We start from the raw sequence: 72,089 nt of genomic DNA on the forward strand, positions 1-72,089 counted from the left end.
GGCAGAGCACCTCGTAAGGTGCAAAGTATCGCCGCAGTAGCTTTTCAGTGCGCCCTCGCAACCGTATTGGCTCCATACCCAGACTTGGTCGCCGGGCTTGTAAGTCACGTCTTGGTGTCGCAGGTTGTAGCGCTGGGCGTCGTGTACTTGTTGGTGCCGAATTCCCTGTCGGGCAAGCTGGCGTGCAACTTCTGCGTCACGAATAAATTGGTCAGACCCCACGACAGTGGAGGGAGCAGAATCTGGAAGAAGCATGGCATCCAGCACAGTCAAGTGGTCCCGTGCATGAACCAAATGAAATGGAGTGAAGCGTGTTGTTTCCTGGAGTGCAGTGTTGTATGCGAACGTGATGTACGACAGAATTCGGTCCCAGTTCCCATGATCGTCGTCTACAAACATAGAAATCATGTCTGCAATTGTCTTGTTAAGCCGCTCAGTCAGTCCATTAGTTTGAGGATGATAGGCTTTTGTCTTGCGGTGGGTGGTGCCACTGAGTTGAAGTACCTCACTCGTGAATGCCGACATAAACGAGGTTCCTCTGTCAGTTAAGACGACTGTTGGCGCACCATGACGGAGTAAAATGTTGTGAATGAAGAAATGCGCAACTTCATCTGCGGTACCACGGGGAATGGCCTTGGTCTCACAGTAGCGGCTGAGGTAGTCAGTGGCAACCGCTATATACCTGTTACCCATGGAGGGCTTCGGAAATGGCCCCAGTAAGGCCATGCCGACCTGTTGGAATGGGAATTTCGGGAATCGATAGGCTGTAAGAGCCCAGCTGGTTTAATGGGTGGTGTTTTCCACCTCTGGCACTCACGGCAGGTACGAACGTAGCGGTGCACAACGGCAGCTAGCCTGGGCCAGTAGTACTTTCGGCGTATCCGTGCCAATGTGCTAGAAAACCCGAGATGACCGGAAGAAAGGTCATCGTGGCACGCACGAAGAACTTCGTCATATAGCGTTGTGGGTACTACAAGCAGATAAGCAGTTTATGTTGGACCGTAGTTCTCGTAGAGCACACCCTCCCTCAGGCAAAATGACGACAGTCCGCGCCTGAAGAGCTGAAGAGGAGATGACACGTTTCCTTCGAGGTGTTCAATGAGGGGCAAAAGTTCAGTCAGCCCGCTGCTTTTGGGATAAGGTGGACGTCGCGATAACACCGAGGAAAGCGGAATCGTCGTCGGAGCTGTCCGCGTGGCAGGGAGTAGGGGCGCGGGACAGACAGTCAGCATCACTGTGTTTCTCGCCGGACTTGTGCACGATTGTAACGTCAAATTCTTGCAATCGAAGGCTCCATCGAGCAAGCCGACCGGATGGATCTTTCAGGTTTGCCAGCCAACACAGAGAGTGATAGTCGCTCACGACACGAAACGGACGACCGTACAAGTACGGACGAAATTATATGCCCACACAACAGCAAGGCATTCCTTTTCGGTAGTTGAATAATTAACTTGGAACGGGACAAAGTGCGACTGGCGTAAGCAATGACATGTTCTGCACCGTCCTGCCGCTGAACGAGGACCGCACCGAGGCCAACGTTACTGGCATCCGTGTGCAGTTCCATGTCGGCCTCTTCGTGTGAAGTGGCCAAGTATTGGCGTACATTGGAGACGGGACTTGAGTTCCATGAAAGCGTTTTTTTGGTCGGGGCCCCAAACGAACGGCTCGGCGTCTTTTGCCAGGCGGGTCAGAGGCTCACGGATCTTGGAGAAATTGTTAACAAAGCGACGATAGTACGCGCCGAGGCCGAGAAATCGACGCAAGCTTCGTTTATCCGCTGGTTTGGGAAATGAATAAGACAGCGGCCGTCTTCTCTGGGTCTGGGCTAACACCTCGAGCGCTGAAAATGTGGCCGAGAAATTTCAGCTCGTTAAAAGCAAAGTGGCATTTTTCGGGTTTTAGAGAGAGACCGGCAGATCGGATGGCCTTGAAGACAGCGCGCAAACGTTTCAGGTGCTCGTCGAGCGTGTCCGAGAAAATCACAACGTCGTCGAGATATACGAGGCATGACTGCCACTTCAGACCAGAGAGTACAGTGTCCATCATTCGCTGAAATGTGGCAGGGGCCGAACACAGGCCAAACGGGAGCACTTTAAATTCATACAAACCGTCCGGCGTAATAAAAGCGGTCTTCTCACGGTCTCGCTCATCAACCTCTATTTGCCAATATCCACTGCGGAGGTCAAGGGACGAAACGTAAGTGGCATGGCGAAGGCGATCGAGGGAATCCTCTATGCGTGGCAGGGGTACACATCCTTTTTCGTGACGTTGTTGAGGCGTCTGTAATCCACGCAGAACCTCAAGGTTCCATCCTTCTTCGCAACGAGGACAACAGGCGAAGACCAGGGGCTCGTCGACGGTCTGATAACGTCGTCCTGGAGCATTTCTGTTACTTGGCGGCGGATGGCATCACGTTCTTTTGAAGACACCCGGTAAGGACGCTGACATAGTTGACGTTGGTCATCGGCAACTATAATTCGGTGCTTCGTTTGTGGCGTCTGTCGGACCTTGGGGGTTGATGCAAAACAATCGCGGAACGAATTGACAAGATTCTCTATGCAGCGTTTCTCACTGGGCAAGAGGTGAGGGTTCACATCAGTCTCAATGACTGTAGGCGTCGCATTGTCGAGGTCTGACGTGTTGAATAAAGCGTACTGACCTGTACATTCTCCAAGTTCTTCAAAATAAGCGACCGTCGTATTCGCCGTCAAATGTTGGGGTTCACATATGAAGTTTGTCACTAGCACTTCGGCTTGGCCACGGACAAGTTCGACAAGGCCCCGAGCTGTACAGAATTGTCGAGTTAGAAGCAGTGACATGTTAGCTTCAGTAATGCACGCGTGCCGGTGTTGTGATCACATTCGACTGTGACGAACTTGCTCGCATGCGGAGGGATCGTTATGTGGTCGTCACAGACGCACAACATCGTTTTTCGGGAGTCCGTGTTGCTATCAACGGCTCGCTTGGTTAAAATTAATATCCTGAGCTGCTCCCGAAGGTCTATAACAGCACCATACTCTTGAAGAAAATCCATGCCGAGAATCAGATCTTTGCAGCACTCTTGTAATACGGCAAATGTACCAGTGAAAGTAAAACCGCAGATCTCTATGCAGCACGTGCACATGCCGATCGGCGTCATTACATGACCACCGGTGGTACGCATCATTGGCCCAGACCAAGGCGTCAGAACCTTACGGAGTGCCGTGGCTAGCTGGTTGCTCATGACGGAGAAATCGGCGCCGGTATCCACAAGTGCGGTCACATCACAACTATCGGCGGTTACAAAAATTTCCCCTGAAACAACGTGTTCGCAGCACGTCGGTAAGTTCATCGGATCGTTTCGTCGCCGCTCGGGCCGTCGCGTCAAATTGTCGGGTGGAGGCTGTTTAATCTGAGACGTAGCGGCGGCCCCATCCAAGGAGGTCGCCGTGTTTAGTTTTCCCGGTGAGGGGACGTGCCTCTGAATTGCCCAGAGGAGGATTACCGACTGGGCGAAGCAGAACGCCTCGGAGATGTCGATCGCGACCGCCGTTGTGGAGACGTTGGCTGCATCTCTTTAGCAGCCAGGTACTCCTCAATCTCGTGTGGTCTTTCGCCATAGCGGGGTCGAGGCGCGTTTGGTGAAAATGGTATGGGTAATTGCGAAGAATGTGACTAGGTTCGCCGCAGTGATAACAGAGCGGTCGTCTGTTGGGCGTGCACCACAAGTGCGCCTTGCTGATAGCGGGACGCTGGTATTGCTGCGGCTTGACGGGGCGCAGATCTTGTTGCTGCTCGACGGGGCGCATGTAGCGCGGCGGTGGGGCGACAACGGGACGGAATGGATCTTACTTGGGGGCAGGTCGACGTAAGACATCACTATAAGTCATGAGCATTGCTCCGGTTGTGGTGCTGGTAGTGGTGGTGGCTGCACCGCTCGCCGAATTTCATCACGGATGACGTCCACGCTAGAATAATTCTTTGCAGAGGGGGCATTCAAGTGGAGGTTTTGCAGCTCTTCGCGGACAATGCTCCACACAAGCTCCCGCAATGCCTCGTCCCTGGCTGCTGGCACGGACGCGCAGCAGGGTTTGGCCGCTACGCTTGCCTGGCGGCCTGCAGGGAACGTTTCATGCTGGTAGCTTCTCTCGCGAAATCTGCGACAGTTCTTGGGGGGCCGCGAATGAGGCCAGCGAACAACTGCTCCTTCACCGCGCGCATGAGGTGCCGTACCTTCGTTGCCTCAGGCATAGTAGGGTCGGCCCGATTGAAAAGCCGCGTCATGTCCTCGACAAACATGGCCACACTCTCATTTTACTGTTGAGACCTTGAACGAAGTGCAATCTCTGCGTTTTCTTTGCCCACACTCGAACTGAATGTTGTAAGCAACTCACAGCGAAAGGCTGCCCAGTTGACAAAGGACGCCTCGTGGTTCTCAAAACCACGTCCTGGCCGAGTCTTGCAGCGCGAAGTGCACATTCATTAGCTTCAGCTCGTCCTCCCATTGGTTAAGTGCAGCCACACGGTCAAGACTGGCCAACCAGTCTTCCACATCCTCTAACCGGTCACCATGAAATGATGGCGGTGATCGCGCTGCGAGAAGCACGAACGGTGGGCGTTGCTGGAAGGCTGACTTGTCTGGCTGCTCCTCGTAGATGTCATGGTTCGTAGCAGGGTGGACAGCGGTTCAAACTCAGGTTGTAGGCCTCGGAGGCGAGGGCTGGCTTTATGGACAGGAGTCGCGTCCACGCGTTGATGAGCAGCGTCACTGACGTCTTCGGGGGCAACGTACAAGGGATCTTATCCTGCACAAGCCACCAAATGTCACCAACACACGTAGCAAGCAGCACAACAACCTAGCTGGCCCTTTTTAATCAAGCGAAAACTCGAGAGAGAAGGGGATGACGCTTAGCCACGTGCCAAGACATTCGGCCACTTGGTGGCGCCAGAAGATGGTCAGCGGTGTGGCAATATTACATTCCTTGATCGCTGGTAAGAGTTAGTACGACTGGAACACTCGATGAGCATTCTTTCATTGAAAATTGCAAAACAGCACAATTGCATAGGTTCGCTAGCAGCAAAAAAAAAGAACAGGAATTTTATTTATTTATTTAATTATTTCTTTATTTTTTGCATTACTGCCAGTCTCTAGCTGAGACCATAGCAGATAAACATTGCATTCATGATATCGACTAAATGATCATGACAAGAATTGAAGCAGCTCTAGAAAAATACAGTATTAGGCAATTCTTAAAGCACAAAAAACTGAAAATGTGCGATCAAATTCGCGCGAACAGCTCACAAATAAAGAACGCATACAAGTTAAAAAACGAAACAAAGCGAACGAAAAAAAAAAGCGAAATTTGTAACCGAATAATGTCAGCTCACACCGTGGCCTGTACTTTGGAACAAAAGCTTGAAAATGAATCAACGGTAGTAACAGATGAGTGCAGGCAATACCCTTCGCTTGTTGCCAATGGGAAGAAAGAATATTTGAATGCATCACTGTAAAATGAAAATTCGGTTAGCGTGAACACGTGATGGTTTCTTAACTCTCGCTTATGTGATAATGAAACATACTGTGATAAGTCGGTATTAAAGGCGTCGTGTAGTAGCTGATATAGGAATTTTAATCGCGCGAACTTTGCTCTTGCTGATAGCGTTTCGAGCCCGAATATTACAGCTAGTTCGGTTGGTGAATCTGTTCGCTTGTATTTGTTATGAATGAATCGTAGTGCTTTACTCTGTATTCTTTCAAGCCTCGAAATGTTAGTAAGATACTGGGAAAACCAAGCGGTGTTAGCATGTTCTAGTAATGGTCTAATAAAAGTCTTATAAGCTTAAAGTTTGGTTTAGTTAGTGCAGGGGCTAGGCGTATACATCTTCTAAGAAACACTAACTTGCGCAATACTGTAGCAGTGATGCTACTAATGTGTTCGCTCCATCTAAGATCTGAAGTCAGTGTGACACCTAAATATTTGGGCTTGTTCACAAAGGCAAGTGGAATGTCATTCATTTTATACGCAAAATTAGAAGGCTGTTTTTTCCTGGTTACTGCCATTGCTACGGATTTCTTTGGGTTTATTGACATCTGCCAGTTATTGCACCACTCAGAAATTTTTTTCTAATGACCTGCTAAGGATGACATGATCTTCGTCGCTTCTTATTTCTCTGTATATTATGCAGTCTTCAGCAAAGAGTTTAATCTTACAATTAATATTGGCAGTAACATCGTTAATAAAGATAAGAAATAACAGAAACTAAAAATGAAAAATCCGGAAAAGGGGTTTCACATGTGTCAAAAGGGGCAGAATAAAAAGCAATACTTCAAGTTGCTGTTTAAAAAATTTAGAGATTCCATTTGATCAATTAGTAACTTGAAATAACGAAAAAGATTGGACAAGTGGGAGAAGGGGGCGTAAAAGATGTAAAAATGCTCTAAATGAAAAGAAAATGTTCCATGGTTCAGTTTAGGAGAATTTATATGTTCTTTTTATCAATTAAATAATTGCAATGATTGAAGATATGGTAAAATTAAAGAAAGGGGTCTCAATTGTTTAAAAATTCCCAGAATGAAAAGAATGTGCTTGATTATTTAATGAAGCTGATTAATTAGCTATACAGCAGCAAATAATCAAATAGACAATCAATTGTAAATACATAAAAAATTAAGAAAAGTGGATCAGAGACTCCAAAATGTTGATGATGAAAAGCCAATATTTGATGATGCTAATTACGAAATTCCAGAGTGTAGAGTCAATAGTATATTAAAATAATTTAAAAAATGAAACATCAAGAACGAGAGGACAAAGGTTTCATAATCCTCAGATGGCATTCAGATGTTTTCATATGCTGAATATAGAAATTTAAATATATAAAACAAAACTTGAAGACAGAAAAAACGCATTATTTTTGTGCCTGCGAGGTGCTATCGTTTCCAGGTCGAGTCCCCTGGCTTTGCACCAAACGCAAACTGGCCGCTCCGCGGAACGCAAATTGCGACGCACGAAATTTAAAGAAGTAGCATGTGAGCGTTGCGGGGACGCCATTGGCCAGCAGGCTATGTAACAATTATAAAAAACGATGTACGAAATGAAAAACTATGTAGGTGTGAAACGGTATTGCGTCATATTCTTTATGGCGCGGCTTATTGAATCCTCTAATTTCATCCTCGCCATGTAATATAGTTTATGGGGTGCACTCGTTTCCTTATGCACAATAATGCAAAACTCCTGGTTTAGCTTGTTATGTGGATTCTGGATTGCATTGTTGGATATGACTTCGATTAGAGCTATGACAAACGTCGCAAGTTATTGTGCACTCCCATTAGGCATTAGAGCTGATTATTCATGACTAAATTTTCTATTGGCTTTCTATGGGTATTCTTAATTGGATTCTTGGGTATGACTTCGATTTGAGATACTATTGTTACAAGTCATTATGCATTATCATTAAGGTATTATAGCCAATTAATCAAACTATATACGTGATATGTTGACTTTTAATGTAAATTCTGGACTGGATTCTTGGCTATGGCTTCGATTCGCGCTATGTTTATTGCAGCTAGTCGTTATAGGTATGGTCATTAAGAAATCATAACAAATTAGTCATGGCTGGATTCGGTAGGTATTGGATTGTTGTGTGGATTCTGGATTAGATTCTGGGCTAAGACTTCAGTTCGGGATATGACTAAATTTGCAAACCATATGCACTGTCATTTGGGCATTATAGCTAAGTAATCATGAGTGGATTCAATTTTCGCTTGTTATGACGATTCTGGATTGGATTCTTTACTATGGCTTGGAATTGGGCTATGACAAAAGTAACTAGCGAATATGCAATACCATTAAGGCATAATAGCCGAATCATCGTTACTGGATTTGGTATTCTGCCTTTTTTGGCCTGAGAGGGGATTGTGTTAGATTGGTTTGGATCTGTCTTATGATCATTCAATTCGCGGGCAGTCATTTTTGCGCACGCCTTTGAAGAGTAAAAGAAGGCTTTCGCCTTCAATGCGCCAGCTGCTGTAGGCTCTCCTACGGTGTCGTGTGGGCTCTTGATAGCGTGGTATGGAGAGCTAAATTAATTACTACGGCTTTTGCGTCCTACCGCAAGAAAATGCTCTGTCATTTCATTTCGCTTCAGAGGCAGTACATTACCGCCTGCACTTCTCTATTGCTGCATTTGCTGTCAAGTTCACAATCTTCCTCACAATACCGCTACTAGCAAACCCCTCCACCTGAGGGTGCACAACACAGTTGATGAACTTGTAGGAGTGCACCGTTTTAGCCCCTATACCCATTTCACAGTCCGAAGCGGGCAGGCAGCTCCTGTGAAGCCTCCAAAATAAAATCATAGGACGAACGACCTCACAACTTTTCCCCCAACTACAGCTGTCTGCATATCCTTCCATTACCGACAAATATTCATCCCACGCAAACTCATGACCACGGAATGGTCAGGCCCAGGAAGCTCCATAAATACTACCCACCTTCGGCCCCAGCTGCTTACGTAGATACAGCACAATCCTCTCATCACCCTGAATTTACAGTGACGGTCTCGGATAATGCCCACACTCCTTTGCTGCGCTACCCTCATCCCGTTAACTCAACCAATCGAGGCGGAAGAAGTCTCCATTGCTTTGCCAATTATCCCACTCAGGCTGAATATATTTTCTCAGATTTCTATTCGCCGACTAACGGTATCCTCAAACGTATCCCACGACTCACATAAACACCACCTGGGTTCCAGCGCATTGTGGGCACCCCGAGAATACAGCCACCGAAGAACACGCCCGAGCACTCGTCAACCAGGCAGTGGAGGGTCTACGTTCCTTTCACATCGCAAGGAAATGCCTGCTCACCTCCCAAGAATTTACCTTACACTACCACATATCGCGTCTGAGCTACCTTGAACCTCATAAGTAACTGCCACAGGCCGAGCACGTCTTTTGCCGCCGACTAGAAATGACCACTTTGCAGTTCCATTATCTGCATTCTTGAATTCATACAGGTGACACTTCAGCTGATTGTCATCCCTACTCGATGCCACGGGAAGACTTTGGTCACCTATGTCGTAAATATCCTAACAAACGTACTCCCCCCACCCCCCGCTTTGACGGGGCGCAGCGACAGGGAAGCTGTGGGAGGATGCTGTGGGTAGGTCACAACTAGCAGACCAACTCCAGATTGTGCGCTGGGTCATGGTTGTCGCCGAAGCCCAAGGACTTTCGGCCACCGAGAGCAGCTTGTTGTAACGCAGTCGGACGCCAGAGAGGAACTGAACAATGTTTATTGATGCACAGCCGTTTTTAAAGCCCGCTGATATTTGTGTGGCTGATAAGTAATGGCGAAGGAAGTGCAGTGTCATGATGATGCGATAAACATACACTGCATTCATTTCCCCTAAGATTATTAACACAGTCAACCTGTTGGCTACTCCATAGTGCCATAACATCATAACATACAACAGGTCTTCGAACGCGTGTTGATCTCGGTGCGATTGATTTCTAAGTAGCTTGACCTGGACGTGCTTCCTGGTTGCTTCCACGGGGGCAGACGATTTCTTCGGCAGCCTGGCAGACGGCGTTAGCCTGACGTGGTAGTCCGTGCTTGTGAGTGGGTCAGCTCGATACCTCGTTTAGGCGCTCCTCAACCGTTTCCAGTGCCTGTGATGGCGGTCACCGTTGTCCAGCAGAACAGTGTACGATGCAGGGCCTCTCAAAGCCATTACCCTGGCCGCTTTCCAGCTTAAAAATGGACAAAAGCTTTTAACATAAACTGCGTCACCCACACGACAGCTTTTAGTATCTGGCAGTGGCAGCTAAGGCATGCGTTGCCTATCCCAATGAAGCCTGTCTAACGCTGTCCTCAGTCTACGCCCGAACATCAACTCTGCCAGAGATTTTCTTGTGTGGCATGCGGCATCGTGTGCTGTCAGGCCAGCCACAGAATAGCCTTCCTTTACCGTGGATAAGACTTTGTCCTTCTTTTCCAGCTTTGCAATGTCCAGCAGCACATCTGCGGGTGGTTATAGCTAGTCTTTGTCTCCTGGAGCTGGCAGACGACTGAGTGCATAGGCGTTAGCATTGTCTTCGCCTCGTCTGTACTCCAGGCGATAGTTATATGCAGACAACAACAAAATCCAGCGAATCATTCTTGCCGACAGAACTTAGGGCACTCGCCTGTATGGGTTAAACAAGCCGAGTAGCGGCTTGTGATCAGTTATCACCGTTAGGTATCCTGCCGAATACAACAGCCAACCCCTCTTTATCAATTTGGTCATAGTTTCACTTATTACGGCCAAGAGTTTGTGAAACATAGCAACAGGCTGCTCTTTTCCATCATCTGCACGATGGGCTAGTACTGCCCCCGTCCCAACAGGAGATGCGTCACAGCAGAAAACCAAAGGACGCTTGCTGTCACACGGAGCTAGTACAGAGTCTGAGCGTAGCAATTGTTTTAGCTTGTCAAAGGCACATTGGTACTCACCTGTTCACTCCCATTCGTGGTCACGATCGAGGAGTTTGTACAGTGGCTCGACTGCTTCAGTCCTTCCCTTGAGGAAACTGCTGTAAAAATTGAGCAAGCTCAAGAAGGCTTGCAGCTCTCTTGCACTTGGGCGCCGGCGTTTGCTGGATGGCATCAGTCTTGCTTTGCCTGGGGTGTACGCCTTCGTCATCCATCTTGTTACCCAAAAATTCAATTCTTGTTCGTTTCAATTCTTTCCACTTTTCATTTACTCTTAACTACCTTCTGAAGATTCTCTGGCATGGTCTCCAATCGCTTGGAGTGCTCCTCGGCATTACTTGTCGATATTAGGTTGTCATCAAGATAAGCTTTCACGCCGGAAATGCCTGCTAAGGGTGTGCCGATGACGCTTTGAAACAGCGACGGAACCACTGAAATTCCTACCGGTAGACGCTTATACTTGAAAAGTTATTTTATCGTGTTAACTGTGAGCACCTCAGCCGACTGGTCGTCTAGCGTAAGCTGTTTATAAGCTGGATCTAGCTTAGTAAACCACTTGCGCGAATCCAAAGCAATCAACATTTCCATTGTAGTGGGCAACGTGTACCTGCTGTTTTTAGAGCAGTGTTTACTGTGCTGCAATAGTCGCCGCAAAAACGCAAAGTGCCGTCTTATTTCTTACCACAACCAGTGGCGTTGCCCAGTTTGAGCATTCAACGGGTTGCCAAACGCCTTGTCACACCAAGCGATCAATTTCTTCGGCCATGGCGTCGTTGTGTGCCAGTGGCACTGGCCGACGATTGAGAAACACCGGCTGGGTGTCGTCTTTAAATTGGATATAAACTGGGGGTCCCTTTAAGTGAGGAAGGTCCCTGCAAAACACCTCACAAAATCTTGAAGGCACGTCTTCCACTTTCATTTGGATTCCTCGCAAGCCAATGCCTAGTGGAGCAAACCAGTTTCGTCAAATTAGGCTCTTGCCTTGCTTCTTTACTACCAGCAAAGGCAGCTTTGCTTTCCGGCCTTTGAATTGCACAAATACTATTGCACGCCCCAAAACAGGTAACGCCTGTTCCGAAATCTTTCCGGAATCTTTCCGGAATCTTTACGGAATCTTTACGGAATCTTTCAGCGCAAGTTTACGCCAGTTTCTCTCGATGGGCCGAAATGTGTCTTCACTTACAATTGAGCACGACACTCTGGAATCAACCTCCATCGGGAGTTCATGCCCTTCAATTACGACTTGAACAATTAACTTCTGGTACTGCTCATTCACTTCGCAGAGTGAAAATAATGCACTCTGCACTCATTTCGTAAATGCCCTTGCTCTTATTTTGCCCTTTGACGTATGGTCTTCCGAACCTCTCTATTGAGCGACAAGCCTTCGCTATGTAACCTACATTTTTGCATTTGAAGCATGTCGCTTTCCTGAAACGGCATAAATGAGGAGCGTGCTTACCGTTGCACCGGTAGAAGTTCCAGCTCTCTCTCGTGAAGTCTTGCTTCGGGTGGGTTACTTGTCTGTCCGCTGTCTCGTCTCGGCTTTGCTTCCGTATGTCTTGCTCTTGCTTGGCTGTTGCTTCTGCTGTCGCGGCCAAGTCGTACGCAATCATAAGTGTGAGATCGCTTTCTGCCAGTAGTCGCTGATGAACTCCTTCGTTTTGGAGACATACGAAACGATCCCGCATCATGATGTCTAGTGGGAGTTGCCTTTCGCTGAACCCGCAGTCTTCGGCTAGCTGCCGCAGATCCGTGACGTAATCCGCAGCTGATTTCTCGGCAGACTGGTTTCTTCTGTAGAACAAAAACTTGCGCACCGCTCTGAAGGCCATGGATGCAGGTGCTTGCAAACCGCTGTCTTAAGTTCGCTGTAAGTTGCTGTTGTCGGTATTGCTAGCTTCACCAAAGTTACGATGAGCCCGTGCGCTTCTTCGCCGCAACAACTGAGCAGGACTCCCCTTTTCTGCTCTTGCTTCGTTATTTGGTTCGCTTCGCAGAACATTTCCAGGTGTTCGCCGTACTCGTCCTATGACGCGTTCGTGCTCAGACGGTACTCGCCGAACCTGCCGACAAGCCATCGCCAGCCGTCGCCGTCGCCGCCTCGTCGCCAGCTGTTGTAACTCATTGACACGCCAGGGTGGAAGTGAACGATCTTTATTGTTGCACAGCCGCTTTTAAAGCATGAAAGACATGTGATGCGCTCACTGCTACTTGCTTGGCTGATAAGTGATGGCGCAGGAAATGCACTGTCATCACGATGCGATAAAATACACTACACCTATCTTTTTCCTCTTCCTCCTAACTTCGGCCTCCTCTAACCTGGGTCAGTCAACAATTCCGAGAGCACTGTAAAATCTACAGTGCAAAAATGCAAACGTCTAGCCTTGCTGGGGCACACGGTGCATTACGTTTACTGTGATTATCGCTATCAACTAAATGCGCCGTAATTATCGTTGCTAATGTCCTCATTGTCATAATCACTAATTGCAGCTTCAGCCATTGCTACTGGTTGGTTGGTTTGGATGGTTTGTGGGGTTTAACGTCCCAACGCGACTCAGGCTATAGACCGTTTTATCATGGGCGCTGCCGGATGGATGGATGGAATGGATGGAATATAGGAGCGTCCCCTTTGAAACGGGGTGATAGCAGTAGCTATCATGCTTATTTTTCTCCCTATATCTTAATTATTGATTTAGACTGGTTAACTAAACCATCATTCTATTTATTAAATTTTGTTCCTACATTACTAGCATTATGTCACTTCTCTGCTTTTAAGCCACCAATCTTCCAGTCGTTTTTTGCTAGTTTCCACCGCCGGTTTATTCACCCGGCCACTGTTATCTCTAAACCCCAGAGCTTCAGGAACAGTGATTGCGCCTGCACCAACTTCCGGATGGATACCATTACATTCGATTATAATATGGTCAATTGTTTCACTGGAGTTTCCACATACAGCACATGCGTCATCTCCATTGTTAAATTTCTTTTTGTAGCTGCGTGTTCTAAGGCACCCTGATCTAGCTTCAAAAGTAGGGCACTGCCTCTTGAGTTATCAAAGAGATCTTCCTTCCTGATCTGCATTTTCCACTTTCGGTATAATTCCACACTCTGTTTCTTTTCAATCGAATTTATCCAATTTTTACCTTCTGTGTTTTTCACCTGTTGCTTAATGCTCTTTATTTCTCAGTCATTGTGACTAGCATACTTACTAGTTAGTTTCCTAGTTTTTTTTTCCTCCATTGTGAGTCAACGCTTTTTAGGTTTTAGGTATTTAGATACTTTAGCTGCCCATCTGTTACTGTCCAATTTCCTCAGGCGTTCCTCATATAATATTTTACTCTGAGCTTCCCGTACTTCGAAAGATGCCCAGCCCATATCACCCTGTACCGCCTCATTTGTAGTTTTTCCGTGGGCACCTAGTGCTAATCGTCCAACGGATCTCTGATTTGTTTCTAATGTCGACTGTACCTCTGATTTCAGGCACAAAGCCGCATTTCCGAAAGTAAGTCCGGGCACCATAATTCCTTTCCAAATACCCCTCAAATCCTCATACCTGCCAAAGCTGCCATTTTGTGTATGTGGTGTCATCTAGCGGCCGAGTTGTGAACAACCGCCATGCTGGTATGTGGGGTCCCATCGGTCCCATCCGCGGAAGAGGCGACAAGTAGCGAAATCGGCATTTGGAGCTTTTGCGTGCAATGGTTTGCTTTTTGAATGTACCTAGCTGAAAGAAAAGAAAAATTTCAGTAGCAGCGAAGCCATTCGGTAAGAAATGACAAAAAATTATGCTCCTTATCAGGTCGGCTGAAGGCTACAAGCCTGATTACAATTAGTGTGTAACTTTTATGTGGCACAGAGAGGCGGCGGCGCACCACTGGCAGTGATGGCAGCTTTCGATCTACGTTTTATTCTTAAATGATTTCTAGAGACGGCTTACCGTAACAATTTGAAGAAAGAAAGAAAGCGAATGTAGCCGCTTCATGTCACGTTTAGGAACAATGCTAATCGCGCTAGATTAGTTGGGTCAACCAATCCTTCATATAGTCTTTGCTGCTTGAACGGCTGCTGCGGAAGTTCCCACACCTCCACTGGGGTTCTATTCTTAAGTATCCATTATCCATTTCTGATCCATTTACTCTACCCTGGCTACTTTTGTTTGATGACAATCAGGCAGGGTGTTCAAGCGTCCACTACTAGGCAATCGGATTTCAGCATTGCCTACATCCCTCGACCACCTGTTTGCCGGTATGTGCGGAGAGTGGCGATGACTTGACTTGTCAAAAGCGGAAGCTGCTATCCTGCAGTTTCTCTGACTGGGCGTTAGTTGCGTTTGTCTGACACTGCCGTCATGCTGACATTAAAATACAAGATGAAATGGACAAATGATACCTATGAAATAGGGACCTTAAATTACGTCCCATAATGACCTCATCGAAAGTTGCTTTTGTCAACAATTATATAGTCCATTTTTTGTCGCAAGGTTTGCTTACTGCAAGCAATCGCTGCTATTCCTATGATCATATTCCCATTTATTATCGGCAGCAAAATCTGACGAGATGCGTTTAAAAAAAATATTTCAGCTGTTTCACTAAATAAGTTGACAACCAATTTATTAGTGTATCGTTGTTTTCAAGTGGGACAGGTTCTTTCATACTTGCATTAACCTCATGTGACAGAATCGAAATAGTTCTTCTTTACCTTGCTGCATCTCGTAAATATTTGCCGCAAGGAATATCATTCGCTTGTTGCCCAAAGTCTGCCACTGTTGCACGGGTATTCAGTTTTTCCGGTCCCTACTCTACAAACACAGTGTTTGGAACTCGCACGAAAGGCTGCCAAAGCGAAACATTTTCGGTTGGGGCTTGGAATTCAGAAGCTGCCCGTCTTCGCCCAATTGAGTGAGTTGCAAGTGGAACAGTGTAGAGCAACACACGCGCATACCACCGCTGTTAATCTTTTACCTTCTGTTAATCATCTCCTTTTGGTTGTTATTTTATTTTTGTTAACGCAAACTGAGTAAAAAAAAAAAGATTGCGTAAACCGCGGCAGCTCTTTGCAGCTAAACTAGTGAGGCCGGCAGAAATGAAACGATCAGGGAAATGAAGGAAAGAAAGGGGCGAAAGAAGAAAGAACAGGGAAAGAAAGCACATCGCTCACATCAGCTAATCGGCTTAGATACGTTGCGGCTATTCAAGACACTCTGTGTGCAAAAGACTGCAACGTGTGCCATTTCTCTGTAGAATGCCCTGCCGCCCCCGCTGCTATCCCCGCGTCCCCACATACCAGACAGGAGGAGCCGCGCAGCGCGTTCCGGTTCGAGGCTATTTTCCTCCTCGCCGCGAAAACGGTCTATGAGAGACGCCGTAGTGGAGGACTCCGGAAATTTTCACCACCTGGGGTTCTTTAACGTGCACTGACATCGCACAGCACGCGGGCGCCTTGCTTTCCGCCTCCACTGAGTGCGCGAATGCAAAGATGCTTATCTGCTGCGATCTTGTGTGTATGTCACCTGAGTAAACATGTTTCCTATATTGCTGTGGTTCAGCCTTGTTTCATAGTAAGTGCATCTTATGTAGAATGTTTCAAGTCATAAAATGAAAATTTGGCTCCGCCCTTTCTGTTGCATTGTGCGAAGCTCTCGTAATGGTGTTTATGGCTCCCCACATGAAGATCAATGAACACGACGCTGTGTGTCCCTCTTTTCTAGTGTGGTTGTCTGTTTTTGAGTTGTTCTTCAGAAGCGTTTGGGGGCATTGATCAGGCTGTCGCTATTGTTCCCGAAACGCGTCCCCTATAGTCAGCCATTTAGAGCGAAAAACGAATTTCCTAAACTTTGGATTTCACCTTAATTAGACGCCAGAAATCGAGCCCTTAGAGTTAGCTGTGGTGGACCCGCAATGATTGGAACAGACTGAAGTGTGGGCTGGCTATTGCGCATTACAGCAGTGCAGGGAAAGCGAGAGCCCATAGCTGGCATCATCTTTGAAACTTGAAGGATGTGAAATAACTGAAGCAGGGAACTGAAAGTTACTCCTAAAAAAGTTATCAATGCTGTTTGCTTGCAACAACATTCTTAGGTTAAGTTGGTATTACACTGGCGTAGATGAGCCGCATTTATGTCCTGCGCTAATGTCGTCGTTGATCAATTGGTCATCAAAATTGTATAATTAGAGCATTCACTTTAATTTATTTGGTGTTAGAGTACATTTATTCTTGCTCCTATGCTCTCTTTTACAGGTGACATATAAAACATTTTTATGCAGCTGTACAGAAACGAGGATGGAATATGACGCCCACATCTGCGTAAACCATTACGTGGCACCATTGACCACCTTGTCGGATTGTTCAGTGAATGACTGCAAAAATGCAAATGTATGTCCTTTTTACATGCCTAAATATAGATATCCTATTTAAATACTTTAGATTCATACCCCAGTCACATATTGGTTTGGATTGTGGTGTTTAACGTCCCAAAGCGACTTAGGCTATGAGAGACGCCGTAGTGGAGGGCTCCGGAAATTTCGATCGTCTGGGGTTTTTTAACAAGCACTGCCATCGCACAGCACACGGGCGCCTTACTTTAGTAAAAGGTGAAACGCCGACATAAGAATACAAATTTTAAAATATCAAGCACAAGTAGCACAATTTATGATTTCCTGCCAACTACGACACTGCTTTTAGTTTTCGTGTCTCCTGATGTGAATGAGGTAGGTCATCTTCCCGGTGGGCCTTCAGTATCCCCTGGACTTGAAGTAGTGGTCGTTGAGGGTGAAGCACAGGTGGGCCGCGTGTACACCGCCCGTGAGTGCAGCCACCGTCTGCGAAGGTAGAAAGCGCCTTACAGGTTCTCACAATTTATGTGTTTGAAGATTGTACCACTGGCAAAAAAAATGCAAGCGCGGAAAAGCACAGTATAAGTCACATATTTTCAATGAACATATGACCCGCGCTGTAAGGAAAGGAAGGAAGGGGAGTAGATAGAGAGAAAGAGGAGCCGCAGTGAAGGTCTATGGGGTAATTTTGACCACCTGGGGGTCTTTAACCTGCCCTGACATCGAACAATTGCGTTCCGTACATTTTGATTTTCGAATTTACAAACGTTTCGCTATCGTGGCAGCTTTCTTTCTCTGACAGCGATTTGATGAATTCAATCAACTAGCGGGAAGCCAGACTTTTCTCTGTAATACGTATGAATCCCAAGAAATCAGTGGAAATAATGTTCCAACCATTAGGCACATCGTCCATGCAACTTCCTGTATTGAAGCACTAAGAAGAACACATGCATTGTCTTGTTTTTAAATAAATCGAATCCAATGGCAGATATTACAATACCGCGTGAACGTTGTTCAGATGATAACAGGCTTTCATGGGCATGAAATTTGCACTTTGCAAAAATGGTTTGTAAAAGGCACTGTGATCACAGTTCTTAATTATTGTTATGTAGTAAAAGGTGAATTTTTATTTTCGGTACATATGTTCTCATTTGCTCTGAAAAAAAAATAGATTTATTGATTGAAAGTTTTTGATAAGTTAAATGCATTCCCCGGACCAGCATTCAAAGTCTTAACCTGAGTAACAAAAAACCTCGTCTCTAAGAACCGAAATGATGTTGATGATGATGATATAATAATAATAATAATAATAATAATAATACTAAAAATATTATTCTTTTCTGATTCCTTGGATTCCTAGTTAATATGCCTTAAGTCTTTCTCTTAAAGACCATGGCACCAATTAATACTTAGAACATTAAATGTCACCAAAATACCCTAATATGAAATCAATAGAGCTAATCGTTGAGATTGAACGAACTAGAAGGAAAAAGACGGAGAGAGAGAGAGACGAAAATTCAATAAAATAAATAAACTATAGAGAAAAATGCAGAAGAAATTCCTGTTAGATCCTTACATACTTTACTTTTAGATCGTACTAAATGATCAGAGTGCATAAGCAGAGGGACAACGCCCAGCTCGCTTGCATTTAGGAAACCGCGTCAAGCGAATCTTCAGGGGTGCGGAACCTTAATACTCACACCCGCGAGCTTATTCGCGTTGTTTCCAAGCATGTAGATTCCGCTTCCGATGATTAGGATCGTGGCTGTGGCTTGGAACAGCAGGAACTAGAAGACGTGAAAAAAATATTTTAATTATAAAACGCGTTAGACAAGATTATATATCCGAAATATTTTTAATATTTCGAAATGTTTCTATGGCAAGCAATAAAACAAAACACATTGTGAAAAGAATCCTAATCTTCAGAAGAATTGCACTTTGTATCAAGTCAATGAAATATTTGACGAAAGTTTTAGGTCTGCGTTTGGAGAATGATGATTCATTTTTCGTATTAAATTCTCACATCCTCCTGGAATCTAGGCGAAATCTTTTGTTTTGGACAGTATTTACTATCCATGCAGTATCACACGTTTGAACTAAGCTGGTGAGAGAGTTACTAGAAGAGTGAGAGCTAAAACATACACTGAAAAGAAAGATGTAAACAAGCCTGAGGGCTTCAGGAGTTGAACACGACTTCGTTATAGACCTCGCCAGTTCGCATCATGCGTAGCCTAATTCTACAATTATTAATGTGAAAGCATTTCTTCCTTTGTGATTTGTGTTACCAGAACCTTCACACTGGCACCGGTATTGTCTTGATCGCATGGCCCATGTCATATTCTACAATTATTCTACAATTATTCTACAATTCTACAATTATTAATGTGAAAGCATTTCTTCCTTTGTGATTTGTGTTACCAGAACCTTCACACTGGCACCGGTATTGTCTTGATCGCATGGCCCATGTCATATTCACTAATGGGTGCTGCACTCAACATATTTGAGATGTAGTCGAAGAGCGAGAAGCATCCCCTTATAACTTTCGCTGCACGTTTTCGTTTAAGTACACCGTTGCGTTCGGTGCCTCTCATTTCTTGCAAAGTGACCCTCCTTCTTGTCTGGTAACGTTAAAGGACGCCGGCATTGGAGTTCACCGAACCTCATTAGCATGCATGTGGCTGACGATTGGCGGCACGGCTGGAAACTGGTTGGTCTGAGTGCTTTGTGGCGAAGCGAGGCCATACGAAATGGCTGAGTTAGCATAGCAGGAACGGCCATCTCTTGTAGCCCAAATGAGATGTACGGATATTTCGGAATTATAAAAGAACACTCGGCTCTCAAGTGAGGTGCACTATTTTATACTGTACGCTGACACATTTGTATGGTTAGATTTGAATTATGAGGGATGCGAACGCTCTGCCTTTAAGAACAGGACGCAGTACTGTACGCTACCAACCGACATATATAACGCCCCGCTTTACCCAATCCGTATGAAATTTCATGCGTGGCCTAGGGGTAACATAAATACAAGGGTCCTGGAAGGCTTATTCGGAAAACCCCTCCCATATGAAATGTGAGACAAGAGTTGGCAGCTGCTGCGAAACTCCAACGTGAGGTAACTCTACATCCAATCAGTGTGAGGCCATTTCAACTCGCGATTTTGTAGCAGGAGCCACATTCGGCTACCAGTCGAGCAGTTCGCTGTTGAATCCCTCTGGAATGTACGGGATGCGCCACGGAGAGGAGGAGTTGGTGCGAGGGCGTGACATCAGAGATGAAGGGAGGGGCTGCTATTGCCGCGCGCGACGTCACACACGTGCCATGTGATAGCTATGCGCATAACTGCGCATGCACAACTGCGTTTATAAACAGAGGAGAGACACGGCGGCCGCAGCACAGCAGTATCGTATGAAGAGAGTCGGGACGCCCTCAGCGGCGGTATCGACAGGAAGGCTCAATTCCTCGGAACCAGTATTCGTCGCCTGGCAAGTGACCATTCAGCAGAGAAAGAATAACGAAAGATCAAGCAAGCAGCAGAGACGCCTGGATAGAGAGAAGAACGTCTCGCTAAACGGAAACGCCAGGATGCAGAGCGTAATAGGCGGTGCACAGCAGCGTAGATTGAGTCTTCGGAAGATTAAGGGCAACGTAATAGAGCAACAGAAGAGGATGTAAAGGCCCATCGTGTTACTGTTCATGTCATTCGACTGTCTGAAAGTTCATTTGCGACTGGTACGTTTTAAGCATACTTCGTAAACAATACTTTTGGACTCATGTGCAGTGCGTGCGAAGGATTGTGGCCGGGTTTTACTATACTGACCACCGGGCCGTCTGCTTTTGTGTGAATGAAATAAAAAAATACGATATGTGAAGACGAATTTCTCCTCATTGATGATCAAGTTTGTTTTGTGTGTGCGTGTACTCATCATAAACCTTTCTGTCAATCTTGCTCTTGCCATGTGAAACACACCTCCGTTGTGATTATATTTATGTGATATTTGTATGTATTATTTACTTTTCACCTGCTTGGGCCGAACATTTTGGTCGGCAGTATTGTATAAATAAAATAATAAAAAATAAATATAAGCTCAACAATAGGCTAGGAAACATGCGGAAACCAGACGAAAGAAGCTCTCGTTGCGTATGTCCAGCTGGCGTAGCTGAGCTATACCATTGGCGGTTTTTTCCCTCACAATGCAGACAATGCCTACAACACCTTTGCGGGATTTCGTACTGAACGCCTTTAAGGCTACCAAAATAAAAGAGCTTGATATTTACCTCAGGTAAGCTTGAGCTAAAGGGGGATCTTACGATAGTATGCTGATCTTTATGTGTGAAATACCCTTGGTGGAAGTTGTATGATTGGTGCCTAATCTAGCGCCAAAGTGAATGTGCGTGGATAGGACACTTAAAGGCAACCACAGACGAGTCATTAAAGCTGTCGTGTCGTTGCATTAAAGGCAAAGCTTAATGTTTCATTCAATGTTTGTAGCTGTATAAACGTCAAATCTCTAGCCGAATAGAGGATGCAGCACAAGCTTGTACATACAGCCTTGCAAAATTTCGTGATTTGGCCTTCCTGACGTAAATAGGCCCCGTACACCAAAAAACCGGCTTCGGCGGCCGTCCTCCGGCACTGGCGTTGAGAGCGAAAGATCACAAGCATGGCACTGGCAGGCGGTAGCTGGTAGCTGACGTGAGCCAGCACTGAATGGACGTAGGGTTGTCTGGCAATACGTTTGGCAAGAGCTGCTAACTCAGGCCTCTCCTTTCATATGAAAGGCTGATGTCACAATCAGCCTGCCAGGACCGTCGAATTAACTTACCCTTATAGGCCACGTGGGCACGTTCATACGTGTTGGTTAAAGCGGGGCTTTTGATGTAGGCTGGTAGCCCAGCTTGCGCGTCATAACCCAATAGGCGGAGCTTAAAAGTCCCCATAATTTGCTCACCCTGAGCGGGAAAGAGAAGCCGGAATCGGATGTAGCCGCAATAATTCATGCGGTGGAAAGAACCTACTACAGCCCCCAAAATAAAATGAAGCACACCAACGAAGAAAATTTCGTTTCGCGGCGCGCCCTGCAAGCGGATGCGCATGTGTATGGTTTGGATGCTTGTGGGACATCCGGCTTCACGGTCTTGGTGTTCGCCTCATTAACAGCCAAGACGAAGGAAAGAACATTTTGCACAGGTCCGTGCTCCATTTTATTTTGAGGTCATTAGTAAGTCTTTCGCAATGATTGCGCCGCCACTCACGTAGAAGGTGGCGTGCAGCAGGAAGTAGGTGCTGTCCGAAAGCGCGGCCGAGAGCAGCATCTGGGCGCAGTGCAGGCTGCTCTGCAACGACGCGCACTGGGCGAGCCACAGCGACCATGGCTCCGACGATGACACCCGAAGCGACCACGGGCTGTACAGCAGAGACAGCAACGCCATGCTTCCCGCCTGGCAAAAACATCGGACATAAAGTATGTTAAGCAATGTCCCAAAGCTCAAGGGAACAGTAATAAAAAACTGACAAAGAGCTTTTACGATATATGAAGTTTAGCACAATAGCTACTTTATATTGCAATCCAGAAATTAAGTATAAAAGCTAATCAGTTCGGGGAAAAATTTTTTAAACCTTTTTTTTCCAAAGAAGAATGGTAAAAACAAAACATGATATACTATGTGAATCGGACCAATAATAAAACACTTTCGCATATCACCAGTGCTGCTCGGAATGTCAGCTATAACAAAGAAAAAGTTACGACTATGTCTCTTTTGACTATGGCATCAGACTTTCAAATCAGTTCTCAAATTCAGCCACAGTGGCGCCCAATAAGACTCTCTTTAGGTTGTTGAAACTCTGAAGAACAACATGCAAAAATAATAGCGTTCAAAAGATGCACTTAAAATAACGAGGCTCACCTGTGAGCACCCTTCGAAGTACCTGCTAATTTAGCGAAGACTGGCTGTACGAATCAAACTCGTATCGGGCTGCACCACCACTAAGACCCTTTGCTGTCACATCCAAAACTTTTGGTCAACATCCATCGACTAATTCAACTTACGCGCATTGCGTTTCACACCCGGGAGAGAGCAAGACGCCATGTTTGCTCAAAAGGCTGTGTAAACGAACCCAAAGTGTGCCTCTGACAAAGCACCTCGCTGCGTAAGTGCAAAAGAGAAAACAAAGCGGAAATATAAACTAATTATTCAGCTATTCGCTTGATGACGCCAAGTATTCATGTTGGTCGCCTTCATCCCTTTTCACACCGCACGAACTCAACCGATGTGTGTGCCGGATGTCTGTAGCCGTAGCGAAGAAAAAGTTTACTTGACCGCCATCTTGTGCAGCGCTCATAAACCACTTTTTTATGGACGTTAGTCAACCCGAATCGAATCAATCTATCTCAAATGCCTCTATGCGTGACCTCATTTAACCTTTACGTAAATCTATTACGTTGCTGCATAGGTGATACCACAAAGAGTAGCTCTTTATATTTGTAAAAAATAAAAAAACTATGCTTTGGCGGGCCATTACGAAACCAAAACTATACTGTTGAAGTAAGTATCGGTATCAGTATTGAACCTTCTAGTTTGTATTTTAAATCTGCTATTCACTAGCGTTCTATTTTAGGAGGAAAAAGATATGAAGTCACAAAGTATCGACCTATCTTCGCAATATTTGTGTTCTCGAAGTCATTCGAAGGAGCCATTATTAGCAGATTGGAAAAGGTTACCTCTGTTCATATTGTTATCGACTCGTCCCAGTATATCTTTATAAAAAATAAACTGACCAAGCAAGTTTACTCTGTGTTAAAGAGAAAATGATTGATAATACCGGCTCCCAAGGTAACACATTTGGTCGGAATCGGACTTCTAAATATTTGATTCGTGCTGCATGATATCATCTTGAGAAAACTTAAGGGGTGTGGAATACAAGGAACTCTCCTTAATCTGGTGAATGTTCATTGAGCGACAAACTTCAGTTTGTGAAATGCAATAATTGTGATTCCAATAGCTTGTGCGTTCCCAAGGTTTGCCACAACTGCGAATGATTATTAAGTAGAATTGCATGCTTGAATGCTGGCGAAAAAATTTAGCTGAAACTTGTGCAAAACCATCTCTATTATTTTTAGACATCTCATTGTCCCAATCAACTACGCGCTTTCCATAAGGTATGCTAACAAACATATACGCAAGGTAACTCCTCAGAAATTTGTTGGTATCTGCTTCAGTGACAACGTATCCTGGTAAACACATATTTGAAACTTGCCGTGGATCAAAGCAAAACCGTTGGCTCTCTCTGCAGGATCAGTGACCTCTTTACCGGTTTGTGTTTTTAAATATTAACGTATTGCACTCTATATTTATAAGTTATCTAATTGTGCACTGCGTGGGGCATCACAACTTCAAGTAGTTATAACAAGCTATTGATTCGCAAAACGGCATTCCGAGCTATTAGGGTTGTAAAGACAGACCGGCAAACTTACCAATGTCACTGTATACGAAAGGCATAATCTGCTTAAAGGAAACCGAGCCTACATATACTGCTTGTTATACATTATAATAGGAATAGGCTGTTTCCCATCACTATTAATCGGCTTCCTGGCAAATACGTCCTCTGGCAACACAGCAACATGGTTCTTAAAATGAACACAAATTACTAAAAACAAAAGTTTAATTACCAGATTCCAGGCTGCTCTCAATAACCCACCCAGAAAATTCATGTTTAATCTTTGTGAAAGTATCCAGGGTAGATGAGAGAAAGAAGATGGCTACAGGGCATGAAAGACGTCTGAACAAGGGTTGAGATGGTGCCTCAGTTCGCAAGGCGGAGAAGTCCCCTAGTCGGAACGTTGGTTGAGCTTGCGAAGTGAGGCACCCCGTCAACCCTTGTTGAGCGCTCATTCATCTCTAAGGGAAAATTTAAAAGAGCTAAAAAAAGGAATTACATACTGGTTTAAATATTTAGCTGTTTTGTTTTCTCTTTAGCGAATGAAAATTTTTGCCATCCCATGTCGAATGTACGACTTGCTTTAGTGTTTTGTGCTATTTTTGTTGTTTCCTTTTAGTGCACAGTGTACTCTATGTTTGTGCCTGTAATTTTTCTGCTGTTATACTGCAGTACGTTGTAAATGTGCCCTTTTCTATGGTCTGTTAAATTATCTTTTTTGCGCTGCTCACTGCTGCTGATTGTTTTAGGGAACTGTGACCTCATCACGCCTAACCGCCTTTTGTCACAGTTCCCTCGTTCATTCTAAAAAAAGAAATAAATACAATAAAGTGAAATAAACCAGAGGATATGTAAACTGAAACTGGGGCTCAATCTAACGCCGATATTGTACGAGATGCGAATATCTGAACTGTAGGGATAATGGCCCCCATCGACACTGAGCGTTCTTTAAATTAGCACCATCTCGAAGCAGAGGAACCAGTTGTGTGTCTTGGGCGTGCTGTATCCGAAGAGGGAGCGCTCCACTTCGGTGACAAAAGCAGACCCATTCTTCACGGCCAGCACTGAAATGAAGATTATATGAAATCAAGAAATGTAACTGGGTCTGCTCTTTGTTTTAGCTGGCGGCACTTATGGTCTATTATGTTCCTCTGAGCTGCTTCAGCTGTGCAATAGAGCCTGATGAAAAGAGAGCTAGAGGCCGTCTTGCGGAATATAGGCACTATTCGAGGGATACGCCAGAAGACTTCTCGCATCTGCGCAGAGGGTGATATGCCTGTAACCTTTATTGGTTACATCTGCTCTTGACGACTGGAGGGCAATAAGTTTTTTTTCTCTGTTTGATTCCCCAGTTTAACTCTGAAATATTATTGTCCTTCTAACTCTAATAGGAACTTCTGCGACGCACCTGCCGTTTTGAGGACGAAAACGGACGCTTTTCATAGCCTACTTTTCAAGCTTAAGTCACACCTTTCTTGGAGATCTCAGTAGGACATTTTTCTGAAGCCCATTGTGCACGATCAACCCCGGCACATTCGTTGTGATTAGCGGGATCAAGAAATGGCAGAAAATGTTCTCTTATTTACCTATTTCAGATCCATTCCAGGCCAAATGCGAGGTGTTTTTAAATGTATTCAATACAGTGATCATCTAGGCGGCTGCATTTTCAGCTCCCATTGCCCGTCATGCCGTTAGAGTTCTGTCCACCAAGGCTACAGGACCTCCCTATTTGCGCTGCAGATTGTCAGACAAGTTTCGAAAAGTGAGTTGTCTCGTCGCTGTAGGTATTAGTCTAAGATAGCGTGAAACACTGCCAACATCGAACAGGCTTTTATTACTACCTTCAATATAAATATTGCAATGGCAGATGATTATTAGTCTTAGGGACTTTCTAGCGTGGGCCACCCTAACACCAAGGAATGCCGCCGCCGCTCAAGATGGCATTTGTCCACATCTCCTTGATATGCCCTCGACTCTACATGACGGTCACAGAGGGCGCCACGCTCCGACAAAAAAATACTTTTCTCCTTAACCACGTCCTTAAAATGCAAGGTGACGAGTACTACTGCCGATCGATCGCCTGTGTAAATACCAATATGCATTCCTACAGTGGAATAATCTAGGTGCACCACAGAATAGACCGGATTTTTTTCATTACGGTTCCAGTAGCAGATTTTAAGGCAGCAGCTATAGAAGGCTATTGCCGTTGTCGTCTAGTTTGGAGGAAACAACTATTTTTGTGGTACTAGTGCTCAAAATCATGAATCCCTCCTATCCACATTTGAAATAGGGAGCAGAAAACAGCGCTGATAATGATCCCTACGTGATGTTCAATAAAAACAATACTGATGAGACACATTAGGACCCTAATATCAAAATAATCCAATGATATATCCTCGGTGTTGTGTATATTGTCACGGAATTGACATACGAACCTCTTCCATCGGGTACTGTGGAGCCCTCGCATCGACAACCGCGCCGAAGTGGTGCACGTTGTCCGCATGAAGCCTTATTTCAAGCGGTAATGTGCAGTGTACTATGCGCATGTTTCATTGTTGTGTAGGTCACCTTACCCCGCTTCCGTTTTCTATTTGGTTTCTGTGCTGATCCTTTTGTTATCGCTTGCATCGCCCATCGCTCGCGCTTAGGCTCTGCTTTCGCTTTTTTATAGGAGGAGGAGTAATGCCACCTGGCGTTATCGAGATTATTAGGTGGCGTTTTAGGAAGAAAGGACGCTGAAGTCGGCTCATGCGCTCTGTGCAGAACTCTGGCTGTGGGTACAGCTCCACCCTGTCTTTTAGGCACGTGTGGCCCTATTGTCCGTGAGTTTACATAACTAGTGTCCGTGATATTTATAACTTAAAAGAAAAGCCTTAACCTGGGGATATAAAATCACTTTCCGGATTCCCTAAGCAGCTACAACGTCACATGTTTTCGTGTCTCGCTCACGCCCTCTATATCGTAAGTGGTGGTGTCGGGGCATGTAATAAATAAAATGGTCGACAGTTATGACGACAGTTATACGCAGTAACTACGAGGATGTCTTCTCGGAGGAATTGGGCCTGATGAAGGGACCCCCAGCCAGCTTGGTGCTGAAGGACGGTGCGCTTAGCAAGTTTTGCAAGGCTAGACCGCTTCCGTATGCGCTCCGTGACAGAGTGGCGAAAGAGTTGGATCGGCTAGTGACGCTAGGCTTAATATCGCCCGTAAAATTTTCGGACTGGGCGACCCCCATTGTACCAGTGCTTAAAAAAAGATGGCACAGTCCGGATTTGCGGGGATTTTAAGACAACCTTGAATCAGGCTTGTGCACTTGAGCAGTATCCCCTTCCGGTGAATGAAGACCTGTTCGCGTCGTTGAGCGGTGGTGAAGTTTTTAGTACACTTGACCTGAAAGATGCCTACAACCAGGTGCCGCTAGACGAAGCGTCACGCAAGGTGTGTATGAATAATACACACAAAGGGCTCTTCTGTTACAACAGGCTGCTGTTCGGCATTTCTGCCCCTCCTATATTTCAAAGGAAGATGGATACCATTCTAGCGGGCTTGCCTGGAGGGCAGGCATACTTAGATGACGTGTTGGTGTCTGAAAAGGCGGCAGACAACGGATCTCGGCTGAAAACAGTGTTGCAGCGATTTCGAGAGCACGGGTTAAAGCTGCGATACCACAAATGCAACCTCAGCCAGCTATCGGTTTCTTATCTGGGACACCGTATCGATCGTCTCGGTCTTCACCCGACGGAAAAGAACATGGAAGCTATCATGAAAGCACCAAGCCCTCGTAAGGTGAGCGAGCTGCGTTCTTCTGTCGGAATGCTACCATTTTATGCACGGTTTCTGTCGAACTTGTCAACAATGTTGTCCCCATTATATCAGCTACTAGAAAAAAATGTGCGATGGCTGTGGAACCACCCCCAGGAAACAGCGTTCGTCAAGGCCAAACAGTGTCTCAAGGATGCCGAAGTGCTTGCCCATTTTGACCCGTTAAAGGAGCTGAAACCAGAGTGCGACGCTTCCCCACACGGCAGTCATGCTATACTGTTTCCCACAGTAGGTAGCGTCAACAGACCGATCGGATTCCGCTCAAGGACTTTCACGAAAGCTCAGCGGAATTACGCACAGCTGGAGCGTGAGGCGCTGGCCCTAGTTTTTGGGGTCACGAGATTCAGAGACTATCTGTTGGGCCGTGAATTCACCTTGGTTATAGACCACCAGCCTCTCCTCGAATTGCTAAGGGCCGACCGCCCGACACCCTCTATGGCTGCAGCCCGCATTCAGCCTTGGGCACTCAATTTCGGAGGATATCGTTACAAACTCCAATACACTCCCGGAAGGCAACTGTTGAACTCGGAAACCCTCAGCAGGCTTCCGCTGCAATCACTCGGTCCTAGCATGTAGCCCCAAGAGCCGCAAAAGTACGTGTTGTCTTTGGACAGCCTGGACGAAGGCACAGTCACTACACGAGAGCAGAAAGACCTTACAGCCATCGACTCGACCCTAGATCGCGTCAAGCATTACGTGCTACAAGGTTGGCCTAGAAGCTCGAAAGGCCTTGAGCCGTGCCTGGCGGCATTTTTTCACCGCCGACTTGAGCTCTCCCTGGCACATGGGTTAATTTATTGGGGCCATCGAGTGGTCATACCGGCAGGTACGCGAAAACGATTGCTGCAACTGCTGTATGAAACCCACCAAGGGTCTTCGCCGATGAAATCTATTGCACGATCGTTGTTTTGGTGGTCAGGCCTAGACCGATAGATTGCGGAAATGTCAGCTGAGTGCAAAAATTGCACCGACAACTTGCCCATGCCGCCAGCCGCCCCACCAGCAAGCTGTCCACAAACGTTTGAAAAATGGTCACGCATCCATGTGGATTTTGCCGGGCCGATAGAAGGCAAGTTGGTGCTCGTGCTAATCGATTCGCACACTAAATGGATAGAAGCGCTCCCTCTGAAGCAAGCAACCACAGCATCTACAATCCACTGTTTGCGGGACATATTCAGCCGATTTCGAGTGCCCAGAATGATAGTTTCTAATAATGGAACACAATTCACTAGTCGTGAATTTGCAACATTTGTCGAGAACAACATCTCGCACGTTAGGACCGCCCCCTTCCATCTGCAGTCTAATGGGGCTGCTGAAATAGCTGTCCGAACGGTAAAAGATGGTCTCCGGAAGTTGGGGGCAGGCAAATTGGAGCACTAACTTATGCGCCTACTGCTCAATTACAGAAGGACGTCCCAGAAGAGCAGAAAGTCTCCATCAGAGATGCTTCTAGGATACCAGATTAGATCGCGCCTGGATACGTGTTTCCCGAAGGGTAGCGGAGACGCACTATTGGATAGCCAGGAGTGGCTGCCCCAACTAAAGAGTCGTGTGCACGTTCGCAGCTATGAAACAGGAGACAAATGGATACCAGTTGATGTGACATCTACGCCTGGGACCAGAATGGGTACAGTAGAAACGCCTGGAGCATTTGTCCGGTGGCACGTGGACCAGATACGTCTTCGGCCTACAGAAACACAGTCACCCGACACTGCGGAAGACGCGCGCCTGGACGGTGCTACATTCAGGCCAGAGGAATCCGCATCACAGCTGGATGCCAGACTCCAAGGATCTGCTTCGCCGCCTGCAGTTGGGGATCATCATGCTGACGGCGCCTTCCCGTCACTTCCGTCATCCGGGGCAGTAGTGTCAAGCGAGCCCGCTCAAGTGCTACGACGCTCGACGCGGACGAGGAAACCAGTTGACCGATTTTAGGAGGAAGAAGTGTTATGTCACAGCACTGTGTTAAGTGCGGGCCACACACTGCGCAAGCGTGAAGTTTTCTTGCTGTCTCGTATGTCCCATTTCCATTCTCTCTCTCCCCTGTATTATATATCATCATCATCATCATCATTATCAGCCTGACTATACCCACTGCAGGGCGAAGGCCTCTCCCATATTTCTCCACTTAACACGGTTCTGTGCTAGCTGCATCCACTTGACCCCTGCGAACTTCTTAATCTCATCCGCCCACCTAACTTTCTGCCGCCCCCTGCTACGCTTTCCTTCCCTTGGAATCCAGTTTGTTACCCTAAGCGACCATCGGTTATCCTCTCTTCGCACTACATTTCCTAACCATGCCCATTTCTTCTTAATTTCCACAGGAATGTCGGTAACTTCAGTTATTTCTCTGACCCACTCTGCACGCTTCCTATCTCTTAATGTTACCCCTACCATTTTTCGTTCCATAGCCCTCTGGGTTGTCCTAAACTTAAGAACTCTCTTGGTTAGTCTCCACGTTCCAGCCCCATAGGTGAGTACAACTAAAGTACAGGATGATATATAACCACCCCCTGTTGCAATAAACGCCGGGTCTTACTTGCCTCGTTCTCAAGTATGTACGTGCGTTCCGTCCTTGCCGTGGCCTATAGGCCGCGGCTATGCGACGCTATAAAACATGCAAACAGATTTGAGGTCGAGACCTTGGGCTAGCTGGTGCCCTCTGCAGTGACTACTGCAGTGAAAGCAATTACCAGCACGGCATAGGAAGAGTATACGCATATGTTTATGACTGCATCTGCACTCTATAAGTAATGCTGCAGCACACGTCTATTCGCCTAAAATCGTGGAACCACCATGAATGGTGCCCATACCCCAGAGAAACTAAAATATTATCAATGTGATTCTGTGTGAAGCAACGTTTTAACGCATTTGGGCTTAGCGTTCATACCTAGTATCTGCTGGTATCGAAGCACGAGGTGCAGGTCTTCATTGTACAAGTTGGCTGCTACTGTAATGTGCAACATTTCTGCGCCAAAGCAATGAACGTCTCGGTATCAGTGGTTCTAGACGCTTTGCTAGGTTTTTCGTACCAAGCACATACAACACGCAGCCACATGAAGTCAGCCTGGGCGCTGTTCTTCCCACACTCACTCAGAACTAACCTTATTCAGAAATGGCGTTCTTTTTAGGCTTTACACATAACACTTGCCCTCATAAATGAGTCGAAATAAACGCCTCCCAGGCCAGACTAGCTATAGGGTTGAAGCATATGCAAAAGATCAACGATGCCTTACCAGTAAAAACAGCGTCCATGATAAACAGCGGCGTAGAAAGTCTTCTTTGTTGTCCTCTCTGCACGCGCGCAATGTATTTCTGGCACTGCCTCGTGTATAATGATGTCAGATGCGCCGCAAATATTATTTTCGACCAGGCTTTAATTTCCTGCCGCTACATTTTATCATTTTCCTTATTTGCTTATACAAGCATCGCAATTTTCTTACTGGCGACATAAATATAAAACTTTAAAATTCACTGATAGGTCTATTTGCTTTATGGACACATTTTTAACATCTTTGCTTATGCCGCCAGGCTGTCAAAAGAACTGTAAAAAACATTAGCTCTGGTTTAACTACGGTTAAGCCTAATGCTGGAACCCGCGACAGTTCCACTGCCAAATTTCCTTTTCACGCGCGCGCCTTGCTATTTGGAGCGGCGTACTCGCTTGCTCGATATTTTAGGGCCACGCGCTTATTTCTACCATTTCGTTTCTAACTCTGCATTTCCTCGGCCTGCTTCTGCACATCCGCAAGTACCGCCTGCATTTGAACATTCATGTGGTTCATGAATTCGTTCATCTTTGGCTCAAAGTTTGTGAGGTTCTCTACCTTCTTTTCTAGTGCTTCGATGAGATCTACGTTATTAATTTTTCGTTTAACCGGAGGTGCTAGGGACGCCTTAGTGGCCATTTTATTCTCTCCCTGTCGAGGGTGTTGCCGCATGGGTGTTTGCTTATTGACTGACTGCTGCTGCGTATGGCGCGGCTGTTGCTTCGAATTTCTCAAATTCTGATTTTCAGAACCTAATGATTTGACGATGCCCGTTAAATTTTCAACCGGTTTTCTTAAACTTTCAACGGACTCATTTTTTTCTATTCATTTTTGTTTCGTCCGAGAGACCCTGTCTACAAACTCATGGCCCTGCGTCCTTCGCTGGCGCTCCTCTTCCACGGGTTGGTAAAGTTTCTTGAGCTCGAGCGTCCTCTTGAATGCCTTCTTTTTCGGGATCCGGAGCGACTCTTGCGTGATGGTTAGAGTCTTCGTCTGGCTGTAAGTCGCTTCCAACTTCGGCAAAGAGTCATATCGGAACCGGAAGTCTTCTCTTCACTTCTTCTCACGTCGCCGCCTCTACGTGCTTCGCCGCCAGATGTCACGTCTTGTTTTTCTAATTTGTTTTCCCAGTGCTTTTTCCTGACTTTGTACGGAGTACTAAATAATTCTGGACATTTCCGGTCCCCCAGCACGTGGGACTTCCCGCACAGTTGATATTTTATCTCACATTTGTGGTCCTTAGGTGGTCTTTCATATCCGCAGCCGCGGCACTTGGTGTCGTTTGGATCGGGGCACACGTCCTCTCGATGGCCAAGACGGCCACAAGCGGAGCATACTTCGTACTTTTTACGGTATAGCTGGCGTCAATACGACTTGCCGTTAAGATATATATATCTTGGATCTGCTTTTTCCGAGAAGAGAATGAAAATCAGCTTCGAGTTTTTGCCCAGTTGTCTGACTCTCCGTATCTCTGTGTTGTCCTTCCGGTCTAGTTGATACAAAACTTCTTCAATTGAGTATTGCAGAGGCACTCTGTGGATGACCTCCTTGCCACAGTGTTCTGGAGTGGTCACGTAGGCGAAGTACGTGTCCACCCGTTTGTCATCAAACATGATGTGCTTGAGACTGGCGTATTTCAATTTCCTCTCCACGCTCGTTGTTACGACGAGAATTGAGTGCTGTTTCATTTGAGGGAGATGAGATCCTCTCTCTGATCGCATGGGTTAATATCAGCCGTCATTTTTATAGCGTCCGTAAGAAGGGCCGTGCCGTATTTTGTGAGCGTGACCAAACTGCCACGTGGTCTAAGAACAATCCTGTTTACGCCGTCGGGAGCACGTGTGATTTGGCATTCAATCGACTTCGTCGCCATCTTTCTTCCTGCTTACTTCCCCAAGGCCTTTTGTCTCGCAGATTCTTTGTCAGTCTTCTCGAGCGGCACGTATTTCCCTCGCTGTCCTACGTACCATTGTCCCGGTACCTCAAGTTCCTCCGACCCGACCGCTGTACCCTCCATGATTTCCATGTTTCTAGTTTTCACCGGCTTCACGAAGCTGGGTTGTACCCTGATGGGGCTGCCGCACGCCACGCTAGGCCTACCTCCGCTACTTTCTCTTCCGACCCCAAAATGCTCAACAAAAGACGAAAAAAGAGTCTCACCTTTGAAAAAACAGTATTCACGTTTTTTTCTAGCCAAGTGTCGTCGATTGGGCACAACATCCAAGATCGAAAATTCACTGATCCACCAAAAATGGTCGAAGTTGCCGGAGCCCATGAAAGGTGCTTCCGCTTGCTTCGAACGCTTGTGAGTTCGATCAATATCTGTCTTAAACTCTATTTTACGAGAAACTTTGCATAGGCGTTTGCACAACGACAAGGTAAAAACGGTGGTGTGGTAAATACTGCATGCGATTACTGGTGGCAGCAATTCAGACAACATGACAGCTGAAAGCTTGCATGCCGAACGTTTGTGGAAGCATGACTGCTCGGTTCTCATGTAACAGTTTTATATGATTACAATGAGTTTTGCATCTTTTAAAAACAGAAGGAGCTAAAAAGGGAGAGACATATCTAACTGTGGCCTCTTAAGGATGCAGAGCTTTTATGGTACGCGGCGCATATTATGTACTTACGGAGAGTGCGGTTGGAGTGATATAACAATTTATTACAAATCCGCCTCATTCCGATATATTATGCATTTCTTTATTACCCTGTACTCTCTCTGTCAGTGGTATTAGCCAGTCAGATGGTCAGGTGGAGGGAATCTGACGGAAATACTTATATCACAACGACCACATATTCAGATTGCCCTCCTTGCACTGCTTATAACCTTAAAACGTACGACCCTGAAACTGTGAAAAAAAAATATGCACACAAAAAAAGGGAATTGAATGGTTCTTGGGTATCATCAGCACGCACGAAAATACACTGAGTTTGATGAAAAATAGACACCTAAATATAAAAACAATTTGGAGGAATAAACTGCTATCCGCTACGTGCGTAATCTACTGTTAAAGTCGCTATTTGCAATATATTTAAAATCAATCCTCCAAATAAAATTTAGTTAACTCAGTTCTTTTTATTAATTTTATTCAAATACCTCAAGGATTACAGGAGCGTGGGGTCTTACCCCGCACTCGCCGGTTAGCGCCAATGAGGAAAATTCTGCGTTAAGATTTTCAGTGCGCATTTCGGGTAAGCGTCGCCACTGCGCATGACGCCGTAATAATCGCAAATGGTTACTCCGAGACACAGAAGAAGGGAAGAATAAGAGGGTGAAGAATCCGGTGAAATAGAGCAAGAATATTCGGAAGACGTTAAGCCTGGCTGTCTCGCAAACTTGGGGTTTCTTTCACGCGGCTTCTTTATCGTGTTGCGCTGCAAATTGTTTACCTCTACAGGCCTGGTCTTGCCACCTCTCCTTTGTGCCAAAATTGTACTAAACCAGAAACATTTGAACATTTTTTTTTTCTCGTTTGTCGCAGATACACAGCGCTCAGGAGGCGGTTGTTAAAAATTCAATTACAGAAAATTAGTTTGCGCTTGTGTTTAGTGGTTATTCTGCCTCTTGGCCGTTTTATGCTGGCACGTACAGATGGGAATTTTTGCTCTGTGTAAAACAATTTCTTCTAGAATCAAAACGTTTTTCACCATAGCCGGTTGTTATGATTCATCGTTGTTTATTTCGATGGTCACTTTTTCTATTTCTAGTTATGTTTTTTTCTTTTGCTCCTTATTTCACAAATTAATGCTCAGTAAGGACTATTAACACCTTCTGTCATCTCTGTCACTGAACTTAATTTGCTGAAATTTCTAATTTATCTAGAATGGAATCTAACGCCAGTATTCGCAAACGCACCTCTACTCGACCCTCCACATCGCCGGAGTGTAGTACTCAGCCGCTCCTCCACTCCAGGGCTGATTCGGTATCATGGACGCTCCTGGGTGCTTCCTCCGACAAGGCCTCGTCGAGAATACCACCTCCACTCGAAGCTGCGCATAAGTCGCATGGAGAATAGATCAATGAAACATTTGGCCCAAAACTTACGGGCTGCAGTGTGTAACATGCCCATTTTTTTATGCCGAGTCGTCAAAACAAGCTTCACAGCGTAGACGATGTTAGTATTGATGCCTGGGAGCTGCCATCATCTCCTGACGGTAGCGTCCAGCGTGAATCAAACATGGAAAGTCCACACCGGCTGCACTTGACCCCACCTTAGGCTGTGCGTGCGCAGTTCGTGCTGGAGTAGCGCCAGTGTGCAACGGCTGCTGCGCACTGCTCGCGGAAGCTGTCCGGTACCGTGGTGCTATTTTGCGTTTTATATGAGTGCGGCAGCCAAGTATACTATCCGTTTTGCATGGCACAAGCCACTGAAACCCGCAGCAGCGGCCAGGGCGACTGCGGAATGCGCTCCGCTTCCAGAGGCCGAATTCTGTGGTGAATGAAACAGTTACGTGTGGGTAGGACTCTGTTTTCTGTTATGTTTTATAAATGCAATAATAATTGAAGACCTGAGTGTGCAATGACATAAGGTAATGGGCAGCTACCGAAAGCGATACAAATATTTACGGCGAGGGTTGGTTCCATTCATTGTCGCACTGATTTCCCGCGAATTACGATCGATTTTATGTCGTATTTTCTCTCGACAAACCCTATTTGCATTCAATGCTGCACTGCCTTCATATCAGAATAAAGTATCGAGGTTTGTTATACAGGACAACGTTCTCCGCAATTATGCAGCTTACCGGTGCTATCGCAAACCGAGCTGGGCGTACCATGGCCGTTGTGGCATGCCGGTTCCCCAGTGCGAAACGCCTACAATCGAGTTGGTGGTCTTGAACAACGTACTGTAAACAGCGCATAAAGCAAGTATTGACCAGAGTACCGTCCAACAAAAATTTTATAGATTCTTCGAGTGTGCCCGACGGCGCAGCACCAGCGCTGCCCGTCCCTTCGGCGCATCATCGTTTTCGCATCGAGTTGTTGAGTGCAAAGTCGATAAACATGCCACCTCTGCTGCACCATGAAAGCAGACAAGTTCGCTACACTTACCCGAGCTGATGCTGCCAGCTGCTAAACGACGCCGCCCGCTGGCGCTTCGCACGACGGCGCTCTCACCAGGCGCTGCTATTGGTTCGTGTCACGCACTTCCCGCGGTCCTGTATTGGAGGAAGAGGAGGTTTGGCGGGATAAGCAGAAGGAGAAGAGGAAGCTTGTTCTGCCCGCTCTGGCGTGCTAATCTCCAGTGCATCCTAACATCTGTAAATAAACCTCGTAACAAGTGTGGTGGCGGTGCGGGGCATAGATCACCACGGAACCTCTCCTATGCCGCCGGAGCAGAAGATTTGCTGGGCTACCCCCCCCTACAGACGGAGATGGCGCAAGCAGATGTTTTAACGCCGCCCATGCCAGCAGCACAGCCGACCACCCCACAGCCATATCGGGAACCCCGATACTTTTATGGCAAGCCTGGGGAAGACGTGGATGACTGGCTCACCCATCCCATTTTCGCCATTCAACTCCTTACCACCCACAAACAAACGGTCTTACCGAACGCACCAATCGTACGCTTAGCAATATGCTCGAAGCGTATGTCGACTCCCACCACAAAAACTGGGATGAAGTCCTTCCGTTTATAACGTACGCATTTAACACTGCTAGGCACGAAACGACAGGCTACAGTCCGTTTTTTCTTCCATACGCATGACCTCCACGAACTACTCTGGACCCGTTTTTACCTTTCTCCCTCCCTGCTGAAACTTCTCTCGCGCATACTCTCTCTTTGGCTGAAGAAACTCGTCGACTCTCTAGACTTCGCACTCTTGCCTTCCAGGAACGCTACAAGCAACGCTACGACAAGCGTTATCAAGATGTTAATTATACCGCTGGTGATTTGGTGTGGCTTTGGACGCCGTTGCGTAAGCGCAGCTTGTCCCAGAAACTGTTGCACCACTATATTGGTCCTTTCGTTGTACTGGAACGCCTCAGCGCAGTAAACTTTGTAGTCTCTCGCCTGACCCCCCAAGGTCGTCGTTTTCAGAAGACTCAAGTAGTCCACGTGGCCCGCATGAAGCCCTTCTATCAACGTGACGAACCTTGACTCGCCCGGTGGGCATCATCTACAAGGGGTCAGTGTAATGCACTTCCCGCGGTCCTGTATTATAGGAAGAGGAGGTTTGGCGGGATAAGCAGAAGGAGAAGAGGAAGCTGGTTCGGCCCGCTTTGGTCTGCTAATCTCCAGCGCATCCTAACATCTGTGTAAATAAACCTCGTAACAGTTCGCATCAAAGGCCCATTAGACGGCTCTTTGAACCGTACATCGGTACAGTATAGAACTACCTTACTGCCAATTATTGAACTCATAATGAAAGGGAAATATTTTTAATTTTAGCAAGGACTTATTAGCAGAGCTAGCGTGCAAGCACACGATGATCCGCGCCGTACCGGCGGCCACTGCTGTGAGCAGAAATTTTTGTTTTGCGGTTATCACTTCTACCAACAATACGGTATGAGTCAGCAATCCCCAAAAAAGTTTCTTTTTTGCAGTCTGTCGATCATTTAAAGAAATACAAAAAATTAGTGCGCTCTTTCGATGCCAGCGCAAGGGACCCACCGTATCATTGACGCGGGGTTGCGGGAGGCACGGCCGGCACGGCCGGCACGGTGTGCGGTATATACTGCGGTGGAGGAAGTGAAATGGGTATCATATTTGAGAGTGCTTCGTTGGTTAGAAGTCTGTCTGATTTACACAAAACGTTCATGTGCGATCTAAATCAGGAACTAATGGAGAGGTGGGAAACAGAAACGTATCACAGCCGCTCTTTACTGTCGTTGCTTGTTTCCCGCATACGCTCACGGCAATCACCTTGCGGTTTCTTTTGTTTTTTGTCAAGTCCATGATCACGCATTGCTATTCCGGTGACGTTAGCACAGAAAATGGTACTAATGAAGGGATTTAGGTCTTGAAAACTGCAAACTGCTAATGACCATAGACCCTCTGTCATGCATGAAGCGTGCGAATGCACAGCTCATTCGGGATTGACAATAGTGGGCTGCCCAAATAATTCTTATCGGAGAGTATTTTCCTCCAATACTCCTTTCTGTCGGTAAAATGGTCTATAGTAAAACTTGCTTTGCAGGCTGCATGAAAACGGTGGCTAAAAACGGCCGGTAATGTTTTTATGTCTTCCACTGCAGGTGACCCAGAGTTTACGTACAACGTGACGTAAGCTTTGAGAAATGGTGCTCAGTTGACAGCGCCGCACGTCCGGAGGCGTACGCATGCACTCACAGGCGATGGGCAAGACATTGATGCGTGGGGTTCAGCTATAGTAAACAAGAGGCGCAACACGGTTTTCCGCACAGCTCCATTTCCCGTCCGGTGCCCCACCTGACTGAATGTAACACGCTGTTCCCCCAGAAGCTCGTGTTCGTCTCCGGACGCCACCGCCCAAGGCGAGCAATGAAAGGAGCGCACCGCCGTCGCTGGTGCTCGTCGACTGGTGAGCTCACCATCAGTCGTGAAATGCGCACCTCACTCCGCACTCGGTAGACTCCGAAACGTGGTTCAGTCATCCGGTGAAGCCTTGAAATGTGTGAGTGCCACAGAAGCGTAATGCGAGGATTAATTACTGCACTAATGTCGGCGGCTGATCACGGTTATCCTTTTTTTGACAAGCGGCAGAAACAGCCGGAACGCAGGACAGCAGGGACAGTAGGAAGAAGGAAAGCAACAGATTAGTAAGAAAGAAACCCATCAACGAATTAGCGGTGGAGGAGAGGGCAGAACAGTTCAGTATCTCGCTGCTGAACAGATATTCAGCTCTAACCGAGGATGGCGACATTACCCTAGAAGCAATGAACAATAATTTCAGAGATATCATTACTGAGTGTGCGGTAGAAGTAGGCGGTAGGATAGAGAGTATACCGGTAAGCTGTCTAATGAGACAAAATATTTGATTAAGAAATGCCAGAGTACGAAAGCTTTCAATCCAACAGACCAGAAAGAATTGGCCGAGATATCAAAGCTAATCAATAAGCGCAAGGTGGCCGATATAAGGAAGTATAACATGGAGAAAATTGAGCATGCTGTAACGAACAGAAGAAGCCTTAAAGCGGTAAAGAAGAAATTGGGCATAGGCAAAAACCAGATGTATGCGATAAGGGACAAGGCGGGCAACGTCATCACGAATATGGACAAGACAGTCAAAGTAGCCGAGGAGTAGTCAGGACCGTAATGTGATCGGCGGTAGGGAAAAACAGTCAGAAGTGCCACCAGTGACGAAGGACGATGTCAAGAAAGCATTACAAACAATGAAAAGGCGGAAATAAGCTGGAGAGGATCAGATAACTACAGATTTTTTACAGGTCGGGGGGGGGGGGGGGATATCGTGCTAGAAAAACTGGCCACCCTGTATACGCAGTGCTTGGTGTCATCGACGGTACCGGAACCATGAAAGAATGCAAACATTATCCTCATTCATAAGAAAGGGGACTCTAAGGACCTTAAAAGTTACAGACCAATAAGCTTAATGTCTGTTACGTATAAGGTATTTACTAAGGTAATCGCTAATAGAATCAGGACAACCTTAGACTGCAACCAAGAAAAGGATCAAGCAGGGTTTCGGAAACGGTACTCTACTATCGATCATATCCATACCATCAATCAGGTGATAGAAAAATGCTCGGAATATAACCAGCCCTTATACGTAGCATTCATTCATTACGAAAAAGCATTTGACTCAGTTGAAACCTCGGCGGTGATGCAGGCATTGCGAAATCAGAGGGTAGACGAGCCATACGTGAAAGTGCTGGAAGATATATACAGTGACTGCACAGCAACCATAGTTCTGCATAAAGAAAGTAACAAAATTTTCATAAAGAAAGTTGTTAGGCAAGGAGACACGATCTCTACAGTACTATTCACAGCTTGCTTAGAGGAAGTATTCAGGGACTTGGAATGGGAGCAGTTAGGGATAAGGGTAGATGGAGAATCCCAAGCAGCACGCCGTCAATGGACCTCCAATGGTCCAATATTGGGATATATTGGTCCCAATATTGGTCAATATTGGCGTCTGATTGGGGCGCACAAAGAGCCAAGATATATGGCAACCAATTTGATCGGCTCTCCTATCAAAACCAGTACTGGCATACTACCTTGTTTACTGGCATTCAACGGCACTCAACGGCTACTCAATATCTTCCACCCAAGCTCACTCACTGGTTGTTATATCACGGCCATCCCGCCAAGCTCACTGGCCATCCAATATCTTGTATCCATGCTTATTCACTGGATATTCACAACTGGCATCCAGCCAGATTTATCGGCTACCCAATATTTCCAATCCAATCTTGCCCAGTGGTTTTGCATTATTGGCATCCAGCCAGAGCAATTGGCAATCCGGCACCACGGCTAGTTGCTTTTTCGTGCTATGACTAATAGGCACCTGCAAAGCCATCCCCTACTTATGCAGTGCAGATATTTTTCATGCAGCTTTTTATTTAAATAAAGCATGCTGAGGATATCCATGCACAGAAAATAATACAGCTGAAAGGTTCACTACATGGTGATTTATTAGGCGTGCACGTGTTACAGGGTATGGAAACATTTAGGCAGAACTCTTAGACTTCAGTGCTCCTCCTGTCTTTGAGTCCCTTGGCAAGGTGTTCTCAGGTTCCAGGTTGGAGGAAGGCGCTGCGTTCATCGCAGCTTCTTTTGTGGTCGGTTGCAGGGGCAGCAGCTCCATGCAGCCTTTAAAGATATGGACTTGAGCAGCATGCATAACAATGTATTTCCTTTCGCAGATGGCACCTGGAAATAAAAGCAACATTCATAAATCCCATTAAGACAGAAAACTTTTGGAAAGTGGAAGTGCAGCTAGACCGTGGAGTAAAAATGCAAAATAAAGCACTACCTGTTGGCCCTCAGGCAACTTTCTTGTCTGATTTACTCAGGTTGAAATAAGCTGCATGCTCAGTGAGGCCGGCCATATTAACTTGGTTACATTGGTTGCGACATCTGGCAGTGCACGGCTTCCCATGTGGATGTGTTGTTGACGCTGGAAACATAAAACAAAATTGCCGTTATCTATTCGTTAAACGGTAGTCAGTGCTTGCCCCCTTATACTTGTAGTGCCTTTGTGATCGAACACCTGTAGAAGAAAGACGTCGTCATAACTGGAAGCTTCAAATCAATAGCTTTCCTTTGAATAGATTGCCGCAAGAACTAAAAAGAAACTACAAAGGAAAAAACAGACACAAAAAATGGCAGTCGCACTCCAACCGCGGCTGCTAAATTTAGTGTGCACCGCATCATTACTGCAAACAGAACGTTTTAAAAGTTGTCAAAGCTGCAGCCAAAACAACGTGCGACACAGATGCTTTGGGGTTTGTATGATACACTCGAACTGAAAAAATAAAGAAATCCGTAACTTAGCATCACGTTTGTTGTGGGAACAAGTTTGTACGTGTGGTAAAGTATAAGAACTATGGTAGCAACAGTAAATAACCTATTTTAAGCGGCTATTTTATGACACTTCTACTACTCGGAATTAGCGCAAGAGAAAGATCAAACACGTGAATAAGTTACGCGTCGTTTAGACCAATCCAATAGCGCATTCATAACGGCAAATTACAATATTAAATATTCGCTCGCAACTAAAAATCATGTCCCAGAAAGCTAGACTTAACTCTGAGTTTTGAATATAGTTTGTAAAAGAAACTGACCACTTCAGACACACAACACACGCGCGATGAAGTTATATCCTGAAAATTGCACAAAACACGCGTCATGTTTTACAGGACCACGTTTTTCTTTTGCAATACAAATTGGCCACCTCTGCGCCGTAAATTTTGTCATTATGACCAGAGTTTATGCATACAAAATTGTGCGCTGAAAATACAGTTCAGAACTGACTAGCGTGGTGCGGTGGAAATAAATGACTTTCCGTTCTCGCAAGCATATCGGTTATTGACATGATGATCAAGGCTGACAACATACTGCACCAAATAATGCAAAAAAAAAGTATCTTACCATTCGGCTAGCGCAGATTTGCAGGCCTCAGTTGCAACAATCCAAAATTAATGCTGCCACGCAAGTACATCCCAGGGATCTGATGCTTTATACACCTGGTAAGAAAAAGTAGCGATCTTACAAGGAGACAAAGCAAGAAATAATCTCAGAGAGCTCAGTTATGAACAAACAACTTAAAATGCTGGTGGTACTCACAAATATCCTCTTTCAGGCATGGCCATTAAAACGAATCGGAACTTTCACAAGGCTTGGTTTTTCGGTTCTGCTGTCCAAAGCTGCGGGAGCTCGAGCAGCTCGAGCGGGTGGGGATTGTGTGGCCGACCAGACGCCTCTGAGTCAGCGGCTTGTGTCGAGTTTTGAGGCACGGTTGGAAGGGGGCAGAAGGATGGTTGTGTTTTCTCTCCCTCTTTTTTTTTTTTGCTTGAGATCTGTCGAAAGAGTAGGCATAAAGCTCGAAAGGGAGTGAGAGAAATGAAAGAGGTCCCGCAGGACCACGTGAGCCCAGAAGGCTGCCGGCCAGGAAAGTTGGCGGGAAGGAAGGGAAGAGTGAGGGGAGTAGAGTGGGGGGCATTGTGAGCAACGCCTGCCAAGCCGGGAGGAAAGAGAGGGCACTCAAGGTCGCTGGCCTTCCGCGATGACTGCTTTACGGGGAGAGAAGGCTACAAGACGGGAAGTTGAAAGCGGTTTGGAGAATTGCTTTAGTCAAGGCCCTCGGGTGGAGAGGCGACAAAAGGACGAGAGAATGGAAACCATATGTTCTTTGCGCCAAGTGTGAGAGGAGGAATGCGCAGAGTTTTGCCCTTGGCTTCGCTAAAACAACGAGCAGTGCATTCGGAGCTCTTTGGTCGCCTCGACTGTTGGCTCGGTAACATTTTCAGTGGAATGATAATTTCGCTATATTTTTTTTTTGTTAATGCAAAATGCGTTTTACCTCATAGTTTCAAATAATTATCACATACGTAAAACAATCTTCAATTTTCACGGAATCGTCCCGGTTCGAACAAATGGACATTTTTTTTATTAAAGATTGCACACAGGTCGCTGTTCATGACGGAGTGCTCTTGAAACGTCATCACGCGCAACTGAGCGATGCAACAGCCCGTATACTTGCTGTATTCCTATTAAGGAAAAGAAAAGCGAAAACGACCATAACTGCGAGTACTTCAAGGTAAAAAATTCCCATGTTATTCATTTTTATTTTTTTTTTTTCAAATCAGACGGACAATTAGAGCAAGAAAAAATCCGCGTAGAACTAAGCGTGGGCATATCAAGAAATACAAAATACTCGACGAACTAAGATTTGAAGAACTAAATTTGCAGTAAAGAAAAAATAGAAAGAAAGCAAGGGTCAACATAGAAACTATATCTACGAACTTGGGACAAGGTTGTCCTCAGAAAGAAGCGCGGTATAATCATCTTTCAGCCCGCGGAAGCAGCGCTTGTGAAAGCGGCAGAATATTTCACAAAGGAACCCTAATTCTCAATCATGTGTTAAATTCTTCGAGACTGGTGTTCTCTAAAAATGCCTCAAAACTGCTAAAGTAACGCACTCGCATTACTTTTAATATATATGAATTGCAATTAGCTGCCTGGTTGACATGATGGGATAGAATTATTTACTTCTCTGAAGGGAAACGCCTTCGGTGCGGTGGTTATATGGTTGGATAATAAGGCAAGGAATGTTTTAAGAATAGTTTCTGAACAATGCTTAGGAGAGCGCTGTCAAACGCTGGTCAAATGCATCATTATGAGCCATATATTACAGCTTTCGAACAAAAATAAATTCCGTAAAGAACATCTTTATTATGCAATTTCAATTTTGTTACCATATATGCTGGCGACACATGTGCGCGCATTCATTACACTGTAGGTAATTGTTTTAAATGTTTACTTTTTTTTTCGTTTGCCTTGCCCCATGCAGTGCTGTTGATATTTTTTTATTATCTTTTACATGTACACTACTTTTTGGCAGTGTGCGATTTACGTCGCATTAGAATACAGTTCAGATTTGTTTTCTTGTCAAGTGAATTAGCTAGACATAACGTAGAATATATGTTGCTTGTATTTTTTCTTTGAGCTGAAATATTTTATGCGCTGCTGCACCGATGGCCAAAGTCGTTCAGTCTTTGTCTGTTGCTGAAGCCCACAGCAGAGCGCAAAAGAGTACAGTACAAATTTGTGTTTAGTAGATATTAGAACTCGAAGGCCCTGAAAGCAGCCCATCATATCTGTCTATAACAACAGCTAGTACTCAGGCGTGGTATAGTCGGTGCTTACGCTGAATGCCGGAAACAGTTAGGGTAATGGCGAATCATGCAGTGCGTGTTTGATTGGCTAGCGCGATCGATCTCTCCCACCTCTGCTTAGCTTGAACATGTTGGGTTTCTTTCCATCACGTAAAAAAAAGGCGGAAATAATAATGCTACGCGTGCGTGTTTCCAATCATGGACAAACGTTTACAGTATGTGGATTCACCGGATATATTCGATCGTTTCTGCGTTTACTATCCAAACGTAACCCCTGGTGTTTTTTCAAGCGACACACACGTTCTGTTGCGTTCTTTGCATTTGAGTACCTTGCGTTTCTTGACTGCGCAGGATTTTTTTCGCGGACACGCATCTATTAAACATTTGCTTGTCAGATCAGATGTGTGCTCGAGCGTGCGCGTATGCTTGTACTCGTATGCGTATAAATAGGCCCATGGAACGAAATCCCGTGCGCGAGAGTTGTGCGCGAGATGTGTTCGAGATCTGTGCATGGATATATCTGTGCATCGGATCTGTGCATTGATGTGTCAATCACTTTCAATCATCCTGATTTGACGAGATCAGAAAAACAAATCGTCTCCATCGGGAATCGAATTCCTAGCCTAGTTAACGCTTTAACCAACTGCGCTAAACCCTGGATCGCGAAACTAGCACCATACGTAATTCTCATTGTCTACCGTGAGGATAGCGACGAGAATGACGCTGCAATTAGTGATAATGACAATGATGACAGAATCAATGGTAATGACGCTGCGTTTAGTTGATAACGATAATGATACGTAATGCACAGTATGCAGTAGCATGAATCTCGCCTTCGCTAATTTCTGCAGTGTAGATTCCACGTGCTGTCAGAATTTTTTCAACACTTGGCTAAAGTTTGGAACACTATCTGTGTTAGCTACGTCCACGCGTGATCGACATCCGGGCCTCTAGTCTGCAGGAATGGTCTCGAAGATATTATATGCAGAATTTTACATAACAATTAATCGTGCCTAAAGTCGTAAATAAAAGAGTTCTCTACCAAAAATGTCAAGTATAATCGCAGGTCATCCACAACAATTAGCGAATCACGAAAAATGTATTCAGAAAAATATATTCTACATTTTCCGTGATGGGCACTTCTGTTCATTTTGTCTGGTCAGCTCAGTCAAACAATTTTAGGACAATCTATACATTAATCCCAATAAACATTATATATATGGTGGCCCAAATTACGTATGGCGTATGAATATCTTCTACAGTTGAACGTAAACTGACGTCCGGGTCAGCGAAAAATTTAGTTGCGACGAAATTAGCCCCAACACACTGTCATATTGAGATGCAAACATTAGAAATGTCTCTGTCGGTCAGAGCTGCTTCTACTGTTTTTTTAGCGCCGCCGCAGCCTGAAATGTGCAAAGGTGGCCAGCCATCAAAGCTCGTTAGACAATATCGACCACTAGAAACCATGATATATACAATGTTGGGATGCCATCAAAGCTGATGGGACAATATTGACCAATCTATGTCAAGATATATGCAATGTTGACAAGCCATCCATATTGGCAGAACATTATTGCCCAACCTATGCCATTAGGGCGCAATGCTGGCTAGCCATCACAGTCCATCGAACAATATTGAACAATATAATGCATATATATACATTGTTGGCAGGCCGCCATGACAGGTGGGTCACTATTGACCAATATATGCCATGATTTATTTATTGCTGACAAGACATCCATAATGGCCGGACAATATTAACCTATTTATGCCATTATATGTGCAATGCTGGCCAGCCATCAGACCTCATTAGGCAATATTGACCGCTATATTCCAAGATATATACAATGTTAGGATGCCACCAAAGCTGGTGGGGCAATATTGACCAATGTATGCCAAGATATATTCAATGTTGATGAGGCAACCATAATGGCCGGACAATATTAGCCAAGCTATGCCATGATATATGCAATGCTGGTCAGCCATCAAAGCTCATTAGACAATATCGACCACTAGAAACCAAGATATTGCAATGTTAGGAAGCCGCCAAAGTTGGTTGGGCATTATTGACCACTGTGTGCCTAGATATATTCAATATTGAGAAGCCGTTGTTATTGACCGGACAATATTTACCAGGTTATACCATGGTGTGGAAGATATTGGCAAACAATTGCAGCTGGTTGGCCAATAATGACCAGGCTGCCTCATTGTGTATACAATAATGGCAAACTGTTCAATATGAATGGGCATTATCGACCGCTCTTAGCCGGTTGAATGCCAATAACGGATATGGGTGAAATTCACTGGGCCAATAATGATTATGGTATAGCGTGGCTGCACATTATTGGTAGCTCAATGGCACCATTGGGCCACTTGTGGGCCAGTAATCCCCAATCAATCCCCATTATTGGGCCGATGAAATGTGCTGCCTGGGATACCTCAGTAATCTGCGATTTGCTGATGACATCGCCTTGCTAAGTAACTCGGGGGATAAACTGCAAATAATGATTGATGACCTAGACTCGAAAAGTGGAAACGTAGACTTGAAAATCAATATGAAGAAGACTAAGGTAAAGTTGAACAGCCTCGGGAAGGAACAGCAATTTACATTAGGTAGCGAAGTACTCAACGTAGTAGGCGAATATGTCTACTTTGAACAGGTAGTAACCACAGATCCGGACCATTGAAAGGAAATAACAAGAAGAATAAGATTGGGATGGAGTACATTTGGCAAGCACTCGCATATTATGACTAGCAGCTTACCGGTACCGCTCAACAGGAAAGTATACAATAGTTGCATCTTACCTGTACTCACCTATGGGGCTGAAACGTGGATTCTAAAAAAGAGGGTTCTACTTAAGTTGAGGATAACTCATAGGGCTATGGAAAGAAAAATGGTAAGGGTAGCATTAAGAGATAGGAAGCATGCAGAGTGGGTCAGAGAAATAACTCCAGTTACTGACATTCTAGTGGAAATTAAGGAGCAGAAATGGGCATGGGCAGGACATTTAGTGCGAAGAGAGGATAACCGATGGTCGCTTAGGGTAACAAACTGGATTCCAAGGGAAGGAAAGCGTAGGTGGGGGTGGCAGAAAGTTAGGTGGGCGGATGAGGTTAGGAATTTCGCAGGGGTCAAGCGGATGCAGCTACCACAGAACCGGGTTAATTGGAGAAATATGAGAGAGGCCTTCGCCCTGCAGTTGGTATTGTCAGGTTGATGATGATGATGCTGATGATGAGGGACAGCAGGAGGCTAGTGAAGGCCGCTTACGTAAAACAATAATGTGTCAGCAATTCCGCGTCGCTGTCGCTCTCAGGCAATGCTTTAGAGGAAGGTTCGGTGCATGCTAGTTGTATCCACTTTCGGAAACAGCTAGGTACACCGGTAGATCGAAATCCTTGCAGCAAGGTAACGATGCGACGTTCGCAATGTTTACAAGTGAAGTGGCGGTCTACAAGGTATACAACCGAAGAATGCTGGGACACGACACAGGGAATGAGAGCGGAGATCCGGAAACGGATCCATGACCCCCCAATAGCAAAGAACATGCACCCTGAATATAATAAGCAAATACGGGAGAAAAGGGCCGAAACACGGACACTGAGATTTGAGACGGATATTTCAGGTAGAATTGCATATGTAGACGATGCATACTGCGCCAAAAGAAAAATGATTGCAGTCGTACTCAATGGCAAGTGAGAAATGATTACAGCAGTGTCTATAAAAACAAAGTCCATACAGACAGCGGAACAGGCTGCAATAGGACTGGCTCTTGCTCAGACCGAGGCAAAATATATAGTCAGTGACAGCAAAAGCGCCGTCTGGAGCTACACCGCTGAAGTAATAGCAAAGATTGCGGGTATAATCCTCGATCAAAAGCGAATAGAAAGAGACGTCACCCTTGTTTGGACGCCAGCCCACGCAGGCGTGCCCGGAAACGAGGCGGCACATAAACTAGCCCGAGATCTCATACACCGGGCTGGAGGAATGCCACCGGAGCAAGGCAAACAAGAGGACCTGATTAACTACAGCGAAATAGCAATGCACTACAGACTGAGCCGGTGGGTCCTACCACCACCAGACCCCACGTTAGGCAAAGAGGAAGCAGTACCATAAGAAATCTACAGACAAATACATACCCGAACCCAGCTCTTGTCAACCATATATGGTCATAAGTACGATCAGACCTATGTTCATCAAGTAAGGAAAGGGGATCACTAGATCACATAATATGGGAATGTGCAAAGTCAACAGGCAGGACTAAATATATAACTAAACACACCTGGCAGACCCTTCTGCGAAGCTCAGACCCAAGAGCCCGACTGGCCGAAGATGCAACCGGAGTCCAAGAACTACCGGTCTGCAACTAAGGCGACTCTCCCACCTTCCGAGTCTAACTCCCGAAGAGCGGTTTAGTCCCTTTGTTGGACAAATAAAAGCTTTTCTCTATCTCTAGGAGCGTGTAATGTAGCGTCGTTGGCTGCACGAGATTTTCGAGAAAACTCGAGTTTCTTCGCAGCCGGACGTCCGATTCCCGCGGAAGTTGCTTTCTGAAAGGAAATAAAAGCCTGTAGAGCCGCTTGGAGCAGGAGTTCAATGGAAGACGTGTTTGTAAATATGGCGGTAGGAAACTGTAATCACCGCCTGGTCATGGCCAATATCCGTTGTAGTTATACGCCGTTTTTTATTAGGGCAACAAAAACAAGATTTGGCAGACTTCATAAAACCGCACGAAAAGACGAGGAATAGAGAACAAGGCGACGGGTCCGCGCTTTGTCCTGTCGCCTTTTTCTCTGTCCCTTGTCTTCTCGCGCGGTTGTATGATGCAATTCAATACTAGTCACCAACTAGCCCGCCTCAGACTATTATATTTGGCAGACACCCAGAAGCGCCGAATCACAGATCTCACCATACGGTTTGCAGCTTGTGCATCGGCGGCGAGAACGTTTCAGTCGAACTTTGTCAATAATCAGTTTGCTAGCTCTCGCTCGCATATGAAGGCTTAACCCTATTGAGCCGTGATCATTTTTTTTCTCCGTTCATGTCAAAAGCTAATGCCGCGCACTTGGCAACGGTTGTCATTTTGAACAAAGATACAAAGTGTATGTACTTAGACTATATTGCATAGTAACGTTTTCATTCATAACGCGGGTCGAATTAGACTGCGCAGCAGCTGCAACACGTCATTAGTGAAGGTAGCGTGTGGATCGAGCTTGTTGTAAGCATAAAATCTGTTTCACATGCAAGCGGAAACTCTGGTGACTTTTTGAAGACGATAAGCTGTGGAGATAGTTGGCTTTCCATCGTTTGTGCAGCGCGTAGCCGGGCAAGGACAAAGAACGGAGGAAGAAATCGTACGCACAGGAATACAAATAAATCGGAGTACAAATAAAGAATAAATTCGGGGATGCATAAATATAGGTGTATCGCCAGAACTGGCACATTCCAAATAGCTGCGATGACTCCGCAAAGACGGGGAAATTTGTCGGCAGCGTTTAGCCGCATGGCAATAATTTTCATGACTTATACGGCTGAAATCAACGTGGTATAATAAAATTCATTGTTTTGCTCCTTGATTACAAAATGTTTGCTTGCCAATTGCACACTCGTTTAAAAACCCGGTCTCAACCGAAATTGTTCCCTGCAGAATATACAACGTGTGCGCACCATAGTCCAGATATTACAGCAGCTTGAACTGCACGTAACATTTCGCTAGAAAAAAAAAATCACAACTGAACAAAATATATTGTTGAAAAACATGCGCTGGGAAATAGAAAGCCTCTGATAAAAGGCCAGAACTTTGTTCACTCGGAATGCTCAGAAATACTACTGCTGCTATTTCTGGCGCTGCTCATCAAACTATACACTTTGAGCTGTGAGGTAGAACAAAAGAACAAGTTTGCTTAAGCTACGATAACTGTCCATGATAACCAAACCGCTACCAAACAATGCCACCAAGTACTATTGGATGTGCTTTCGAAACATATGGGCATGTTTACTTTGCTTGAAAGCAGCCAGCACCTATTCCCCTTCCCGCACCCATCACATGATCGACACCGGGTCTGCACACTCGATTAGGTTAGATGCCATTCCGTGTCTCACCTTCAGAACATAAAAATATTTCACGAACAGGTTCGTGATACGATGCAACAAGAAATTAGCCACGAATCATTGAGCCCGTGGGCCGCCCCTGTGATTCTCATGAAAAAGAAAGATGGCACATGCAGATTTTGTGTCGACTATCGTCGCCTCAACCCTGTCCCATTGAAGAATGTTTACCCACCTCCATGCGTTGTTGATGCCATTGACTACCTCCTTTCAGCTTCCTACTTTTCCTCTGTTGATTTAGAGTCCGGATACTGGCAGATCCCGATGCATCTAAATGACAAAGAGAAGACTGTGTTTGGAACTCCAGATGTGTTATACGAAGTTAATGTGATGCCTGTTCGGCTAAGCAAACGCTCCGGCTACCTTTGAAAGATTCATGGACACCCTTCTGCGTGCACTGAAGTGGAAAATTTGTATGTGTTACCTAGATGACGTAGTGATTTTCGAGACCTTCACCGATCATAATAGCCTTTTTGCTGTGGTCCTTAACTGCATGGAGAAAGCCGGTCTTATGCTCAACTCTACGAAGTGCCGCTTCTAGGAATGCCAGATTATTGTGCTTGGGTATTTTGTTGACAAAGACGGTGTTAGGCCTGACCCACAGAAGATTGAAGCTGTCAGCTGCATCAAAGAGCCCAAGTCTGTGAAAGAACTCAGAAGCTTCCTGGGACTTTGCTCTTACTTTCGACGCTTCATCCCTACGTTTGCTGACGTAGCCTGCCCCCTCACATCCCTCTTGCAGAAATATACTCCTCTCACATCAGCCCCGAATGTTATTCTGCGTTACGTCAGCTCAAGTTTCTTCTTAATTCGCGGCCCATACGAAGTCATTTCAGCCGGACCGCTGCCACTGAACTCCACATTGACGCCAGTGGCATCTGCGTGGGTGCTGTACTCATACAACGAGCCGCATAGCGGGAATCAACTCCTTGCTTATGCAAGTCGCACCTTCAGTTAGTCGGAACGCAATTTTATCGTGATAGAGGAAAAGGGCCTTACCGTCGTGTACGGCGTACAGCGGTCTCGCTCGTACCTTTATGGACGCGCATTACAGTCATCACTGATCATCATTCGCTCTACTAGCAAGCGAATCTGCGCGACTCATGCGATGAGTTAGTCCGCAGATGGGCATTACGACTTAAGGATTTTAACTTTACAGTGTCGTACAAACGCGGTTCCCAAAACGCCAAAGCTTCCTGCCTCTCGCTGCTCCCTCTAACGACTGCACTTTGCGATGACAACTTTGGCGACTATCTTGCCGCCGTTTCCGTAATTTTGGGATCTTCGTACTTTCCAGCGAGAAGAACGCGAAGATCATGGCTTGGCACCGCTTTTTGAAAAAGCTCGTGATCCAGCATCTGAAAAGCCTTTCTGCGTTCGCGATGGTTTGCTCTAAGGAAACAAGATTTGTCTGGCGGTGGTGGTGGTGAAAACGTTTAATAAAATATGGGGTTACATGAAGGTTGCTGTGGGGTCAGGCTTAGTGCCCTTCCCCTCACAAACACTAGGTGGAGTCCCTAGTACGGGACCCCAGTGGCTTCCGCTGCCGCCATTGCTCTTTTGACCAAGGCCTTTTGGGCTTTCAGGTCGGAGCAGGCGAGTAGGGTCGCCTCCCAGTCCTCCCGGGTGGTGTTTTGGTTAGGTGCAAAGGCAGGGTTGGAGGGGCCGCCCACACCATGTGGAAAAGGTCCGAGGACATTTCCCCGCAGTGTGGGCACTCCCCGGAGAAGGCACTGTCAAAGTGTTTAAGTGACGCCGGGCACATCATAGTATTCGTAAGGAGGCGAAGAAACACGCGTTCCTCCGCTCTTGTTAACCCTTTGCACGGGTGGGGGTAAATATTGTGCCTGTTTTGGTACAGCTGCGTAATTTCTCTGAAAGTGTAGGCTGGTGTAAATTCTTCTGAGGAGGAAGGAGACGAGGTTGCCCGGTTAGAAAGCGCGCGGGCGGCGGCATCTGCTGCCTCGTTTCCTTCTAGCCCAGAATGGGCCGGAGCCCAGACTATGAAGCGGCGGGATGGACTTTCCACGTACGAGCTGTTTTGCAGTAGTCGGTAGGTCAGGTCCGAGCTGTTTTTTAGTAGCCGGTAGGCCAGGTATGGGACCCAGCCCTGTTGAAAGTTCCTACACGCCCCTCGCGAGTCCGTTATGATTGTTTTGGAATCAGAATGTGTTGCTGCTAACGCGATGGCGACCTCCTCTGCCTGTGTTACGCTTCGGGCTTTAAATGTGAGCCCGTTTACCGTTTTGGACTCGTGGATCACTGCCGCCGTGTACCACCCCCCTTGGTGCGGGCCGGACGCGTCCACATAGTACACTCCGGGTTTCCTTTCGTAGTGATGAGCTAAGGCCTCTGCCCTGGCCATGCGCCTACCCTCGTGGTCGTCCTTGGACATATTAGTGGGGAGTGGTCTTACGTGCAGGGCGTATCGCCACTCCTGGGGAAGTCTTACTCTTTCCTCGGTTACAGTCGTGTGTTGTATGTGTAGACGGGTTAATAGGCGACGCCCCGACGGTGTCTGCGATAGTCGCGTGTATTGACTCGTTAGGTGGGCTTCTCTCAGCTCCTCGAACGAGTTCGTCATACCCAGACCTTGGAGTCTCAGGTTCGACGTGGTTATAGGGAGGTCGAGGGCCTTCTTCGCTATTTTGCGCGTGATCACCTCAAGGATGTTCTCGTCGTGTTTCTTGAGGTGGAGATAGGGGGTCGAGTACAGGATTCTGCTTGTTACAAAGGCATTGGCCAGCCGTAGAGCATCTTTGCTTCTCAGTCCCCCTTTTTTGTTTGAGACTCTGCGGACCATTCGGCCCACCTGGTCTCCCACCTTTTTTAGTTTGTCGAGTGTGGTCGTCGTTAGCTTACGCTGGTGAATGAAAAGGCCCAGTACTCTAATTTCCTCTCTCTCGGGTATCGGTTCTGATCCAAGTCGCAATTCTATCTTGTCTGTGCATTTTTTGGAGGGACGAATATGGACGAATTCAGATTTTTTTGGGGAGCACTGAAGGCCGCATTTTTTCGCGTACTCATTTACAGCGGTGGCTGCTTCCTGCAAGCTGGCCTCCATTTCTCCGAGAGAGCCCTGCGTGGCCCATATGGAGATGTCGTCCGCGTACAGCGCGTACTGCACGCCCGAGACTTTCTCCAGGTGGACCGGGAGATTTTTCATTGCCATGTTGAAAAGAAGCGGGGATAGCACCGCTCCCTGTGGTGTACCTCTCGTGCCTAATAGAAAGAGACCGTGGTCTGCGTTCTGGATCCTCACGTAGGCCTGTCTGTCTGAGAGGAAGCGTTTTATATACTCGAACGCGTTCTTTCCACACCCCGTCTCCGAAAGGTGTGTCAGGATGGCCTCGTGCGTCACATTACCGAAGGCTCCCTTCAGATCTAGGGCCAGCACTATCTTATCCCCGTTCGGATGTTCTATTGGATTCAATATTTCTCTGCTAAGCTGTAGCAGGACGTCCTGAGCCGATTTATTTGGCCTGAAGCCATACATCGAGTCGGCGAAGACTCGCTTATTTTCAAGATACTCGGAAAGTCTGTCTCTGACCATTGTTTCCATCAATTTGCCTACGCACGACGTGAGAGAAATGGGCCTGAGGTTGTCCGTATCTATGGCTTTGCCTGCCTTTGGGATGAAAGTTATGAGTGCCGTCTTCTATTCGGTGGGAAGAGGAACTTCGCCCGTCCAGATCGAATTGAAGTGTTCTAGCAGGGATTGGTACGCGTGGTCTGGTAGGTTTGCTAGGAGTTTTACCGTGATCCCATCCCTTCCTGGCGCGGTCCCGCGTTTCATTCTCGCTAGGGCTGCCTTGAGCTCGTATAGTTTGAAAGGTTCATCTAGCTCAACATTTTCGTCTCCACTGTACCTATAAGCTTCTCCCCTTGGGTCTTGGGTCGTGCTCAAGTACTGGTCTCGTAGCTTCAGCGCTAACTAGGCCGTATTTCCTTGAAACGCGTGTATTGCTCTCTGCAGGTGTTTCTGCGACTCGGTGCGCATCTGGTTTGGATCTATGAGAGCTCGGAAAAGACGTCATGTGTTTTTGCCAGACATCTGCCTAGCTGCCGCGTTGCACCTCTCTACCCAGTTAGCGTCCGCGAGTTGCGCCGCGTATTCTGCCGCCTCTTTTGTTATCGCCGCGATCCGAGTCTTTAGCTTGCGGTATTGTTTCTGCCTGCGCCATCTTTTAACCATGCTGCGTCTGGCTTCCCAGAGGTGGAGGAGGTGGGTGTCCATATCCGTCACCGCCTCAGAGAGCTTTACCCGCGTTTCCGTCGAACGGAGACTGGTCAGCAGCTGTTTGGTCCAGGCTTGGTATCCCTGCTCCTGGATAGAACTAACATTATATTCTTTTCTAAATTTTGCCCAGTCCGGCATCCTAGTCTGGCCCGTCGGTCTGGTAAGGGGTTTAGTGCGGATCGTTATGTTGATCAGACAGTGGTCACTACCGAACGTTTCCTCCGTATTCGTCCACTCCACTCGCCTCGCGTTTTTTGAAAAAGTTAAGTCCGGACAAGTGTCCCTCTGCGCCGAGTTCCCAATTCGCGTGGGGTACGCCGGGTCGGTGTGTAGGGTTAGGCCTAATGTGGACGCTGCCTCCGCTAGCTTCCGTCCTCGTATGTCCTCTCGGTTGTAGCCCCATTAGAGGCTCTGCGCATTGAAATCTCCTAACACTAGTAACGGATCTCGTCCCGCTTCCCTGACAGCCCTACTCAGGAGTGTGGAGAAGGTTACATTTTTTGCTTTAGGTGGGCAGTACACGTTCAGGATGTGGAGCGGCGGATCATCCTTTTTTATGGGCAGGAGAGTCACCATCACGTATAAAAAGCTGGCTTGTAATTCCAGATCTATCAAATTTGCTGTGAAATTTTTGTGCACGAAGATGCATGTTAGGGGGTCGAGTTGGAACGTTTTGTAGTTTGTGAGGCTCGCGTTCCCGCCTGGCTCCTGTACGGCCACCACTGCCGGAGTATGCTCGTACGTGGAAAGGTGCATCCTAAGGTCCGCTCTCTTAGTCTTTGATTTAAAGCCTCGACTATTCCACTGTGTTAAAATTATAGGGGTCTCCTTAGTTCGTCCCGCCATGTTGTGCCTAAAGATTGTTATTCTGGTGGGGGAGCTGCTGCAGCTTCTCACCCTCACTGATCACCCTACGCATCTTGTGAGTTACGGGATTCGTGGGTCTCCTTGTGTTAGCATACTTGCGAATCGTCATCGCTTTCGCTATCTGTCGTGATACTATGGAGGGAATGGATTCTTGTATCTTCCTCATCATAGCTTCTAGTTTGTTTTCCATGCTAGGCTCTGCGTCGCTTTCCATCCCCTCCTCTTGCTGAGGCGGCTGAGATTTAGCTAGTGCAGTTTGTAGTTTGCTGGTTAGTAGCTCTATTTGAGCTTTTAGGGCTGCTATTTGTTTTCTTAATTCAATTTCTACCAAATTTGGTGTAGGTGGAGAGGTGTATTGGGAGGAGGAGGGGCGACCCCACTCACCGGCTGCTTCCCGTTCTTGACCATGCTGGCCCAGTTCCTCTCTTGATTGTTTTGTTTAGAATTTGGCTCCATGTTAGTCGAAGGGGGCGAGAGATTCTCGCTCCTTCTTGTCTTTTTCTTGTTTTTCTTCTTTTTCTTGTTCTTGTTGCTCCATCTTGTCTGGCGGTGCACATTTTTTTCTCGTCGTTCCGGCTAGCCTCTACTCCTTTGTTCTACACGTAATGCGGGATGACGTTACAACTGGACGCTAGGTGTTTGCCAGCACCCTTACCGAATTAAGGAACATTTATACTGACCAAATATGCGTCGAACGACTAAGTGTTATGTGACCTGTGTGCAGTGCCAGCGATTCACCTTCCCAAGACTTCCCCGCGGGGCGCTTACATCCGTTGACAGCATAGACCACACCATATGAGGAAGTGGGTTTTTACATGATTATGCCTGCTTCCTCGCTCGTACGAAGGCAATCGTTGGGTCATAATATGCGTTGATCATCTCAAGCGTTACTGCGACTATCCTTTTGCTACCGTCCCTGACTTCTCTTCCTTTCGGCCTCACGCTGTTATCCTTCGTCATGAGGCTCCTCATGTTATTATTGGTGACCATAGCCGCCAGTTTGCGGCAAATGTTGTAGAACAGCTTCTAAACTTTGTATTTGCCTAGTTGCGTAACTCTACACCATACCCCCTCCTGGCAAATAACCTCGTTGAACGTACAAACCGGACAATGACAAGCATGCTTCGAGAGTCGAAAAACGTCGCCTTTCACCACAAGAACTGCGATGGTGCGCTTCCCGTCATTACATATGCCTATAATACCTCAAAGCACGAAACAACTGCTTATAGTCCATTTTTCTTCGCTATGACCATCCGCTTCCACATTCTCTCGACGTTATTGTACCGATCTCTATCGACACCGAGCCTTCTGTTTCGAGGTCGCGTAGGGCGGCGGGGGGGGGGGGGGGGGGGGGTGGAGTCTTTTGGTTCCTTTGGGTTGATCAGATCTTTGTGGTGAACTTGTTTCTGGTCATTTCGTCTGTGCTCTTTGTCTTCAGATCAGGGCTCGGGGCGGAGCGTTGGTAGTTGCGGCTGGTCGGGTCTGGGCAGGAAGGGCTGGGGCGTAGCTGCATGGCAATAGTCAGGGGCTCGCGGGCCGATAGTCCTGGTGTACGGATGTAGTCGAGGCTCCAAGGTGGAAATGGAGATGATCTACATCGCACCTGCAACCAGAATGCTACGCTGCGATAAGCAAGAAGACGGCACAGCATTGCGATAGGATGAAGGATGATGTTAATGGCTTAACTAGCGCGAGAGCTCCCCTCGCGCCACTGCCGATCTTCACAACAGCACTACACAGGTCCATTTATTGTGTTCACTCAAATAAATGATTTAAATTACGTAGTGTGTCACCAACCTTCGCAAGGTTGCCCTTCTCGGAAAACACAAATTGTGCATGTCGCAGGATTGGAGCTCTGCCACTCTCGGGGCTCTGATGGCCCAGCGGGTTGGTCTGCGAAAAGGGAAATGTCAGGAGCGAAGAACGAAGTGTGAGAAAGAAGCTCGCTATATTTCAGTGAATGCACCAGGCTAAGGTGGGGTGATTCTTGTAAATAAACCTAACAATATCATTTCAGAACTACACTCATAACTTCAAGCTAAAATGGCAATTATTCACTACCAGACATAAAACTTGACAAAAGGCAGGAAGTAACCTGGCATCGCCTTCAGATACGAGCCTTCTTTAGCCCGCCAAAATTAGCACACATGTACCCAGCGCAATACAATCCAACGTGTAAAGAATGCAGCGAGACAGCCAGGTACGATCACATATTATAGAGCTGCAAGAAAGCGCAGCCACCGGCGGACCTAATACCAGTCCCTCCTCCAGAGCGGTGGGAGGCCATACTGACCAGCTCAGACACGCTGACGCCCGTTGGGGCTACTAAGTGCCTCATAAGGTTGCCCGGAGCCACAAGCATTAGGCCATCTAAGTGTTGTGCCCCACAGTGATCCAGTACTAACAACAAATGTGTTATTGCGAAAGCAATACTACTCGGACTTTCAAGCCTTCGCATGACCCGGCCGCAGTTACGTCTTACCCACGTGACGCTGCGACGTCAGACCCTACGTGGCACACGGGCTGGCAGGAGCTGCCAACTTGGGTCTTTTGTTTCACATGGGACAGTTATGTCAGAATCAACCTGCTAGGACCCTGACATTCACGTTAGCCCTATAGGCAACTAAGGCGCGTTTATGTGGGTTGGTCAAAGCGCGGCTTTATATGTGGGCTGAGGAAGAGGAAAAAGAGAAGAAGAACGCTCGGTCACCCGCAGCTAATGCTTTCGCTCAATATTTTGTTCAGCAGCGTTGAACCCTTGTAATGTTTTCCAATCGAATCCACTCAACATTGGTTAAAGGGCATTCAAGAAGTCATTATCCCAGTTAATCAAAACACAACTCAAAGGCAAGCTGTGCTGATGCGTTTACAAAATAGATTTGTAGCATTTTATTAAAGCAATATTATAACGTGCACCCTATTTGTCTAACCCAGCAAAACTACCTTCTGCACTATGCAAAGTGGCGTTGTATCATGTTACGTCTCGAAGGAAAGTATTTTAAGGCCAAAAGTTTCTATGCTCATGGTGAAAACCTCGAATTCGCGAGATGTGTTCGCAAGATCCTGCGCGGTGTTTGCGAGACGTCGGAATAGGTCCTGGCGTCGATATAATTTTCCCTTTCAGGTAGTTAGGCCTCCATCCTCCCATATCGGGATGAGGAGTCTTGATATGTCGATGTCACCGTAGCAGGCACACAAGCACGCAACGTAGAGATAGAAGTGAAGAGGGAGAAGGAAGAGATAGAAGAGAAGGGGAGGGTAAAGATTACAATTGGAGCTTGAAATATAAGCGGCATCATGTAACGAAGCAAATTTAGGCCCATAGAATTCAACGCACATTGCAAATGAGGCAAGAGAAACCGAGCATGGCCTGCAAGGGAGGTTCAACCTATGGATTCAACCTAGTGACCGAGCGAAAGCTGTGAGTGTTAGAGGGAATTTTTCTGCGGACACCTGGATATATTGTGCCAAAGTCACAACGTCTGAACTAACCTTCTGTCTTAGTAACCCGTTGTTGTCGTTTGCCTCTACCAACTACCGAGTTATCTATCTTCTTCTGCTTCTTTTTCTTCTTCTTTTACTTCTTTTACTTCTTCTTTCTCTTCTACTTTCCTTATTCTTTTTTTCCTCCTTTCCTCCTCAAACTTCTGACATAGCTCTCGATCTATACCATGTCACAGCTGCTAGGTAATGGCGCAATGCACATGTTGGCACGGTGCCGCGCTGAAGGCTTGAAAAACCAGCGCAATGTAACTTTCGCTACAAAATTTAATTCCGCAGCAGAAGTGGGTCTGAACGCCACATAAAGGCAAGACACAGTCTTATAAGATGCGAAATAATTACGAAAATAGGTATGGAAATAATAATGGACTTAAATATTATCAGCGCTGCCACGACCTAGCAATTGATGTCGCCTCCTGGCTCCTTGTTTCACGCCTACTGGTAGGAGAAAACATCACATAATTCAACCAAAACGCGAACAGACCTACATGGAATATTTTTTAGTAATTTGCCAAGTAATAGTGCCAATTTGTAAACATTAACAGCAAGAATTATGTTTTAAGAAGTAGATTTGAACGTGCTCAAACATGTGGCTTTAATCTATTCCCGCCGCAGAAGCTTTTCTCTTTATTTATTGCTCCCAGAACCTTTGGATGAATAAAAATTAAACTAGCTCATGCCTTATCTCATCGGGCTGAATAATGCATGACCGCTATAACCCAATAATTATCCGCCATAACAAATGCCAAAATAAAAGGATACGCACACGACCATCGGGATACGGTAAAAACTAGGTGACTCTTCCACAGAAGCCACAGGAGCGACGCAAACAGCGGGCTTTGATTACGCTCTTCGCAATATTAAGACTATTTCTGCTTATATCGCCATGTGGCGCCATTCAGAGAACCCTGCCACATTCTAACGAAATATTAGGTGGGAGGTATAGGTATGCTGACACCCCAAGGAACAAATTCGCAAATGGAATAACTCAGCAAAGAATATTTTAGTATCAGGGACAAATACCGCGAGAAGGATATGGCTATCGGTCATTTATTTAGGGACAGGCGACAAAGGCAGGCAGGAAAGCAAGGATCTGGTTAACTATTTCAGTCAAGGTAAAAGCCGGTTTGTAGATGATGTCGATATTAGGCTATTGGGAGACATCAACGGCAAGCTACATCGAGGATTTGGATAGATACACTGAGAGCAACGGCACAATAATGTACACTTCTGCGCGCGACATTGTTAAACTTATTGTAAACACCGAAACTAAATGCGATGGGCAAATCACGTGAAAATTTCAGAACAGTAAGACGACCATTGACTATTGACCAACGTCGCAGGAAATTTATGGCAAGTTCGCGAAGATTGAAATGACGAAGAGGGTCACTACACTCTGGGAAATGATCATAAATGTTTTATTCGGTAGTTAGGGGCGCTATTTAATACATAAATGCAGAAAAGACAAAAAGCAACCTCACACCTAAACGACGAACAAATAGCGCTTATAGCAGTCCGTATCTGTGAAGATGTAGAAGAGCGTCCGATAGCAAAGTGGGATTGTAATCAGAGAGAACAACTTATAAGTAAGAAAATTAAAGATATAAAAGTAGCAAATCCCTTTTACGGTAACAGGAAGCTACGAAGCTGGTGAATTATGAAATTAGGCAAGCCATCAAACACCGACGGGTACTTGAATGGAGCACCATAAGGCAAAGAAGACGTAGCTAACACGGGAGGAAATAGACAAAAATGAAAATCGTATCGTCGAAAGAAACGGTTGTACAAGCCCTCGTCCAAAAAAAAATAAAGCAGTCCACTGATCAGTGGATGGGTGAAATCCGCGATGTATCCAAGAAAATTCTCCAATCCTTTAGGCCAGCTATGTAAAAACGGTCCGAGAAAGTAAGGTCGAATTCTCGATTCCGAGGGAAGGTCTTTAGAGGAAGACGACGTTGTAAACAACATTACGTCAGTTCGTCGCGAATTTATGTACGCGTCCCTGTTTAGTTTGTAGTATTCACAGATCTCGGAGAGGTTAAACACCTACTAAAAGATCTGTGAATACTACAAACTAAACAGGGACGCGTTTATAAATTCGCGACGAACTGGCATAATGTTGTTTACAGCGTCGTCTTCTTCTAAACACCTTCCCTCGGAATCGGAATCGGAAAAAACATTCTCCTCTCCACATAAAGAGCTAAACAACGAAGAGACCAAAAGTCTTCGCAGACTACAGGCCGGAAGTGACCCCAACCCGGTATGGCTGCACCATTTAAAAGTAGTATCGACAGCACAAAAACTGTAAACACGGCGGACAGAGGTACACTAGTTCACATAATCTGGCATTGCCCCTTTTCGCCTGGAGCAGTGGCCAACATTCATGACACGGAAGCTTGGGAATCCCTTCTCCAAAGCAAAACATTTGAGACCGAAAAAGAAGTCGTCCGCCTGGCGGCTGAGGCCGCGAAGAATCGATGTATCCTGGCGCGCTTCTAGTCGCGGAGTCCTAGCCCCCTATTTGGGTCTGCGTACCTGGGTGGGGGAGTAAGGGAACCTTCTGTATCGGCGGCAATAAAGTTTTAAATAAATAAATGAATGAACGCATCTCGAAATGCAAGAGGCGAGCACTGCGCGAGCAGATTCGAACAATGTCACAAAGATATGAAACAAAAACGCAGCTGTTTTTATAATTTAAAGCTAGGACGCCATTAGGAAATCACACTTACAGAAAAACACAAACAAAACTTGTACACCAGTGCAAGTAACTTTAAAGCGTTCACCGTATGAATAATGTCCAAGAAAAGCAGGAATGTCTTGTACCCAGGGCGGACGCGATTGAGTGAGCTGCATCGCGTCGGCGGTGCACCGTTCAAGAATGCTCTGCGAAGAGCCAGATGGAAGCAGGTGCAGAGAGGACGCTAAGGAGACCTATGCACTTACGTCGGTTGCCCCAGGAACTTGGAAGTGGCAGCGTACCCAAATCTGAGACCTGCGCCAAACCCGTCGATGGCATTTTGTGATGCTGCAGGCTTAATTAGGCCAGCGTTGCAATGGTGGTCACAGAAGCCTCTTCGCCGCACAAACCGGATATCCGTTAACCTCTACGCTTTAATTCCCCTACTTTATTCTTCTCCCTCAGTTCCTTGATATCTCGGTTTTCCAACACGTCACCTCTCCGCTCCTTGTGTCCGGAACGCGCTTTGTTCTCGGCACTCGCGCGTAAACTAACACCAGCATTGCTCCGCCGTCAGCGCACCACCAAATCCAGCCTTTCACCGCGCAGCACCTCACTTATGCCCCCATTAACAAAGTTTTTGGTGAGAGGTACACTATGCCAGCCGCTTTGCCTCTTCACTGTGATGTTTTGGTTGGTAAACATTTGTTAAAACAGTCAAGGGGCAGAAGGAAAGATCTAGCAGTCGGTCAAGGCTCCTTGGAACCTGGCAGCCTCTAGAGCGAGACCGATGAGAGCTCGTTGGTCGTCCAAGGCGGAGCTGCGCAGACAAGCCTCCCAGGTAAGATGTTTGTGTGTTGGCATGTGTTGTAGTGGACAAGTCCAGACCTTATGAAGGAGAACGTCTGGGATATTGCAGTGTTTACACATCGGCATAAACCTTTAAGGAAATATGAAATCTTTTGGGATTGGGAAAGTGTCCCTCTGGAGTTGGCGCCACATGTAGGCCTCTGGCTTTGTAAGAGTTTGGAGCGGACCTGGATAGAGTTAGCGAGAAAAACGATAGTGTTGGCGCAGGTCGCGTAAAATGATTATGGCGTCCTTCCAGACCAAGGCGAGCATATTGAGGGCGGCATGATAAGCTGCTCGGAAATTAGCCCTCGAGCTAGCTCATGTGCTCCTTCATTACCATTGAGACCCATGTGGGCCAGAGCCTATTCGCCGCGAGATCGGCTTAGAGGTGGCGCCACCGTCACTCCGGTAGTGTGGATCGGCAGCCGGCGGCGCTCGCAGAAACGCACGCTGCGTAGGTCTGCTTCCGAGTTTACGGCAGGTTTGTTGGCGATGAAAACGTGTCTTCTGAAGTATGTCTGCAATATTGCAGAAAAAATCTAAGGACTTCGCCAATGCAGCAAAAAAAGAGCGGATTTCAGGAAAACAAAGCACGCGACCACCAGTCTTCTAGATTTATATTTGCACGTCTCTTGCGCTATAGCGCGCTCACGCGCCTAATGCTTAGGCCTGCCTAATGACAGCTTTGTTTTTATTATCGACTTTTAAACAGTTTGCGCGTGTCTCATGCGAGTGACCGGCGAATTTAGTGTCAAGCCCACGCATATACAAGGTTCGTGCTCTGACCTGCAGTACTTTAGGTTGAATCGAGAAAGCCTGGTTCATTAATCGTACTTGACTCGAGGATTAAGCAGGTTAAAGGTAGCATTGGCAGCGCACTACCTGGCGAGTTGCTTTAGACTGAGTGCGCATCAACTCTGGCCCAAACAACCACGCACAAGTATTCCCCAAAAATGAGATCACGCCGACACTATACAGGAAACCTCGCCGCACAGGAAAGCTGATTACGTGTACAGCGCCGAGTGGATTGAATTTGCCGAGATGCTTTTTGCGGCCACTGTCATAGAATGTGATAGTGTATTACTGCATGCGCCACTAACTGTAAATGATTTCCTGAAACCGAGGAAAGTATAAGGGATTTCTAATGTGTGTGATGTTAATATATAACGGTAAATTAGTAGTGTAACTATTTTGTTTTGCCGCGTGAATAAATTTCAGCGTGTGAGAGAACTTTTACACACTTGACACAATTTACAATAATCTGCGATTAATTTTCAGTAGCGTTAAAGTGCAAGCTACGAATTACTCGCTGCGAAGACATCGTTATAAACTGCGCATGGGCACTGTCATGTTCTGGGAAGCAATTTTACAGGCTGGAAATTTCTTTATCACTAATTATTTAGCAGTGACTAAATCTTATGCGAAGTAAAATATTAGGGTTGCTTCCAAAACAGATGCCGGATATAAAGTTATTCCGAAAGAAATGGAGGTCATCTTATCATGCGACTATAAAAATGTATATATTCCCGAACTAAGCACCGATATTTAAGCCCGCATGAAGCTGTTTTACTCCCCTTGTCAGAAATGACGAGTTTGGTTGGAAGACACCACTTGGACGAAAAGGGATTATAATGATTATAATAGGCTACCTGTAAAGTACATTGATCTAGGCGTATTATGTAATATTTAGGGTAACAATTAGGTGCAGGGAATATGTTTCCCAAACATTCGAGCATTTCTCTAAAGCAAAATGTGCTCACTAAAACTTTTACGGATGCACAGAAGCCTTCAACAACAAAAGAAAAGAAAAGAAAAGAGAAGAAATGCATATTGGCCAGGGTTTAACGCATGAAAGCGGTATCGGCTATGACGGATAATTGCACAGGACGGTTTTGGTGTCGTTTTTTTTTTTTTTTTGATTACTAACACCACATTTACCTCGTGGGATTGTTTATTGTGCAGTAAAATCCCACAGCAGAGGAACGTCTTTCGAAACGGTTGTGATTGAATCCCCCGTTCTCGAAATCAGCAGTCGAGCGCCCTTACCATTGAGACATCACGACAGAGGTTTAAAAGCAAAACAAAAGTACTCACACAACTCTAACGTGCATACAGACGGTATAGTAGGCATAGAGTGGTCTGTTCAAACTGCATTCTTCTATATGAAGCAGTCTGGGGTGGCATATGTTTTAGTAGCTGCGGTATTCCGAACAGAAACGAGAATATGCGATTTCTGAGCGTTTCCATTAACTTTTATTGACGACAACGACCTGTTTTGCATTGACACGGCGGTAACAACAGTACCACTTCGTTTGAGACATTGCATGTCAAAGGATCTCAAGCGCCGAAGACCGCGATGGATGATGTCCTTATCCAAGCATGACATGCTCAATACGAACTAGTATATATATTTTTTAATAAAGCGTGGGGTTATAGACTGCTCATATTTATTTTGCAAGAGGCATATAGGTAAGCAAAATCTCACAGGAACCACGAAACAAACAAAAACACTCCTGTACACGCCGCATGCGCGCGCGTAAATCACTGCGGGCTGGCACGCGACGCGAAAACGCATCCACACTGAGTAGGTTTCGCCGCTGAGCCGCAAGGTGGCGATTCTGCTCGATCTCAAGGCCAATAGCAGGAGGATCTGGTGTTTAGGAGGACTTGATATGAATATTCAAAATGCTTCGACTGAAATACGGTCATGAATAAAATTAAGAACGGCATGCTGTGAGTCACTTATGACCACTTTAGCTTCAGAAGTGGAGAGCGCGAGAGCAATAACTACTTCCTCCGCTGTAGTGATATGTGAAGTGGGTAAGGAGCAGGAGGCATAAGAGTCATGTTCTCATCTGTGGCAACCGCTGTTGCAGCAGTCTGAATAGGATGATCTGCCGCGTATGCGTAAACTATGTCACGTCGGTCAGCATATCGCTGCTATCGTGACGCGGCCCGAGCTTCTCTGCGATCTTGATGGTGAGTTAGATACATGTTGCGAGGGAGAGAGAGAGTCTTGATGTTGGCCCTAATGTAAGGTGGGAGATTGATCACCGAGAATAGCGGACGGAGGGGAGCGATGCGAAGTTCAGGGATACAGCGACCTGCGGAAATTAGTAAGAGGCGTCGGCACTGAGCTAGGCGGGTCGCCTCAATGAGCTCGTCAACTGTGTTGGAGACACCAAGGGTGAGGAGCTTGTCGTTGGGAGTAGAGAGAGGAAGACCAAGGGCTGTTTTGACCCCGCTGCGGATAAGTCAATCCAGGCGGTGCTTCTCTGCGAACGTGAGGCGTAAATATGGAGCAGTGTACAATACGACTTACGACAAATACTTGAAAGAGAGAAAAACGATTGGCCTCCTTCATGCATGCCCACTTGTTGGCAACGCGCCGTATGAGATGGGCTGTCTGCTGTGTGCATCGAAGCACGCGTTGTATTGGGTTGGTGTTTGCTCCGTTTGTTTGGAGGTAGAGGCCAAGAATTCGGCTAGTGTCGATCGTAGGCACGGGAAGGTTGTTAATAGTGAGGCGGATATCCGGAAATGGCGGGTGGGGAGGTTTGGCTAGAGATCTAAGAATGGAGGTTTGATTCTCGGTGGAGACTTTTTGTTTTCATGAGGAGACCGGCCCAGCGGTGTGACTAAGTAGTGCGGCGCCGCGAACTGTGGCGGTTGCTAGGCAATGGTTTAAGTTGAGCGCGACCACGACAAAAGTGTAATCACGGCGAAGACAGATATCTAGAAATGTTGGCGGTTTCCGGGTTCCGTTTTCGCCGTGATAGCACTCTTGTCGTTGTCGCACCTTGCCCGTGGTCGTGCTGAACTTGAACCGGTAACTAGCAACCGCCACAGCTGGCGATACAGCAGAACTGATTAACACCGCTAGGCCAATCTCCTGATGAAAACAAAAACGTCTCCAACGAGAACCTCTCGGATCCCCAGCCGAGCGCTCTACTCATGAAATACACAGAATCCCTTCTCTAGCGTGAGGATGATAGCAGTGGGAATGATAAGCGGCGCATTTCAGGCAAGATGTACTCAGCAATGGACAGGCTTGGATTGGACTAGATTACATTGGACTGGTTTGGATTGAATTGGGACTAACTAGTCACTAACTAGTGCTAATTTGTCATTAGCCATGACTAATGACGACTGGCTATGACGTCATCTTATAGTGACGTCATGATTGGATGTGCCGTCATCATTACGTCACACCCGGCTATGTCTAATTACCAGAAGGGCTGACATAATGACCTCACATCGGTAATGACGGCACGGCTGGTGATGACGTCACCAGGCAAAGTTAAACCCGCCGGGCATTCGATCCCAGTGTCCGTGCGGCGCCATACATTCGCCACATCACACAGCATATGGAAGCAGACAGTGCAGCAGCCATCAGTGGCGGTTTCAAATTTGTTCACAGTAAAGACAAGAGGCAATGTCTGTTACAATTTGTAAGGAAAATGAGGAAGGTAGGACTGAAAATAGTGAGGAATAGGTTCCATAGTGTATGATTTACGTCCACCGCTTCACCGACGCTTTCGCCTTAACGCACTTTAGTAGTCAAAAGTGTCCCATATGGCATAAATAACGCTGTAACCATAGAGTAAACTATGTGCAAGCCGTTCAAGCCGAACCTAATCGAGGCCATGCAGATAGCTCCACACATAACTCCATGTTTTGACCACAAGCTAAAGCACAGCTAATGTTCCAGAGAAAACTGACGTCGTGCGCATCATACCACACTTCTCAAGTGAAGGAGACAGGTTCAATGCCGCACACCAGTTGCACAACACACTGCGAAACTTCGGTAAGAAACATGGGAAGTAGCCACTAGCACGAAACCCGCTTCATTACGATCCGGTGGCCCAACTAGAGTCCACTTGACTATACTTTTTACAAAAGCCTTCAAATAACCAGAAATAGATCCACACATATTTGTGCTGCCGACATCAAAAATTATACATTATGACAACTGAGGAAAGAGAAACCCAGTATATACGAATTACAACGCTACATTGTGCAGATAATTATTGTAAACCACGGATAATATAATTGTTTAGGCATCAGCCTCAGGCATTTTACAAACGACTCATGCAGACATCGCCTACGTTTTCCGACCCCTTCATGTACTGTACAGAATGGTATATTCTTGTAAATTTAGGCTCCAGCAAGTACCCTGCTGTTTACGTGTTTCGCTTTCGTCGGATACTGCAAAGGGTGGGGTTAGTCCGAATTACGATACGCGTTCCATACAGGAATATGTGGAATTTTCCGACAGCCCAGACTGTCGCCAAACACTATCGTTCGATCGCTTAATAGCAGGATTCGCGTGGTAACAATTGTCTGCTCGCGTATGATACCGGGTGGAGAACGCCTTCATGTTCCTTTAAAAAAACAGCGCCTATGCTAAACTTCCAAGCATATGTGCGAACCACAAACTGCTTACTAAGAACTGGAGCTCTTAACACGTGTCTAGAAGTTAGTGCCTTCTTGAGGTCGTCAAAAGCGGCTTGCATCTGTGGTGCCCAGGAGACAACTTTGGGTTCATTTTTGCGTGTCATTTCTACTTGGACTTTGTCGGCAGTAACCTTACTAGTTTATTCTAGTAACGTTGATCGGCATAGCCAGAACTGAAATCACGGTACTATCCGATCAGCTATAAGAATGAACGCACTTGCTTCTTGGTCTTCAGAAGCGGGAGGCTTACAAGCTCTTCTACCGCAATTTCCAATGGCCAGATTGTCCCTTCTTCAAGCTGGTGCGCAAGAAAAGATTCATTTATGGCCCCGGTATCACTGTTCTGAGGTTTGATAGTGAGGCCAGCCTCGCGCAGCCTGTTAAACAGCCTGTGTAAAGTCCGAATATGTTTTCCCCAGGAAGAGGTCCCTACAAGGACATCGTTCATGCAATTAACAGCAATGTCTATGTCCTGCAACAGAATTTCCTACGCACGACACGTGTAAAGATAGCTGATGCTGTCTTACTGTCGAAGGGCATGTAAACGAACTCGTAATGACCGAATTGGGTCGACAACGCTGTTTTCTGGCTCGAATCTTCCTCTAAGGGTGCTTGCCAGTACCCTTTAACAAGGAAAAATTTCAAAAAGTACACCATGGAATCACCACGGTCAGGATCTCGAATTCGAACCCGCATATTCTTTTAAAGACATTGTTCTTTATTATCAATCTTGTCATAGCCTTTACCCTCGCCCGAGTAAAGGTATATCTAAGACGGAGGAGGGGCTTCTACTCCGTCTTTATACCAACACTCTGCTGTGCCCGGTAGTACTAAAACATTTCAATCCCTCCTTCACGGGCAGTTGTCCGCACTGTGCGGAGAAGTCTTCGGACATCTACTACATGGTGCGGGCTTGCCCATCCAACCCAGCTATTCCTCCTCACCCCAACCTCACTCGGAAGGACTGGGAGGCGACCCTTCTCGGCTGCTATGACCTGCTTGCTGGCCCAAAAGGGCTTGGTCGAGCGTGCCCGGGCAGCGGCCGACGCCACTGGGGTCCCGTACTAGGGACCCCACCCAGTATCTGTAAGAGCTGGATGTTCATAGATCCATCCACCCCTTTTTGACCAATAAACGTTTGTCACCACCACCACTCCAAGCCAACCTCCATATTAAGAGATCGTTTAAGATCCCCAGGTGGTCGAAATTACTCCGCAGCCCTCCACTGCCTCTCCTCCTTCTCTCTTTCTACTTTTACTTCTACATCTCTCCCTTTTCGCTCAGCGCAGCTCAGGTGTCCACAAAAACGTGTGACAGATACTGCACCTTTCTCTTCCTGTGCACCAATTATATGAAATTTGTTTACTCCCGCGGGAGAAGGGCTATTGTGACGCGCTTCTTTTTCTCTTCCGCTTCATCTTTTTTGTTCATATCTATTTATCCCCTCTCTGCACCAGGCCGCAGTGGTGGGGGGTGGTGACGATGATGGTGATGAGTAACTTCATTAACACTCATCAAGAAATCTTCCTCCCCTTTCAGCAGGCTGGCATCCCTTGGAATTCAGCAGTGTCCAAGGCCAGATGGATGATTTTCTTATCTTTGTTCTGGCTGATCAATAAAGCCTCCCAGGACTCCAAATTCCTGTCTGGTTCGTTGTATCTAGGGCATGTCCACACCATGTGAATGATACCTGCAATTTCGTTACAGTGTTTGCACCGCGGGTTCTGTATCTCGGGATACCATGGTTGGTTGGTTGGTTCATAGGAAGGGAAAGGCGCAGTATCTGTCACACTTGCTCTGTGGACACCTGAACCGCGCCGTAAGGGAAGGGATGAAGGTGGGAGTGAAAGTGGATAGAGAGAAATCTGCTTTGTGCAAGTGGTGCAGTGGTAAGACGCCCGACTACTGTGCCGGAGTTCCCGGGATCGAATCCCGGCCTCGGCGGCTGCGTTTCGATGGAGGCGAAACGAAGTGGCGTCCGTGTGCTGTGCGATGTCAGCGCACGTTAAAGATCCCCAGGTGGCCGAAATTACTCCGTAGCCCTCCACTACGGCCCCCCTTTCTCTCTATCCACTTTCACTCCCACCTTTATCCCTTCCCCTACGGCGCGGTTCAGGTGTCCACAGAGCAAGTGTGACAGATACTGCGCCTTTCCCTTCCCATGAACCAACCAACCAACCAACTGGGTTGGGAATCCCCCCCACCCCCTGCAGCTTTCTCCATATAACATCTTCTTTTCTGCTTAGAATTTTGTCTGCTCAAGGCAGCGTCTGTCTTTATAATCTGTAATGATTAAAATATCACTCTTTCTGATCTGCATTGATCAGGAATAACATAGCAGGTTTTCAACTCTTCGCTCTTAAGGGGCTGTCTACTCGACGAGACCGCACTGGTATTCCGGTGTGTAAGTCCTTGGCCCAGTGCATGCGCTGTCTAGTTTCCTCGCAGGCCTTCGTGGGCCGGAGTCCAGACGAGGCTAATCAGCCCTGCCGGTGGCGGTCCGGCAGCCTGAATTTTAACCGCTTCGGCAGATTACTGCCTGTGTTGTAGTTTCGGACAACTTTTTAGAAATGATTTACAATCATCCTTACACTCTGCTGTATTAGGGCCGGCACAGCGACCACCTCCTCAGCCGCTGTTGCGTCCCTTTGTTGAATGTTGTAGCATAAAAGCCGGTCCCCATCCTCCCTAGTTATGAAAATGTTATGCAATGTTGGCCGCCTTAAGTGGTCACCTCTTAATGATAGGTCGACTCTTTGCTACGTGTTGTGGCTATAAGGTGGAGCTTCCCAGCGACTCCCAAAGCCCAGTTCGTCAGCCGTGTTTGAACGGCCGAGTCAGAGCTGGATACCGCAGCCTCCCATCGCTCAAGGTCGGAGAGTTTCCGAGTCACTGGAGAGTGTAGGTCCGAGCATGTGATCATAATATGTTCAAAATGAGCTTTAGGTGCCCCACAAAGCGTGAATTGTGGCCAGAACTGTCCTAGATGGATCAAAGCCAAGAAAGCAGGAGATCGGAATGTACGGGATTGAAGCTGGTGCAACGTCACCTATTGGAGCTGTGAGATATTTATAAAGAGGAGGCTAGAGGGTTTGTCGATCTCGGTAATGGAGGGAGATTTCGTGATACAATACCATGCGCTCGCGAGCATCTCCCCAGGCGGGGGCAGTCCCTGCTCGGCTCACGTATCCTCGAGCAAAAGGGTGAACTGCGTGCCATGAAGACCAGTATGAGAAGGCAGCCAAATAATTGAATACGGTGTTCTCGTGGGAGGAGGGAGGCGAGGAACTGGAAGGCTGCGCCAGAGATCCGACCACGGACGAAGTTCCACACGTCGGATTTAGAGTCGCTAAAAAATGGTGGTGGCTCGTGTAGTAAATATGGCGAGGGCAACCGCCGCCGTCTCCGCCTCCAGAGAAGGGGAAGCAAGAGTATTACCGGCCGCGACCAGTTGCAGGGAATTGGAGACATCGCTGAGAGCGAACGCAGGGCGGGAGGGGTGTGAGGCAGCGTCTACATAAACGGTCTCTAGATGGAAGCCATAGTGTTTGTGAAGAGCTTCTGCGCGTGCATTGCGGCAAGCGACATGATGCTCTGGGTGCATGTTCTTATGTAGGCGATGCACCTTAAGAACGCGGTGTATGCAGGGGGAAGTGTATGTTGTGTAGAGCAGTAACCGGCAGGGGAGAAATGGATGCGCGCAAGGATGTTGCGGCTAGGGAGGGTAGATGATAGCCGCTCCAACTGGTCTGAGCGATGGGCCTCCGTGAGCGCAGCCAGGGAGTTATGGATGCC

At 46.5% G+C, this 72,089-nt stretch overlaps 1 protein-coding gene and 1 pseudogene across 1 annotated transcript; one reads left to right on the plus strand and one right to left on the minus strand.

Annotated features, from left to right (window-relative positions):
• Window positions 1-16,987: 16,987 nt before the first annotated feature.
• On the minus strand, window positions 16,988-28,193 carry LOC146209472 (uncharacterized). The gene is made up of 5 exons (XM_084580391.1): window positions 28,142-28,193; window positions 25,179-25,282; window positions 22,037-22,222; window positions 18,481-18,567; window positions 16,988-17,266 (listed from the first exon to the last, which is right to left on the minus strand). Exons 1-5 carry the CDS (start codon window positions 28,191-28,193, stop codon window positions 17,180-17,182), a joined length of 516 nt encoding a protein of 171 aa, XP_084436517.1. The 3' UTR covers window positions 16,988-17,179.
• A 235-nt stretch (window positions 28,194-28,428) lies between these two features.
• LOC146209473 (uncharacterized) lies at window positions 28,429-29,975 on the plus strand (annotated as a pseudogene).
• Window positions 29,976-72,089: the final 42,114 nt, after the last annotated feature.

Source organism: Amblyomma maculatum, chromosome 1 (genome assembly GCF_055883805.1).
Source record: "Amblyomma maculatum isolate TAMU_Amacu chromosome 1, ASM5588380v1, whole genome shotgun sequence".
NCBI classification, from domain to species: Eukaryota; Metazoa; Arthropoda; class Arachnida; order Ixodida; family Ixodidae; genus Amblyomma; species Amblyomma maculatum.

Excerpts from the sequence above, each read along its gene's own strand:
- LOC146209472 (XM_084580391.1), bottom strand. The coding sequence starts at position 28,193 with ATGGGCAAGCACTTCGGCATCCTTGAGACACTGTTTGGCCTTGACGAA. Across the intron at positions 25,283-28,141 it reads GTTTGGCCTTGACGAACGCT|TGCTGGCCGTGAAGAATGGG; the intron begins GTTTCCTGGGGG and ends TCTTCATTTCAG. Across the intron at positions 17,267-18,480 it reads ACGCGAATAAGCTCGCGGGT|ACGGTGGCTGCACTCACGGG; the intron begins GTGAGTATTAAG and ends CTACCTTCGCAG.